Genomic DNA, 72,089 nt, shown 5'->3' with positions numbered 1-72,089 from the left:
TTGACCGATAAAGATCTTCGTAGAATATGTAGGAACCAATATGAACATCCAGGTTCCACTATTGGTTATTGACCGAGAATAGTTCTAGGTCATGTCTACATAGTTCTCGAACCCGTAGGGTCCGCACGCTTAACGTTACGATGATAGTTTTATTATGAGTTTATAAGTTTTGATGTACCGAAGGAGTTCGGAGTCCCGAATGAGATCGGGGACATGACAAGGAGTCTCGAAATGGTCGAGACGTAAAGATCGATATATTGGACGACTATATTCGGAGTTCGGAAAAGTTCGGAGTGATTCGGGTATTTATCGGAGTACCGGAGAGTTACGGGAATTCGCCGGGGAGAAGTATTGGGCCTTATTGGGCCATACGGGAAAGAGAGAGGGGCTGCCTAGGGCAGACCGCGCGCCCCCCATGGCCTAGTCCGAATTGGACTAGGGGGAGGGGCCGCACCCCCTCCTTTCTTCCCTTCTCTCTTCCCCTTCCTTGTCTCCTACTCCTACTACATGGAAGGACTCCTAGTTGGACTAGGAAAGAGAGAATCCTACTCCCGGTGGGAGTAGGACTCCCCTAGGGCGCGCCATAGAGAGGGCCGGCCCTCCCCTCCTCCACTCCTTTATATACGGGGGCAGGGGGCACCCCATGGACACACAAGTTGATCTACGGATCGTTCCTTACCCGTGTGCGGTGCCCCCCTCTACCATATTCCACCTCGGTATATCGTCACAGAGTTTAGGCGAAGCCCTGCGCCGGTAGAACATCATCATCGTCACCACGCCGTCGTGCTGACGGAACTCATCCCCGACGCTCCGCTGGATTGAAGCCCGGGGGACGTCATCGAGCTGAACGTGTGCTGAACTCGGAGGTGCCGTACGTTCGGTGCTTGGATCGGTCGGATCGTGAAGACGTACGACTACATCAACCGCGTTGTCATAACGCTCCCGCTTACGGTCTACGAGGGTACGTGGACAACACTCTCCCCTCTCGTTGCTATGCCATCACCATGATCTTGCGTGTACGTAGGAATTTTTTTGAAATTACTACGTTCCCCAACAGTGGCATCCGAGCCTAGGTTTTATGCGTTGATGTTATATGCACGAGTAGAACACAAGTGAGTTGTGGGCGATACAAGTCATACTGCTTACCAGCATATCATTCTTTGGTTCGGCGGTATTGTGAGATGAAGCGGCCCGGACCGACATTACGCGTACGCTTACGCGAGACTGGTTTCACCGTTACGAGCACTTGTGCTTAAAGGTGGCTGGCGGGTGTCTGTCTCTCTCACTTTAGCTAAATCGAGTGTGGCTACGCCCGGTCCTTGCGAAGGTTAAAACAACACTAACTTGACGAACTATCGTTGTGGTTTTGATGCGTAGGTAAGAACAGTTCTTGCTAAGCCCGTAGCAGCCACGTAAAATTTGCAACAACAAAGTAGAGGACGTCTAACTTGTTTTTGGAGGGCATGTTGTGATGTGATATGGTCAAGACGTGATGCTATATTTTATTGTATGAGATGATCATGTTTTGTAACCGAAGTTATCGGCAACTGGCAGGAGCCATATGGTTGTCGCTTTATTGTATGAAATGCAAACGCCCTGTAATTGCTTTACTTTATCACTAAGCGGTAGCGATAGTCGTAGAAGCAATAGATGGCGTAACGACAACAATGCTACGATGGAGATCAAGGTGTCGCGCCGCTGACGATGGTGATCACGATGGTGCTTCGAAGATGGAGATCACAAGCACAAGATGATGATGGCCATATCATATCACTTATATTGACTGCACGTGATGTTTATCCTTTATGCATTTTATCTTGCTTTGATTGACGGTAGCATTTTAAGATGATCTCTCACTAATTATCAAGAAGTGTTCTCCCTGAGTATGCACCGTTGCGAAAGTTCTTCGTGCTGAGACACCACGTGATGATCGGGTGTGATAGGCTCTATGTTCAAATACAACGGGTGCAAAACAGTTGCACACGCGGAATACTTGGGTTAAACTTGACAAGCCTAGCATATATAGATATGGCCTCGGAACACGGAGACCGAATGGTCGAGCGTGATTCATATAGTAGATATGATCAACATATTGATGTTCACGTTGAAACTACTCCATCTCACGTGATGATTGGACATGATGTAGTTGATATGGATCACGTAATCACTTAGAGGATTAGAGAGATGTCTTTCTAAGTGAGAGTTCTTAAGTAATATGATTAATTGAACTTAAATTTATCATGAACTTAGTCCTGGTAGTATTTTGCAAATTATGTTGTAGATCAATAGCTTGCGTTGTTGCTTTCATATGTTTATTTTGATATGTTCCTAGAGAAAATTGTGTTGAAAGATATTCGTAGCAATGATGCGGATTGGATCTGTGATCTGAGGTTTATCCTCATTGCTGCACAGAAGAATTATGTCCCTGATGCACCGCTAGGTGACAAACCTATTGCAGGAGCAGATGCAGACACTATGAACGTTTGGCTAACTCAATATGATGACTACTTGATAGTTTAGTGCACCATGCTTAACGGCTTAGAATCGGGACTTCAAAGATGTTTTGAATGTCATGGATCATATGAGATGTTCCAGGAATTGAAGTTAATATTTCAAGCAAATACCCGAGTTGAGAGATATGAAGTCTCCAACAAGTTCTATAGCTAAAAGATGGAGGAGAATCGCTCAACTAGTGAGCATGTGCTCAGATTGTCTGGGTACTACAATCTCTTGAATCAAGTGGGAGTTAATCTTCCAGATAAGATAGTAATTGATAGAATTCTCTAGTCACCACCACCAAGTTAGTAGAACTTCGTGATGAACTATATTGCAAGGGATGACGAAAATAATTCCCAAGCTCTTCGTGATGTTGAAATCGACGAAGGTAGAAATCAAGAAAGAGCATCAAGTGTTGATGGTTGACAAGATCACTAGTTTCAAGAAAAGGGCAAAGGGAAAGAAAGGGAACTTCAAGTAGAATGGCAAAAAAGTTGTCACTCCCGTGAAGAAGACCAAAGCTGGACCAAAGCCTGAAACTGAGTGCTTACACTGCAAAGGAAATGGTCACTGGAAACGGAAATACCCTGAATATTTGGTGGATAAGAAGGATGGCAAAGTGAACAAGGGTATATTTGATATACAGGTTATTGATGTGTACCTTACTAGTGTTTATAGTAGCCCCTGAGTATTTGATACTTGTTCGGTTGCTAAATATTAGTAACTCAAAACAGGAGTTACGGAATAAACAGAGACTAGTTGAGGGTGAAGTGACGATGTGCGTTGGAAATAGTTCCAAGATTGATCATCATCACACTCTCCCTACACTTTCGAGATTTGTGTAGAACCTAAATAAATGTTATTTTGGCGTTTGCGTTGAGCATGAATATGATTTGATCATGTTTATTGCAATACGGTTATTCATTTAAAATCAGAGAATAATTGTTGTTCTGTTTACATGAATAAAACCTTCAATGGTCATACACCCAATGAAAATAGTTTGTTGGATCTCGATCGTAGTGATACACATATTCATAATATTGATGCCAAAAGATGCAAAGTTAATAATGATAGTGCAACTTATTTGTGGCACTGCCGTTTGGGTCATATCGGTGTAAAGCGCATGAAGAAACTCCATAAAGATAAATTTTCGGAATCACTTGGTTATGAATCATTTGATGCTTGCGAACCGTGCCTTTTGGGCAAGATGACTAAAACTTCGTTCTTCGGAACAATGGAACGAGCTACTGACTTGTTGGAAATAATACATACCGATGTATGTGATCCAATGAGTGTTGATGCTCGTGGCAAGTATCGTTATTTTCTGACCTTCACAAGATGATTGGAGCAGATATGGGTATATCTACTTGATGAAACATAAGTCTGAAATAGTTGAAAGGTTCAAAGAATTTCAGAGTGAAGTGGAAAAATCATCGTAACAAGAAAATAAAGTTTCTACGATCTGATCGCGGAGACGAATATTTGAGTTACGAGTTTGGTCTTCAATTAAAACAATGTGGAATAGTTTCACAGCTCACGCCACCTGGAACACCACAACATTATGGTGTGTCCGAACATCGTAACCGCACTTTATTGGATATGGTGCGATCTATGATGTCTCTTATTGATTTACCATTATCGTTTTGGGGTTATGCATTAGAGACAGCTGCATTCACGTTAAAAGGGCACCATCTAAATTCATTGAGACGACGCCTTATGAACTGTGGTTTGGCAAGAAACCAAAGTTGTCGTTTCTTAAAAGTTTGGGGCTGCGATGCTTATGTGAAAAAGTTTCAACCTGATAAGCTCGAACCCAAATCGGAGAAGTGCGTCTTCATAGAATACCCAAAGGAAACTGTTGGGTACACCTTCTATCACCGATTCGAAAACATTCGTTGCTAAAGAATGGATCCTTTCTAGAGAAGGAGTTTCTCTCGAAAGAAGTGAGTGGGAGGAAAGTAGAACTTGATGAGGTAATTGTACCTTCTCCCTTATTGGAAAGTAGTTCATCACAGAAATCAGTTCCAGTGATTCCTACACCAATTAGTAAGGAAGTTAATGATGATGATCATGAAACTTCAGATCAAGTTGCTACCAAACCTCATAGGTCTTCCAGAGTAAGATCCGCACCAGAGTGGTACAGTAATCATGTTCTGGAAGTCATGTTACTAGACCATGATGAACCTACGAACTATGAGGAAGCGATGATGAGCCCAGATTCCACAAAATGGTTTGAGGCCATGAAATCTAAGATGGGATCCATGTATGAGAACAAAGTGTGGACTTTGGTGGACTTGCCCGATGATCAGCAAGCCATAGAAAATAAATGGATCTTCAAGAGGAAGACGGACGCTGATAGTAGTGTTACTATCTACAAAGCTAGACTTGTCAAAAAAGGTTTCTGACAAAGTTCAAGATGTTGAATACAATGAGATTTTCTCACTCGTATCGATGCTTAAGTCTGTCCGAATCATGTTAGCAATTGTCACAATTTATGAAATCTGGCAAATGGATGTCAAAACTGCATTCCTTAATGGATTTATTAAAGAAGAGTTGCATATGATGCAACCAGAAGGTTTTGTCAATCCTAAAGATGCTAACAAAATGTGCAAGCTCCAGCGATCCATCTATGGACTGGTGCAAGCATCTCAGAGTTGGAATATATGCTTTGATAAGTTGATCAAAGCATATAGTATTATAGACACTTGCGGTGAAGTCTGTATTTACAAGAAAGTGAGTGGGAGCTCTGTAGCATTTCTGATACTGTATGTGGATGACATATTGTTGATCAGAAATGATATAGAATTTCTGGATAGCATAAAGGGATACTTGAATAAAAGTTTTTCAATGAAAGACCTGGGTGAAGCTGCTTACACATTGAGCATCAAGATCTATATAGATAGATCAAGACGCTTGATAAGATTTTTTCAATGAGTACATACCTTGATAAATTTTTGAAATAGTTCAAAATAGAACAGTCAAAGAAGGAGTTCTTGCCTGTGATGCAAAGGTGTGAAGTTGAGTAAGACTCAAGACCCGACCATGGCAGAAAATAGAAAGAGAATGAAAAGTCATTCCCTATGCCTCAGTCATAGGTTCTATAAAGTATGCTATGCTGTGAACCAGACCTAATGTATACCTTGCTCTATTTGACAAAGGAATACAATTTCGATCTAAGAGTAGATCACTGGACAGCGGTCAAGAATATCCTTAGTGAGGACTAAGGAAATATTTCTCGATTATGGAGGTGATAAAAGAGCCCGTCGTAAAGAGTTACATCGGTGCAAGATTTTACACCGATCCAGATGACTCTAAGTCTTAACCTGGATACATATTGAAAGTGGGAGCAATTAGCTAGAGTAGCTCCGTACAGAGCATTGTAGACATACAATATTTGCAAAATACATACGGCTCTGAATGTGACAGACCCGTAGACTATACTTCTCTCACGAGCAAAACATGATCATACCTTAGTACTCTTTGGGTGTTAATCACATAGCGATGTGAACCAGATTTTTGACTCTAGTAAACCCTTTGGGTGTTGATCACATGACGATGTGAACTATGGGTGTTAATCATATACAGATATGAATATTGGTGTTAAATCACATGGTGATGTGAACTAGATTATTGACTCTAGTGCAAGTGGGAGACTGAAGGAAATATGCCCTAGAGGCAATAATAAAGTTATTATTTATTTCCTTATTTCATGATAAATGTTTATTATTCATGCTAGAATTGTATTAACCGGAAACATAATACATGTGTGAATACATAGACAAACATAGTGTCACTAGTATGCCTCTACTTGACTAGCTCGTGAATCAAAGATGGTTAAGTTTCCTAGCCATGGACAAAAGAGTTGTCATTTGATTAACGGGATCACAACATTAGGAGAATGATGTGATTGACTTGACCCATTCCGTTAGCTTAGCACTTGATTGTTTAGTATGTTGCTATTGCTTTCTTCATGACTTATACAAAGTTCCTACAACTATGAGATTGTGCAACTCCCATTTACCGGAGGAACACTTTGTGTGCTACCAAACGTTACAACGTAACTGGGTGATTATTAAAGTGCTCTACAGGTGTATCCAAAGGTACATGTTGAGTTGGCATAATTTGAGATTAGGTTTTGTCACTCCGATTGTCGGAGAGGTATCTCTGGGCCCTCTCGGTAATACTCATCACTTAAGCCTTGCGAGCATTGTAACTAATGAGTTAGTTGCAGGATGATGTATCAGTAACGAGACTTGCCGGTAACGAGATTGAACTAGGTATTGGATACCGACGATCGAATCTCGGGCAAGTAACATACCGATGACAAAGGGAACAACGTATGTTGTTATGCGGTTTGACCGATAAAGATCTTCGTAGAATATGTAGGAACCAATATGAACATCCAGGTTCCACTATTGGTTATTGACCGAGAATAGTTCTAGGTATTGTCTACATAGTTCTCGAACTCGTAGGGTCCGCACGCTTAACGTTATGATGACAGTTTTATTATGAGTTTATAAGTTTTGATGTACCGAAGGAGTTCGGAGTCCCAAATGATATCGGGGACATGACGAGGAGTCTCGAAATGGTCGAGACATAAAGATCGATATATTGGATGACTATATTCGGAGTTCGGAAAGGTTCCGAGTGATTCGGGTATTTATCGGAGTACCGGAGAGTTACGGGAATTCGCCGGGGAGAAGTATTGGGCCTTATTGGGCCATACGGGAAAGAGAGAGGGGCTGCCTAGGGCAGGCCGCGCGCCCCCCATGGCCTAGTCCTAATTGGACTAGGGGGAGGGGCCTCACCCCCTCCTTCCTTCCCTTCTCTCTTCCCCTTCCTTGTCTCCTACTCCTAGTACATGGAAGGACTCCTAGTTGGACTAGGAAAGAGGGAATCCTACTCCAGGTGGGAGTAGGACTCCCCTAGGGCGCGCCATAGAGAGGGCCGGCCCTCCCCTCCTCCACTCCTTTATATACGGGGGCAGGGGGCACCCCATGGACACACAAGTTGATCTACGGGTCGTTCCTTAGCCGTGTGCGGTGCCCCCCTCCACCATATTCCACCTCGGTCATATCGTCGCGGAGTTTACGCGAAGCCCTGCGCCGGTAGAACATCATCATCGTCACCACGCCGTCGTGCTGACGGAACTCATCCCCGATGCTTCGCTGGCTTGAAGCCCGGGGGACGTCATCGAGCTGAATGTGTGCTGAACTCGGAGGTGCCGTACGTTCGGTGCTTGGATCGGTCGGATCGTGAAGACATACGACTACATCAACCGCGTTGTCATAACGCTTCCGCTTACGGTCTACGAGGGTACGTGGACAACACTCTCCCCTCTCGTTGCTATGCCATCACCATGATCTTGCGTGTACGTAGGAAATTTTTTGAAATTACTACGTTCCCCAACAAAGTTCATGTGTTTTGATGTACCGAAGGTAGTTCGGAGTCCCGGATGTGATCACGGACATGACGAGGAGTCTCGAAATGGTCGAGACATGAAGATTGATATATTGGACGACTATATTCGAACACCGGAATAGTTCCGGGGGTTATCAGATATATACCGGAGTACCGGAGGATTACCGGAACCCCCGGGGGGTTAATGGGCCTCATGGGCCCAAAGTGGAGAAGAAGAGGGGCGGCCAGGGGAGGCCGCGCGCCCCCTCCCCCTCTAGTCCGAATAGGACAAGGAGGGGGGCGCCCCTTTCCTTCCTCCCCTCTCTCCCTTCCTTCCCCCTCTGCTAGTTGGACAAGGAAAGGAGGGAGTTCTACTCCCGGTGAGAGTAGGACTCCTCCTGGCGCGCCCCTCCTGGCCGGCCGCACCCTCCCCCCTTGCTCCTTTATATACGGGGGTAGTGGGGCACCTCTAGACACAACAACAATTGATCCTTGGGATCTATTAGCCGTGTGCGGCGCCCCCGTCCACTATATTCCACCTCGATAATATCGTAGCGGTGCTTAGGCGAAGCCCTACGTCGGTAGAACATCATCATCGTCACCGCGTCGTCATGCTAACGGAACTCTCCCTCGACACTCGGCTGGATCGGAGTTGGAGGGACGTCATCGAGCTGAACGTGTGCAAGAACTCGGAGGTGTCGTCCTTTCGGTGCTTGATCGGTGGGGCCGTGAAGACGTACGACTACATCAACCGCGTTGTGCTAACTCTTCCGCTTTTGGTCTACGAGGGTACGTGGACAACACTCTCCCCTCTCGTTGCTATGCATCACCATGATCTTGCGTGTGCGTAGGAATTTTTTTGAAATTACTACGTTCCCCAACAGTGGCATCCAAGCATGGTTTTATCCGTAGATGTTATATGCACGAGTAGAACACAAGTGAGTTGTGGGCGATACAAGTCATACTGCTTACCAGCATGTCATACTTTGGTTCAGCAGTATTGTTTGGATGAAGCGGCCCGGACCGACGTTACGCGTACACTTACGCGAGACTGGTTCAACCGACGTGCTTTGCACACAGGTGGCTGGCGGGTGTCAGTTTCTGCAACTTTAGTTGAACCGAGTGTGGCTACGCCCGGTCCTTCAGAAGGTTAAAAAAACACTAACTTGATGAACTATCGTTGTGGTTTTGATGCGTAGGTAAGAACAGTTTTTGCTCAGCCCGTAGCAGCCATGTAAAACTTGCAACAACAAAGTAGAGGACGTCTAACTTGTTTTTGCAGGGCATGTTGTGATGTGATATGGTCAAGACGTGATGCTATATTTTATTGTATGAGATGATCATGTTCTGTAACCGAGTTATCGGCAACTGGCAGGAGCCATATGGTTGTCGCTTTACTGTATGCAATGCAAACGCCCTGTAATTGCTTTACTTTATCACTAACCGGTAGCGATAGTCGTAGAAGCAATAGGTGGTGAAACGACAACGATGCTATGATGGAGATCAAGGTGTCATGCCGGTGACGATGGTGATCATGACGGTGCTTCAAAGATGGAGATCACAAGCACAAGATGATGATGGCCATATCATATCACTTATATTGATTGCATGTGATGTTTATCCTTTATGCATCTTATTTTGCTTTGATTGACGGTAGCATTATAAGATGATCCCTCACTAAATTTCAAGGTATAAGTGTTCTCCCTGAGTATGCACCGTTGTGAAAGTTCTTCGTGCTGAGACACCACATGATGATCGGGTGTGATAGGCTCTACGTTCAAATACAACGGGTGCAAAACAGTTGCACACGCGGAATACTCAGGTTAAACTTGACGAGCCTAGCATATACCGATATGGCCTCGGAACACTGAGACCGAAAGGTCAAGCGTGAATCATATAGTAGATATGATCAACATAGTGATGTTCACCATTGAAAACTACTCCATCTCACGTGATGATCAGACATGGTTTAGTTGATTTGGATCACGTGATCACTTAGATGACTAGAGAGATGTCTGTCTAAGTGGGAGTTCTTAAGTAATATGATTAATTGAACTTAAATTTATCATGAACTTAGTACCTGATAGTATTTTGCTTGTCTATGTTTGTTGTAGATAGATGGCTCGTGCTGTTGTTCCGTTGAATTTTAATACGTTCCTTGAGAAAGCTAGGTTGAAAGATGATGGTAGCAATTACACGAACTGGGCCCGTAACTTGAGGACTATCCTCATTGCTGCATAGAAGAATTACGTCCTGGAAGCACCGCTGGGTGCCAGGCCTGCTGCAGATGCAACTGACGACGTTAAGAACGTCTGGCAGAGCAAAGCTGATGACTACTCGATAGTTCAGTGTGCCATGCTTTACGGCTTAGAACCGGGACTTCAAGGACGTTTTAAACATCATGGTGCATATGAGATGTTCCAGGAGTTGAAGTTAATATTTCAAGCAAATGCCCGAATTGAGAGATATGAAGTCTCCAATAAGTTCTATAGCTGCAAGATGGAAGAGAATAGTTCTGTCAGTGAACATATACTCAAAATGTCTGGGTATAATAATCACTTGATTCAACTGGGAGTTAATCTTCCTGATGATAGTGTCATTGACAGAATTCTTCAATCACTGCCACCAAGCTACAAGAGCTTCATGATGAACTATAATATGCAAGGGATGGACAAGACTATTCCCGAGCTCTTCACAATGCTAAAAGTTGCGGAGGTAGAAATCAAAAAGGAGCATCAAGTGTTGATGGTCAATAAGACAACCAGTTTCAAGAAAAAGGGTAAAGGGAAGAAGAAGGGGAACTTCAAGAAGAACATCAAACAAGTTGCTGCTCAAGAGAAGAAAGCCAAATCTGGACCTAAGCCTGAGACTGAGTGCTTCTACCGCAAGCAGACTGGTCACTGGAAGCGGAACTGCCCCAAGTATTTGGCGGATAAGAAGGATGGCAAGGTGAACAAAGGTATATGTGATATACATGTTATTGATGTGTACGTTACTAATGCTCGCAGTAGCACCTGGGTATTTGATACTGGTTCTGTTGCTAATATTTGCAACTCGAAACAGGGACTACGGATTAAGCGAAAATTGGCTAAGGACGAGGTGACGATGCGCGTGGGAAATGGTTCCAAAGTTGATGTGATCGCGGTCGGCACGCTACCTCTACATCTACCTTCGGGATTAGTTTTAGACATAAATAATTGTTATTTGGTGCCAACGTTAAGCATGAACATTATATCTGAATCTTGTTTGATGCGAGACAGTTATTCATTTAAATCAGAGAATAATGGTTGTTCTATTTATATGAGTAATATCTTTTATGGTCATGCACCCTTGAAGAATGGTCTATTTTTATTAAATCTCGATAGTAGTGATACACATATTAATAATGTTGAAGCCAAAAGATGTAGAGTTGATAATGATAGTGCAACTTATTTGTGGCACTGCTATTTGGGTCATATTGGTGTAAAACGCATGAAGAAACTCCATACTGATGGACTTCTGGAATCACTTTATTATGAATCACTTGGTACTTGCGAACCGTGCCTCATGGGCAAGATGACTAAAATGCCGTTCTCCGGAACTATGGAGCGAGCAACTGATTTGTTGGAAATAATACATACTGATGTATGTGGTCCAATGAATATCGAGGCTCGCGGTGGGTATCGTTATTTTCTCACCTTCACGGATGATTTGAGCAGATATGGGTATATCTACTTAATGAAACATAAGTCTGAAACATTCAAAGAATTTCAGAGTGAAGTTGAAAATCATCGTAACAAGAAAATAAAGTTTCTACGATCTGATCGTGGAGGAGAATATTTGAGTTACGAGTTTGGTTTACATTTGAAGCAATGCGGAATAGTTTCGCAACTCACGCCACCCGGAACACCATAACGTAATGGTGTGTCCGAACGTCGTAATCGTACTTTACTAGATATGGTGCCATCTATGATGTCTCTTACTGATTTACCGCTATCATTTTGGGGTTATGCTTTAGAGACGGCCGCATTCACGTTAAATAGGGCACCATCAAAATCCGTTGAGACGACGCCTTATGAACTGTGGTTTGGCAAGAAACCAAAGTTGTCATTTCTTAAAGTTTGGGGCTGCGATGCTTATGTGAAGAAACTTCAATCAGATAAGCTCGAACCCAAATCGGAGAAATGTGTCTTCATAGGATACCCAAAAGAGACTATTGGGTACACCTTCTATCGCAGATCTGAAGGCAAGACTTTTGTTGCTAAATTTGGATCCTTTCTAGAGAAGGAATTTCTCTCGAAAGAAGTGAGTGGGAGGAAAGTAGAACTTGATGAGGTAATTGTACCTGCTCCCTTATTGGAAAGTAGTTCATCACAGAAACCGGTTCCCGTGACAACTACACCAATTAGTGAGGAAGCTAATGATATTGATCATGAAACTTCAGATCAAGTTACTACCGAACCTCGTAGGTCAACCAGAGTAAGATCCGCACCAGAGTGGTACGGTAATCCTATTCTGGAGGTCATGTTACTTGACCATGGCGAACCTACGAACTATGAGAAAGCGATGATGAGCCCAAATTCCGCAAAATGGTTTGAGGCCATGAAATCTGAGATGGGATCCATGTATGAGAACAAAGTATGGACTTTGGTTGACTTGCCCAATGATCGGCAAGCCATCGAGAATAAATGGATCTTCAAGAAGAAGACTGACGCTGATGGTAATGTTACTGTCTACAAAGTTCGACTTGTTGTGAAAGGTTTTCGACAAGTTCAAGGAGTTGACTACGATAAGACTTTCTCACCCGTAGCGATGCTTAAGTCTGTCAGAATCATGTTAGCAATTGCCGCATTTTATGATTATGAAATATGGCAAATGGATGTCAAAACTGCATTCCTGAATGGATTTCTTGAAGAAGAGTTGTATATGATGCAACCAGAGGGTTTTGTCGATCCAAAAGGTGCTAACAAAGTGTGCAAGCTCCAGCGATCCATTTATGGACCGGTGCAAGCCTCTCTGAGTTGGAATAAACGCTTTGATAGTGTGATCAAAGCATATGGTTTTATGCAGACTTTTGGAGAAGCCTGTATTTACAAGAAAGTGAGTGGGAGCTCTATAGCATTTCTGATATTATATGTAGACGACGTATTGTTAATTAGAAATGATATAGAATTTCTAGATAGCATAAAAGGATACTTGAATAAAAGTTTTTCAATGAAAGACCTCGGTGAAGCTGCTTACATATTAGGCATCAAGATTTATAGAGATAGATCAAGACGCTTAATTGGACTTTCACAAAGCACATACCTTGATAAAGTTTTGAAAAGGTTCAAAATGGATCAAGCAAAGAAAGGGTTCTTGCCTGTATTACAAGGTGTGAAGTTGAGTCAGACTCAATGCCCGACCACAGCAGAAGATAGAGAGAAAATGAAATATGTTCCCTATGCTTTAGCCATAGGCTCTATCATGTATGCAATGTTGTGTACCAGACCTGATGTATGCTTAGCAATAAGTCTAGCAGGGAGGTACCAAAGTAATCCAGGAGTGGATCACTAGACAGCGGTCAAGAATATCCTGAAATACCTGAAAAGGAATAAGGATATGTTTCTCGTTTATGGAGGTGAGAAAGAGCTAGTCGTAAATGGTTACGTCGATGCAAGCTTTGACACAGATCCGGACGATTCTAAATCGCAAACCGGATACGTATTTTTATTAAACGGTGGAGTTGTCAGTTGGTGCAGTTCTAAACAAAGTGTCGTGGCGGGATCTACATGTGAAGCGGAGTACATAGCTACTTCGGAAGCAGCAAATGAAGGAGTCTGGATGAAGGAGTTCATTTCCGATCTAGGTGCCATACCTAGTGCATCGGGACCAATGAAGATTTTCTGTGACAATACTGGTGCAATTGCCTTGGCAAAGGAATCCAGATTTCACAAGAGGACCAGGCACATCAAGAGACGCTTCAATTCCATCCGGGACCAAGTCCAGGTGGGAGACATAGAGATTTGCAAGATACATACGGATCTGAATGTTGTAGACCCGTTGACTAAGCCTCTTCCACGAGCAAAACATGATCAGCACCAAGACTCCATGGGTGTTAGAATCATTACTGTGTAATCTAGATTATTGACTCTAGTGCTAGTGGCAGACTGGAGGAAATATGCCCTAGAGGCAATAATAAAGTTATTATTTATTTCCTCATATCATGATAAATGTTTATTATTCATGCTAGAATTGTATTAACCGGAAACATAATACATATGTGAATACATAGACAAACTTAACGTCACTAGTATGCCTCTACTTGACTAGCTCATTAATCAAAGATGGTTGTGTTTCCTAACCATAGATATGTGTTGTCATTTGATTAATGAGATCACATCATTAGAAGAATGATGTGATTGACTTGACCCATTCCGTTAGCTTAGCACTTCATTGTTTAGTATGTTGCTATTGCTTTCTTCATGACTTATACATGTTCCTACAACTATGAGATTATGCAACTCCCGTTTACCGGAGGAACACTTTGTGTGCTACCAAACGTCACAACGTAACTGTGTGATTATAAGGGAGCTCTACAGGTGTCTCCAAAGGTACATGTTGAGTTAGCGTATTTCGAGATTAGGTTTCGTCACTCCGATTGTCGGAGAGGTATCTCTGGGCCCTCTCGGTAATGCACATCACTATAAGCCTTGCAAGCAATGTAGCTAATGAGTTAGTTACGGAATGATGCATTACATAACGAGTAAAGAGACTTGCCGGTAATGAGATTGAACTAGGTATTGAGATACCGACGATCGAATCTCGGGCAAGTAACGTACCGATGACAAAGGGAACAACGTATGTTGTTATGCGGTTTCACCGATAAAGATCTTCGTAGAATATGTAGGAGCCAATATGAGCATCCAGGTTCCGCTATTGGTTATTGACCGGAGACGTGTCTTGGTCATGTCTACATAGTTCTCGAACCCGTAGGGTCAGCACGCTTAAAGTTAGATGACAGTTATATCATGAGTTCATGTGTTTTGCTGTACCGAAGGTAGTTCGGAGTCCTGGATGTGATTACGGACATGACGAGGAGTCTCGAAATGGTCGAGGCATGAATATTGATACATTGGATGACTATATTCGGACACCGGAATAGTTTCGGGGGTTATCGGATATATAACGGAGTACCGGAGGGTTACCGGAACCCCCCGGGGGGTTAATGGGCCTCATGGGCCCAAAGTGGAGAAGAGGAGGGGCGGCCAGGGGAGGCCACGCGCCCCCTCCCCCTCTAGTCCGAATAGGACAAGGAGGGGGGCGGCGCCCCCCTTTCCTTCCTCCCCTCTCTCCCTTCCTTCCCCCTCTCCTAGTTGGACAAGGAAAGGAGGGAATAGGACTCCTCCTGGCGCACCCCTCCTGGTCCGCCACCCCCTCCCCCCTTGCTCCTTTATATTCGGGGGTAGGGGGCACCTCTAGACACAACAACAATTGATCCTTGGAATCTATTAGCCGTGTGCGGTGCCCCCCTCCACTATATTCCACCTCGATAATATCGTAGCGGTGCTTAGGCGAAGCCCTGCGTCGATAGAACATCATCATCATCATCATGCCGTCGTGCTGACGGAACTCTCCCTCGACACTCGGCTGGATCGGAGTTCGAGGGACGTCATCGAGCTGAACGTGTGCAAGAACTCGGAGGTTCCGTGCTTTTGTGCTTGACCGGTCGGACCGTGCAGACGTACGACTACGTCAACCGCGTTGCGCTAACGCTTCCGCTTTCGGTCTACGAGGGTACATGGACAACACTCTCCCCTCTCGTTGCTATGCATCACCATGATCTTGCGTCTGCGTAGGAAATTTTTTAAAATTACTACGTTCCCAACATTATATGCTAACACACGGGAAAAACGAATTTTTCTGTAGTGTAAATACGGGTGTGGGTTCCACTGTATCTATTGTGTGCGAATACACGCAACAAAAAAAGATCCTTCGGTCACTATTGATACATTGACCGGTACATATATGGTTTGTACGCACGAATCGCGGAATTGATCCGACGCCTCAGCTGTACCCAGTAGAAACATGTACCGCTGGTTTTTCATTTGGTGCAGTACACATTATTCTTTGCTTTTCTGTGAATTTTTACTGTCGTGAAACATCGAATATTTTTCATGCATCTATGCAGGCCTGCTGGCTTCTGAGTTAAGCAAATACTCATCTTCTTATTGCCGACGTTTGGAGCATGCTTGGTTGAGCCATTGAGAAAAAGTATAACGAGACTAGTTAAGAGCCTTCACAGCGATTTGAGTGTCTCATCCGTCGGATCGCTCGAACATACGCTCCAGATCAATTCTGGTCATCCCTGATCGCTAACACGCTGCATGCCCCGTCTCGCGGGCCGCTGCTCCGCAGAGCTAGCTGGGTTTGCTCTCAGTAATCGGGCCGCGTAAGGCCCACAATTTTTGGTTTCGATGGTAACAGCCCAGGTCGTACACCGCGTTCCAACATCGCCCTCCCCGAACGAGAATAATTTCGTTGTTCCTTCAGCGCCGCCGCTCCTTCCTCCTCGATGCGCCGGCGTTCCACCGTCGGCGAACTGCTGCTGCGACTGCCTCCGCACTGGTCCCGTCCACCCCCCTGTACTCTTCATCTGCAATCTCTTCTTCACTGTTTCTCAATTTCGTGCTCTGCAACGTTTGTCCATGGCGGCTGCTGCGGCCGTCCGCGCCGTCGGTGTCCATCGTCGGCTGTCCTCCTGCTGCACCCTTTCTCCATGCCTTGCAGCTGTACCGCACGTCCCTTACCATCCCCTAACCGAAGCTGGAACTGCGGCGTTAAAGGTCCACTGTCTACCTTCTGTGATAATGGTGATGATGGTAATTAGTTTCAGGGGTGATGATGGTGATTAATTTGCCCTGGTGCGTTACCCCAATCTCCCATTCTGCTTCATATATTATTCCTTGCGCCATCTCTTCCTTCCTACCTTAAGTGTATCTCTCGGTCATGCCTATTGCCTAGGTTTGTTCTTGCCGACTATCCATCTTCCTCCCACTAATTTTCCTCCATATCTTCGTATCTATGGAAGTGACTTCCTATTTCTTCCTTGCAGTTTTGCAATCCTCATTCCTTGGGATTTGCGTGTTGAAACATTACACCCAATTACAACCATGGCATCTGGACAGGTATCATGCTCACAAATATTCTTACATACGGTTGTCTTTTGATCATTTACTATGTTTTCTTGATTACTGTGATTTTAGTTGTTACATAGGAATTTGTTTGATTTTCACTCCAACCAGCCACATCCATTTTGTTTTCTTCCTTCCCTTTTCTTTGTTTCAGATTTCATACAATCTGTCTATGACACGTACTGGACCTAAGTAGATTAAAAATCCCTAAACGTTTTCGATTACAAGCCCATGGAAGCGATGCGTGCCAGTTACATTGCGCTAGCAGACCAAGTGGAGTCCTGTCGCAATGTAGGCAGACAAGGATTAATGAACCAGTTACTATATACAATTCGATTGGAACCAAAAACAAATAGTATTAATTCACCTCTACTAGTGCTACTTTACGAGATTTCTGTTTCCTTGATAATTGTGTTCTATACTGCCGTACAAACCAGGACATGAATTCTTCCCTCACTACTCTGTGTGACACACAAGGGAAAAGCCTGCATCAAATTAAGGGACCAATTTAAAATGGTTCAGCAAAGGGTCACCATCTGATCCCAATGGACAAATCCATTCATCGATACCCTTGAAGGTTTCACTAGATTACTGACCTCTGCACAAATATTCTGCAACCTATTTTCTCCGTTTAAATATGACTTTGCACTCTTGCTGTTAATTTCAGCTACTTACTGTGGTCGATCAAATCTTGGTTCACCGATGTTTTAGATGCCGGTACTGTGATGCAGCTTTCTGGTGGGAAGAATAAGCGGACATGTAGGCTCATTAATTCCTTCAACAGGCCAGAAGCCTAAATTTTCCCTACTGTATATCCATGATCACGAGACTGACAAAGAATGAAAATAGAATATGTGCTTTGTGTAATGATAACAGTTTAGAATTGCTAGGGACCGAATAAAGGACTAACCTGACCAATGCATAGCCATTAGAATATTGGGTCCACATTCAGATGCAGATGTCCAATACAATTTACCTACGTCTGACGACATTGCTTTGCTAATTGTTGCTGTTTTTCGCAACTGATACATTCATGAGAGATATTATCATGCATGACAAGAAACGTTGCTTGCACTACATCTCCAACTTAAATCATTCCCTTATGCCCTTACAGTACTCAATTATTCCCACATGGTGATCCTGAATTTCATTTGGCATTCAATACACTGATGCTCACCTATTACCTCCCAAGGCTCGCAAAATAATTAATATGCTAGATTATTACGCATATTGCTGCCACTACAGACCTGGCCAATACAACCCATACACGTGATGTGGTAGGGCTACATCCCAGCTATAGGTTCATTGTTGCACATGCTTAGAACAGAACCGTCGTTTATTGTTCGAAAATAAATTGAGTTCAGATCTGGCCTGACATTGACAAAATGAAGCAAGATGAACTAACCGATTATATTGAAAGATGTCAAGTTTTTGAACATGATGCAGGATTTTGTTTTCTCTACAAAATTGTTTCTAAATCACATATAATCTTTGTTCATCAACACCTTCGTGGCTTCAACTTGCTGATTTCTCAGATTTTCAAGCACAAGGATTTCACATTTTCAATTCCTCCATCGTATCACCAATCTCAAACCTATATGATTCAGTGAGTTTCCCTATCATGGCTATAGCTGCATCTTCCTCAGCATCCACATCAGTGTTCAACGGCCTGGTCAAGTCTACCTGACATATTTTCTTTGTGCTAATAATAACGACTTTCATGCAACTATACTCGGCTCTTCTTCCATCAATCTTCTTAAGAATTTCATCTAAAATTACCTTCCGAGAGACACAAACAATCCCCAAGTTATATGTATATTAGGGATAACCCGTACACATAATTGTGAAAGGAGAATCACCAAGACAGTTACAAATAATTTAATCATGTGAAATATATTACCTCTTGCCACCGTAGCCATGGATCCTTCTTGCTTCGTCTGACACTAACCCACATGCAGCTTACAGCAGGTCATTATAAAGAGCAAACCAAGACACAGTTTTATAGTATTGATTAAGTGCAAAGTAAAATGGTAACTGAATCATTAACTTCCCACTACCCACTCAACTAGCATCACAGTTCGGACAAATACAAATAATAAATTACAAACTTGTGCATTCATCTTTAATTAAAGGAAAAGACTGTCATTCCTACCCATATTCTGAATATATCATGGAGCAATGTTCAAAACAAACATAAATTTTCAAAAGCATCTCTATTATTGCATCAATGATGGGCGGGAGCGGCAACGCGCGGCTTCATGGTCTAGTTAAGGACAGTAAAACTGAGCCTAAAGGAAGCCTTCTCACGACTTGAGTGTTTATGGCCGTCCATTCGCGTGATCTGGTCGATCTGAGTCGTTAGATCTGCTGCCAATGTCGAGCTCTACCGCAGTTTCTTTTTCCTGGCCCAACTGTCCTAAAGGGCCTCTACTCTGGAAGAAAAAACGGAGATATGTGGTGCACTGGGCTTTTGTGCGGGCCCATTTGTCTAACCCGCACGCTATAGGGCCAGATCGTCGACCTGAGCACCGAATCCCTAGCCTCCCAAAAAAAAATCGTTCAGTCCCTGCCATAGGGAAGGTCAACAGGACAGATGCGTGATGCGGGTGACGCGGGCGATCGATCTCCGAGGGGATCCATCCCTTGCACGCGATGCGGGGGACGCGGGGGCGGCTCGGTCCAGAGGACAGGCCGACGCTTTATCTGATCGAAACTGCTCCGCTGAAACTTGAAAGAGGCAATAATACTTCAGTTTCTATTCACACATTCATGGTGGCTGATGTGCCGATCTTTTCCACTGCCGAAGGGTGCAGGTACGTGTATATATGCCTCCTCCCCTATCACTTTTTACTCACCCTTTCCGTCGCTACACCTCCCAAAGAAGCTTCGATCTGATCTAGCGCTGTACCAGAGACGACTGGGAGCGAGGAAATTCAGAGCGGCGCAGTGTGAGGCTAGGTGACGTGGGGAGATGCAGTGGCAAGTGGCCGAGATAGGTGACATGGGGCCTTGCCAATCGATGCGAAGAAGGTCTCACCGACTGATGCAGGGAAGTTCATCCGCCGTTTTTCAAAAGATGAGTCAAGCAAGCAGACGTCTGTATGTTTCGTATAGCAATTAATGGCAGTCGAGGGAATGGTGCCGGCGGATGGTCGAGGTGCGATACAATTTTGCACTCCTATGATATGAGTACGTCCCGTCCCTTTATACCTTTTCCCCTTCTTCCTCCGGAAATACCATGTCCCCCGGCCATGCCTCTCCTGTTCTCCACCAAGGCTGCTGTATCTGCATATTTTTCCTCCCTGTCACCCTTCTCCATTTGGTCAATTCAAGTCGTCCTACATCTGTTTTTTCTTTTTCTTTTTCTTTTTCTGCTGCAGGTTAGTTAGCATGGAATGCTAAGTGAAGACTATGAAGTGTGGTTCTGGAAAGTTTTCGGAAAAATATTCACGAGTTGATTATTTGCAATGGCAATCAGGTTAGTTAGCATGGAATGCTAAGTGAAGATGGGTTTCTTGTCCACTGTATACTGTAGTCTGTACTCTGTGCTATGGAGGAGAGTGGCAAGGAAGATACATACTTTAAGCTATTATAGGCCGGAGCTACATCTCCATCCTATAAAGATTTTTTTCTTTTCTTTGGGAAGGTCTTTTACCAGGCCAAAAAGTGCAGGAGCTCACAACGTGCTGTAAGTGTAACTTTGGTCCTGAGCATGTACGCTGACCTTACTATATATCTCACCGACTAGATCGTATCACACGACAAGTTTCATCTATCCTTCGCATACATTCAGACAGCAAAGGTGCATAAGATCCTATATCGTTTTTCTCTAATCTAATTCATTTAATCTAAACAGTTTAGAAGGTCACTGATGGAGAATATTTCCCATTTCATACTGAATCATAACCATTCAGATTTATATTTATTGATTTGTGCTACTGCTGTTCAATTTTTGCACCTTTTAAATTTATGCAGACAAGTTGTTTGATGTATGCCCAACTAAGCTGCAGATCATTGTTACTGAATTAATACATGAATTACTTTCTTTTCATATTTTGTAATTTTGTAGTTGAAGCAATTCGTCAAGAACAGACTAATTCGTATTTGTCTCATTCATAGATCTAGCATAGTTCTTTCTATCATTGGCAGGCATAGAACATTTTGTGTTTGCAATGCCATATAAGATAACAAGGGATTATTATTTTGCGGATCAAGAAAATTCTTTGGAGATAACGTCATGGGAAGGAGTATCATTGGAATATTTCTGTTCTCCCTTTGAAAGTTTTCACAAACTATTATATACCCCATTGAAATGAATCTCACCTATTCAAATTTCATAGGTGAAGCATTATTATTATTATTATTATTATTATTATTATTATTATTATTATTATTATTCTTATATCTTTATTTTTATCATACCACTTCTGATGCTTGAAACTCTATAACATTTGCCGATGTCCTAACTTTGTCTTTAAACATTGGCCAGGCTTAAATTCCTACTTTGCTTTCTTAGGGCAATGAAGTGGGTTTGAGACATGACCTCTCATAATGTTTCTACCATTCACTTCAAGTGCCATGATACTGTGAGCATATGCAGTCTTACTATTGCACCCAGTATTGATATCTAGCTTCAAAGCTTTTGCGCTTTTGCTTCAAACATTGGAAATGATTTATAAAGCTCATATCAAGCTCCAATATGGTTTCACTACTGTAATTTTTTGAGCCAACACATAGAAATAGATGGACGCAGCAACGCGTGTCATCGATGATCTAGTTTACGTTAAGGTTGTCCTTCATTCCTGGCCTCCTGCATAAGACGGTACTGTAGGTGGCACCCAAAACGCTGTGTTCTCCTCTGTACACATCCACTGTTTCAAATAGCCCGCTATAGCTCCGCTATAGCACGCTATAGCGTTTACAAAAGGTCTTGCGCTAAGAGATTTTGGTCCAAACAAATGAACAAACATTTTAAATAGCGCGCTATAGCTCCGCTATAGCACGCTATAGCATTTGAAAGAGGTCCGGCGCTAAGATGCTTAGCGCGCTATTTAAAACTTTGTACACATCTCTCTTCCTCATTTTAAGGTGATGCATGCATGAGAGGCATATATACCAAGGTTGGATTGCCAAGCAAATAACTCCTCAACTCCACGCAACGGCGGCACAAGCTCAAAAATAAATTCCAAAATCAGGGAGGAGGCGAGGAATCCAGCTGCCAACTTATTTTAAAGCTTCTTCATCCACATGATGAACCAGCTACACGTACGATCGAGGCCCAAGAGGGTGATTGGTGAAGAGTATAAGAAGCTACCGTAGGTAGGAACAGGATGGACCCAGCGTTGCATAAGGCGGCGGTTCAAGGTAGCGTAGCAAGCCTGAGGGAGCTGGTGGCCGAGCGTCCCGGCATCCTTGGTTCCAAGACGCCCCATGGGAACACCGCGCTGCACATCGCCGCCGAGCTCGGCCATGCCGGTTTTGCCGAGGAGGCCCTTGGTGTGGACGACAAGCTGCTCGTCAGCAGGAACGCCGACGGCGACACACCGCTGCACGTGGCGGCTAGGGTGGGGAAGGTGGACGTTGTGGACCTGCTCATCGTCCGAGCATGGGTATGGCATGCGGAGCATCCGCACTACTTCCCCGCCGCACAGAATGGACAGACCGGGGAACCTTCCCGGAGCCCCCCTCGCAGCGCGCACGGGCCTCTGTTGATGGCCAACAAGGCCGGCGACACCCCGCTCCACGAGGCGGTGAAGCATCGCAGGAGCGCCGTCGCGCTCAGGCTGCTGGAAACCGAGCCAGGCCGCGGCCACGTGCTCAACGTGAAGCAGCAGACGCCGCTACACATCGCCGCGCGGGAGGGCCTCTACGACGTCGTGGCCAAGATCGTCAGCCAGCCCTGTGAACACGACAGGTTTTTCCCCTCCGTCAGCGGCTCCGCCCTGCACCAGGCCGTCCTCAGCGGCCACGAACGTAAGTGAATTATGAAGGACATGCCATCCTACGCGTTGCCTTCTTTTCGTTGTCCCGGTCCTGTATCGTGTAATTACATTACTACCGGTGGCGATGCAATCGGCAAGCAGGCGTGGTGGAGATCTTGCTCGACGTGACGCCGCCGGATCAGATCGGGCTGACGGACTCGAGCGAGAACAACGCGCTGCACTACGCGGCGCAGAAGAACAACGCCCGCGTGGTGAAGCTGCTGCTCAACCGGAAGGTGGACCTGGCCTACAAGCGCAACCGTGACCTGCAGTCGCCGCTGCACATGGCCGCCTACTACGGCTCGACCAAGGCCATGGCGGAGCTGCTGCTGCAGTGCCCTGATGCGGCGGAGATGGTGGACGCCAGCGGCAGGAACGCGTTGCATGTCGCCATCACCATCGGCAAGGTGGACGTGCTCCGCTGCCTCCTCAAGCTGGTGCGCCCCGAGGACACTATCAACCATGTCGACCGCGACGGCAACACGCCGCTTCATCTGGCGGCCAAGTTTAATCGAGCACCGCTTGGCCTGCTGCTGCTCAAGGACCGCCGGGTGAACCCATGCGTCCTCAACCGCAACGGCCGCACCGCTCGGAGCTTTATCGAGACACAAACACCAGTGGATAACCTCACGGTAATTTATGTCGCCTTCCACTCCACTTTTTTCTCTGTATATAGTCCATATTTTATGATGTAGATTCACTTATTTTCCCGCGTATGTAGTTCATATTGGAACCTCTAAAAATACTTATATTTAGGCTGGCCATAGCAAGGGTATCTTAGCCGGTATTATGTAGTCGGGAAAAGCAAACATGCATGATGATGTGGCATAGAATTAAAGAAAAGAGAGAGAAAATTAAAGTAACATACGTAGACACTCTCTCAGTTTCTTTTTAGTCTGCATATAAGATCTAGTCAAAGTCAAACTTTGTAATGTTTGGCCAACTTTGTAAAAAGAAATATCAAAATCTACAATAATAAAGTTATATGGTATGAAAATTAATTTCATGATGCATCTAATAATATTGATTTCAGATTATGAATCTTGATGTTTTTCCTATAAACTTAGTCAAAGTTAACGAAGCTTGACTTTGACCAAATCTTATATGCAGAAACGGAGGGAGTACGTAACATAATAAATGATATACTACTTTGTGTCATGCATGGCCATAAATAACATCATCTATGATACTATGCACTATAAAGATACGTAGTATCATACACTAATATCATATGCATGATACTATTATATGATACTTCTCACTATGAGCAGCCTTAGGAATGTAGGTAGTTTGTAAATAAATTGCAAGGCACTGGAAAATAAATTACACTATGGGCATAATTTGTATACACATGCATGTGTGTAATCATTTAATTTATTTCTAGGTCTACTTCTGGAAGGAGCTAAAGAAGCAAGAATCCATCAAATGCAAGGCGCAACAGCTGCCCCCTGAAACAACGCCTGATTGGTTGCAGGACCTCAACCAGTACGTGCAGCAAAGGATGGGGACCTACACTCTCGTGGCAACTCTCATCGCAACGGTCACCTTCTCTTCAACCTTCACCATGCCCGGCGGGTACGACCAGCAGGATGGCACGGCCATCCTTGGCCACCGGCCAGCATTCAAACTGTTCGTCTTCGCGAATACCCTGGCAATGCTAACGTCAATCGTCGTTGTCTTCGGCTTCATCTGGGCAAGAAGGGAGCAGCTGGATTTTAGGACCGGCAGGGTCATAGCTTGGAGCCATTGGCTCACCGTCATCGCCTGCCTCTCCATGGTCGCGTCCCTGACCACCTCTGTCTACCTCACCGTCGTGGCAAAGGCACCGTGGCTCGCGTATATAGTCATTGTGATGGGTTGCAGCACTCCTTTCGTGATGTTTCTGATGTTGGGCAAGGACTTGTTCGCCACACGAGTGTAGAACTAACTTTAGGTAGATCGTTGCATGTTAAAGTACATATTGTAACTACTGTAGCATATCCGGTACATATTGTAACAACTGTAGTATATTCAGAGATAGGTTGAGATCCTAGTCTATCCGTCAGGTAGGTGGTTAGATGAGTCGTAGGAGGTTGTAACAAATCATCATTTCCAATAACCATGGTCACATTTTGCAGCATCACAAAGATACAGTATCACTCTCAATTTCATGAAATCATGAACAGTTTTTAAAACTCATGAGCATATTTGAAATCATGAGCATTTGTCAAATTCATTAACATTTTTACAAATTTCCGAACATTTTCCAAAATAATTAAGAATCGAATTCATGAACATTTTATACTATTTACAAACATTTTTTAACAATTTTCTTGAGTCGGCAAACATTTCTATATTAGACGAACATTGTTTTGGAAATTTTTGGATCATTTTTCTATTTAACAAACATTTTTTATTTAACAAACATTTCTTGAAATGCGTGATCATTTTTTGAATCAACAAACATTTTATGAATGAATAAACTATTTGGTAAGTCATGAACAGTTTTTAAATTTCAGGATATTTTTTTCATGAACATTGTTTGAATTGGCGAAATTTTGTTCATTCATTAACATTTTTTAATACTAGAACTTTTTTAAAAATCATGAAATGTTTTATTTCCCAATTAGATTTTAAAATTTATAGCATTTTTTGAATAAGAAATATTTTTATAAAACTGCGGACATGTTTTCAATCCACAAATATTTTATGATTTATTAAACATTTTATTTCGAAATTCTCATATTTTTATAATGTTAGCACTTTTTCAAGTCATTTTAAAAAAAATTGAAACTTTTTGAAGTCCTAAATTATTTAAAGTAGCAAAAAGGAAAACATAAAAAAGAAAAAGAAAATAAGAACATTTAAAAACTAGGCCACCCGGACATGGCCCGGTCCAAAAGGGTGTGGTGCGTCTTCTCCCAGCGCGCAGAGCGCAGTTTGGGAGGTCCCTACTGCATGAGCCGGCCAAGGCGGAGGATTCCCCTGTGCGAAATGTTTTTATCACTTATAGGTGGCATTGGTGGGTAATATTTTACAATTTTGATGCAGTTTCCATGATGTACCGCAAAAAGCAATAGCCCCTTTATTATTAGAAATAGCACAAATACCTGTGCGTCGCACCGGGCGAATAAATGGGCATAACCTATCCAACGTGAGAATTTCCTTATTTTTAATAAAGTTAATGTTTTAGCAAAAGAGCCCGTGCGTTGCAACGGGTATGAAATAAATTCCAGGGTTTACGTGATATTCGAGAGTTTATCTCATGGTGAAATACTGAGCTCTATCTTTCAATCTGATAGATTCTTTTTCGTCTTATCATGAATTCATATTTTATACTTGACCACTTCAAAGATAAGACTGTATTAGAGAGTAAAGACTTTACAATGCTTGGTGCTCTTTTGTTGATACACTACCGCCAATAGTAGAAGACACCGAGTGTGCCAACTTGGCGACTTCCCTTGACACCATCATCAGGTCTCGAACAGGATCAGGATTAGGAAATGAAAAATTGCGAGTGAGATGATATGACGAAGGGGAGAAGCTACATGCATGGAGGTGGTGCACGGAAGGACCAAGGACATGGCCGACATAGCCATGACCATATGCTTTTCTCTCTCCCTCCCTAGCCGGCGCAACCCCTCCTCTAGACACCGTTCGAGCAGGATGCACCGTTGTCGTACTCTCTCAATTCTTCGTCCCTCCCTCCTCTCTATCTCATCAGCGGCATCAGGAACATCGAGACTTGAGGAATATATTGATGATCAGGTAGTCCATAGGTGAGCCCCAAATATCTTTTCCCTTCAAAAATAGTATTTACTAGCTTAGCCCGCGCGGCGCCACGCCGCGCCCCTCAATAAGTCGCGACTATGCAGAATATGATCTTATTAGAATACCCAAAAAGAGTTATATTTAGGAACGGAGGAAGTAGTATATTTGCAGGCCAAGATGTTGCATTTTTTTTCCTAAGAATTCTTGTCCCATCCCATGAATATGGAGAATCGATAAAAACATGCATTTTTATTTGCTTACTACAAATAAATTGGAATAAATTATTCCTTTATTTTGGGAGATGGCCTCTTGGAGGTAGACAACCAGTAGTATCAGTTGTTGATATATTCGTGGGATACTATGTGAAGATACGTGCAAATTTTTCGTTTTTCTTTTCTTTCACTGAGACCTAGCCAGCCTCTAAGGTACTATGTGTGTAGCTATGTCTGATAAGTGATGCACCACTTATGTGTGGCTGCGCGTTTTGCATGCATGTCTTTCCGTCTGATCTAATAATTTGGATCAGTGTCCTTTAATTAAGTAGTACGTGAGTTCATACATTGGGCTGTGTGTAACAATGCATGCATGCATGCATGCATGCATCCAAGTGGCGAGGGAGACATTTTCTTACCAGAAATGCTACATAGAAATCCTACGTGATCTTACTAACTTTCCTAACTAATCCTTCCACCCCCTGATTCCAACGGGGTGGGCCCCCCTCCCCTAATTTCCTTCAATTAGAAAAGTCCACCTAAGCTACTACGTTAGTTTAGGTATGATAGCTAGCGTAGGTGTAGCGTTGCTCTTTTCTTACAAAGTAGCCTATTTAGGAGGCAAGCTACAGAGTATATCTGATACAATCACAATGGCTGCCTTCTAGTGCATGGTGCTGGTCGAGTGCTAGTCATACCTAAAAATGCACGCGTATCCTCGATGAGGTAAGGTGTCGATTCAAATAAGCTGGATCAGTGTCACTGACGGGGCTAATGCAAATTAATGATGTTCCTATGTCTTGTTTCTCACTCAAGTTAAGGAAAGTGCAAGGGTAATATCCTTGCGTGCGTGCATGCTCCAAGGCATTTTACACACGCAATACACAAATTCTCCATTTGGGGAATCCATCACACGGTCCGATCATCACCATGGCAGGATCGTTGACGCCTCGGTGGTGCCAATCCGGCAACCGTCGTCAGCGGTAACTCCGTGTCGTCGAGGGCCAGCTGCAACTGCAAGCTCTCGAGCTCCAACAGGTCAGACTGTTGGAGCTGGACTCGCTACTCTGCTTGGCCCTCTCCCTCTCCTTCGCCACGCCCGCAGCAGCTCCATCGCCCTTTGCTTCGCTCTGCCTCACTCACTGATAGCTCAGTCTCACTGCCGCCAGCGTGGGGCAGCCTCGCCGTCGTCCTAGCTCCATGATCGTGCTCCTCCTCGTCCAACACGACCTCCACCGCCGAAGAAAACCTCACAGCCCGCCTCCCCAAAGTCAGAACCCCGACAGCGGTATTGAATTCATGCTCCAGCCAACTCATCCAAAAGTCCGAACTGATGGAGGAAGGCGGGCAATATATTTCAACACTCTCCCCTAGGCTATTTTAGTCCTTAGATGTGGGATCGATGTAGGCCGCAGAATCGTTTTATTTAATACTGCGTTGGCAGGGTCTTGAACTCAAGACCTCTTGGCTCGGATTCCTATATTGAATTCATGCTCTAGCCAACTCATCCAAAAGTCCGAACTGATGAAGGGAGGCGGGCAATATATTTCAACCCGTCACGGAGTCCCGCCGGGAAGCGCGTGATGACCATGATCGGGGCATCAGGCAGCCTCGCCGTAGTCCCACTCCCAGCTCCATGGTTGTGCTCCTCCTTTTGGAGTCAGTGTTCCCGCAGCGCCGCCGCGGAGTCTCACCGGGAAGCACACCATGACACGATCGACCTCACTGACACTGGTTCCGCGACCAGTGTCAACACAACGACCTTGCCGGCGGCTTCCTGCTGCAGGAATGCGGTGCCGACGTAGTTCTCTTCCACCACCTGGTCTTCCTATTCTCCTTGCTTTCCGATTGCCGGCGGCCGCAAGAGAAGCGACGGGCCGTTCGCCCGGTAAAGCAGGCCGCGGGACGACAGTGGCGGCTTGGGCGGCCGAACAGACGATACCGACGACGGCGATGAACCAGTGGAGGACGGACGCCAAAGGCCGCGAAGGAATCTCCAACAGGAACACGTTGGCTCGGCGTGGCAGAAGTATCGAGAGGCCGCCGCCTGCACCACAGTCCACAGGGCCCCACACTCCGGCCACCGCTGTCTGTCCTCCCCGCACAACCTACCGCCTAGATGCGTCCACCCCTGCAACACAGGGTTCCACACGGCAGCTGCTCGAGCCCGCGGCCATTCCGTCGATCTCGCGATGACCGCCGGCCGGATTCCAGGAGGACGCCCCCACCGGCCTTGACCAGACGGAACAACAGTAGAAGTAACCATCTCTAAATTCTATCACTAAATGCAGTCCCAAATGCGCGAGTGGCAGAAACCAGAATGGAGGGAGATTGGATGGAAGAGCCTCGTATTTATAGCAAGCAAGCAAGGACTAACCAAAATACAAATTGAACACAGCGAGTCAATGCGACAAAGAAACCACTAGAAAGGCCAAGGAAAGCGGCGGCCGACTAACCCATACGCCATGACCGGAAGGCACGGCCGAAGCGGTGATCATCATCACAACAGCGCACGTGGCGTAGAAGAAATCCAAAATCGAAACAGCCACCAGCGTGGCATTCCCCCACGGCAGCAGCAAGACCCGCGAGGCAAAATAGGCCCATCTGGTAGGCAAACAGCACCTCGCGCAGGCACCTCGCGCAGGCAGGCGCGTACACACTCAAAAAACGCTAAAGCAACCACCGCGACGGCACAGCAGTTCAAAAAATTTCAATGAAATAAGTGAATCCACAAAGCAATTGTACACCGCCACATACCAAAATAATACCACGCGGCACATACGCTATTCACCGTGGGTCACTTTCAACCAAATGGCTGAATCTCACTGCGAAAATCTTGTCTGGAATAGAGGCTTGGTTATTTTCAATATTTTCTGAGCAAATACTTCCAATATTCCAGTCACACATCTTTAAGTACTGTAACTACTAATATTCATAATTAAGATTAAGATATGGTAGGCCAAGTAATAGTAAATTGTATGCTAGCAGGGATCTAGCTATACGCAAAAAAAAAAGAGATCGACTTCTAGTAGCTGCGACAACGCATCGTCTACAAAAAAGCAGTAGCGACAAGCACTCAATCCCACCGAGAATCTTATCTTCTCCACACATTCACCCAGCGCTCTGCCGACCATCACCACCAGACCTCCTCCCACAGGCCCAACCAGCCCTCATGCAGGCCGGCCGCCAGCCAGGAGCCCGTACACAAGCCAGCCACGCTGCACAACGCCGCCGCGCGTACGCTGCCTCCAGCACCAACCACGCCGGAGCAAGGAGCTCCCCTCGACCCCGGGCGCCTGCCTCCCATCCGGCGACCGGCTGCTGCTCCGCTGACCTTCTCCCTCTTCATTCCTTCCCCTTCTGGATCTCTCCCTCACCACTCACCTCCCCGTATCTTCTCTGTACAGGGAGCATCACACCCACGCCATGGACCTCCGACCCCGACGCCCAAGCTCTCGCTGCTGTTCAGCGCCAGATCCGTGCCACTCCACCGCATGCCATGACGGCCGCCCCAGCTTCGCTCCAGCGGCCCATGACTCTGTTCTGCTTTCCCGAGGCAAGGGTGATTACTGCCGTACGGCTCGTCCCGGCGGCCCCCGTTTGCTCCAGCCGCACCCACGGGGATCCGTTCCGCTTCCCCGAGGGTGGCCTGATCTCTTTCTTATTCTCTTGATCAGATATCTCTGCTTAAGCCCCTCCCTCACCTCATCTCGCTTTGTTATTCGGCTTGTTGATTGTCTACTTTCGAACATATATAAATTTGTAGAATTCGATACAAAGCTGTGAGGTGGGACTAATAGTTAATTTATATATTGCAGAAGATGTGGGGAAGGACTGATGCACGGGCGGCGCACAGCGGCGTGGTGGTGGGCTGGCGACACACGGAAGTTTATCATAAAACTCCCTGACTTTTCAGTTAATCAATCCGCAGTTTATGTAAAACAAAATTATCAATATCTTTTAAACCGTAACTTTGATTTTAATATGTTATATATGAAACTTGATTAGAAAAATGTGTAGAATCTAAATATGATGCTATTTTTAGCTGTTAAATATTTCTAAAATATTATTTTGGTGTGAACTTAATCTATAATGTATGATCTGTTTTTTTTCTTACTGATAGAGTGGAAAGAAAACATCGATAACCACGCATGCACACCTCTGAAAAACCTCACGGGGAGAAAGAACATATTTCTCAGTTTATGTCGAGCGAGTGTGCGCGAGAGAGAGACGCCTTAGAACTGACCGCAGTCAAACACACTTTCGTAGTGTGAGCACTGAGACCACCATCAACAACACAAATGTGATGCCATATGAAAATAAGGCCCAGTTCTTTTGCCAGAATCTGGGGATTCTCCCAGAATCCAACCCCTACCCAGCTTCTCCCAGAATCTTTGAGCCCCATTTGTTTTACAATCCTATCTAGTTAGGGTCTAATTAGACAGGATTGTAAAACAAATGGGGCTCAAAGATTCTGGGAGAAGCTGGGTAGGGGTCGGATTCTGGGAGAATCCTCAGATTCTGGCAAAAGAACTGGGCCTAAAGCATGTGAACACATTAGGGTCTTGAGTCATTGTTATTGGGTTCTATCTCTCGTGATTTCTCATTTGGTAATCAGAGCATATCCTACCCTCTGCCGCCATGACATGCACTTCCCTCTCCCTGTTCACAACGTCGCCGGGTCGTCCTCCTCCGTCGTCACACTCCTCGCGCTGAGCGTCTTCATCACCAGCAAGCTTGCGCCCGGGAACTTCCTCCTCTGGAAGGTGCAGGCCATGACCGGCCTCTACGTGCACAACGCAGTTGGCTACGTCAACGAAACGACACCTGAGCCGCCTCGGATGTCCTTTCACCACCCCTCCCGCCGTCACCCCTCCATGACCGGCCTCTACGTGCACAACGCAGTTGGCTACGTCAATGAAACGACACCCGAGCCGCCTCGGATGTCCGCCACCACCCCTCCCGCCGTCAACCCTGACTTCATCATGTGGCACAGGCAGGACAAGCTCATGCTCGGGGCATTGGTGTCAACCATGACCGAGGATGTCATGTCCTGCACCACCGCCACCCAGGTCTAGGATGCCCTCACTGCCATGTTCTCCTCATCGAACAGGGCGCGCAAGATGTAGATTCAGTAATAGCTGACCGGTCTGAAGAAAGACATGACGACCACTGGTTACTTCAACAAGATGAAGAGCCTTGCTGACGCCATGGCGTCCATCGACAAGCGCTCGGCCGTTGTACATGATGTCCATCGTGGACAGATGAGCTCTCGGCCATTGTACGAGCGCTCTTGGCGAGGGCGGGTGCCCTCTCGTCCGCTCCACGAGCGATCACGTCGAGGGCGGTCACTCTCTCAGCCACTAGAGCCGCCCTCTCGGCCGATGCTGCTGCCCTGTGGGGGGCCTTAGTCCTGCTAGCGGAGCGTCTCCACGTCCCCAACTTTGCCAACTACTAGTGAACACGCAAACATTAACCTAACATGAAGGAAAAACACATTGGACCTAGGATCGCAAAGCCAGCACACAGACTAGACCTAAGATGAAGTCAAACCTAGAAGACTCGCTTATGCAGCATGTGGGTTGACTTTCAGTCCGTTGAGACTCTCTTCAACAACCCTCATCTATCAAATGACTTAGCTATGAAAAGTCCAACATTGTATACATTACCGTGAAGAGCATGTAAATTGATGGTAACATAGATAACGTTATTCATAGAATAAGAACATCCGATGAAGGCTGTGTACCATTTTAAACAAAATGAGCCAAATGACTCAAAAAGCTAACCTGATAAATCAGATAGACGAGGTATTTAACGCTCGCCTGCTTCAATACTTGTGGCAGAACAACAAGCTCTGTCTTTTGCAACGGAAAGCTTGTATTGTGTCTTGTCTGTAGTGAGCAGCTTGTACTGTAACTCATTCCTAAGTGCCTTGTATATTAGTGACTTAAAACTGGTAATTCACCAGACACTTAGGCATGAGATACAATACAAGGTACTTCCTACAGATTAGTCACAAGGCACAATACAAACTTTTCATGGCAGCACGGGAACAAGGTTTGCGCCAGAAAGGCAAGACTGTGACAGTTAGCGGGAGAAGATGACGCGGTGACGCAGGCGCGACACTTCAAATATCACACACAATTGGTCAAAGAAAACTGTGTGCCGAACTACACACACGATGCACTTCAAAGAAATGTGTATGATGTTTCCGATCATCGCACGCAATTACTTTAATTCAACCGTGTGCCCAACAGAGCATCCAATCCTCCCACACAATTGTGTGCGCTGTCACAAGTTGTTCTTACAAAATCATGTAAGAACCTTCACGCAGAGAGAACATATTATGTAACTTACGCGATGTTCCCCATCATCACACAGAATTCGTTTATTGTTTATCTGAGTTGTTTGCCACGTAGCACACACGGTTTGATCAAAACAATCGTGTGCATTATCACGAGGTATCGCACACACGTTAGACGACTGGACTGTGTGTCCTCTATTGCACACGGCTCTCTTTTACAAAATTGTGCCCAATGGGTGAGCCATCACACACGTTTCACTTTCAGACACACGGTTTTATTTTTGAGACGTTCATCACACATAGTTTGATGCTAGAATGTGCGATAGGTGCACTAATGTAAGAAGCCGCACGAGATGAACAAGGACTATGACTTCTCACCTCTAACTGCCTTATTCTTAATTGGTCTAGCAGCATGTACAGGCTTCTTAATATACGTACATACTACGTCATTTGTTGACAAATGGGTACCTTAGTAATTGCTCGTGGGGAGTTCCACTTTCCTTTTGACAGTACTGTAGTACAAACAAACGTAACCATTCGTATAAATTGCAAGAACCCTCCAGGCTACTATCCCATCCACTCTTCATTGCAGCCCTGCCAAACATACTATCTCACGACTCACGCAGACGTGCATGCCAAGGTCGACTTGCACGCCGATCGACTACAGCCTGCCTCGGCCGTCTACCGCGTGCGCGCACGGCTGTGAAACCATGGACACTGCTACAGTGATCGAGTGTTTCAGGAACAAGAGCATCCTAATCACCGGCTCGACAGGCTTCGTCGGGAAAAGTACATACGCCTCTTTATAAGTAGATATACACTTATGTTTCAGAAAATACAGTAGGTATACATTCCAGTTTTCAAGTCCCAAAGAAAAAGAGAACTACCTCAAGAATTTGAAAACAGAACAGGCAATAGCTAGGTTCTAATGTCTCATACAGCTAGCGTGCTATTCATGATCAATATTGAAACGAAGATATGGATATTGTGTGAGGCAGTGCTGGTGGAGAAGATACTGAGGGTTCAGCCGGATGTGAAGAAGCTCTACCTCCTCGTACGCTCATCTCTATCACAATGTTGGATCCCTCTCAAAGCTTTCGTAGATCTCATAGGATCACAAAGTCAACCTTGCTTCTCCAAGCTCTTCAATCTCATATATTCGGTATCATGACTATCCTTTCAGCATTCAATTCTACAGGTTGTAGGAAAAAAAACTCTTTGATGTTCTGAGGGACGATCATAGGGCTAATTTCAACTCCTTCATCCAAGCTAAAATTTCTCCTCTACCTGGAGACATTGTGCACGACAACTTTGCACTTAACAGCTCTACCATTGAACGCCTCTCCCAGGAGATTGATGTCATTGTCAGTGTGGCTGCCTTCTATGAGATGTACGTATAAATAATGTATAGTAAGTAGGGCTATGGGGGAGATGCAATGGTTCGTCTCACGAGACACCAGTTTACTAGCTTTACACACTTCTTTACAAAAGAAATTGTATTCAATAGTCATATCGAGCTAGTACAAGCAATGAGAGAATACCCCGACTCAGCATAACAAGATGCACACAGCTAACACGTTTAAGACCGACTTTTTCTGACTTAGTGTTAGCTTTACATATGGCAATTAATAACATGGCTAGCATCCCAGGATCAAATAACTCCCCAAACTCTTCATTTCTAAAATGTATTTTGACTGCCTATTTTAAAATATATTTTTGACTTTCTTCTAGGTTTTATTAATTAGAAATAGAAACATGGGTTAGATAGTACCTAGTGTGAAAGTTGCATGCTCAGCCTATTACAGGATTCCACACACGCTATGTACCATTAAGACAGATTTGTCTGCGTATGGGAAAGTGTATTTTTTGTAAGATCCAATAAAAATAAAGAGTTCCCTAGTTTCTATTAGACTTGTCTATAAATATGTATGCCTTAACAGATCCTACAAAATCTAATCTTGGTTTAGTAGCCTGAACATCCATTGAACCACAAAATGATGTTTTTACACCGAGGTACTAAAGTCATAAACAGCCTTACCCTTTGGGTGGCACATTACATAACATTTCACTACATGGCACTTCTTTTGTTGTATATGGCTTTTCCGGTAAAATCAAGACCGGTAGTAATCTCTGAAGAATACATGTGGAGTTTCAAAGAAAGATATCAAAATATATGAGTGTGTTGGTAAGGACAGACTTGATTAGTACAAGCGGTAAGAAATGGATAATTTCTATCGTTTCTCTGACTTCTTTCCAACCCACTTTCCTATTTTTGTATAGGAAATTTTCCATCTCACGGTCAGAAGTCCATTAAATTTCTCAATTGCATCCTTCGCCTCACAAAAGTAGAAGGGTTGGCCGGTTGGGTCATATAGAAATTAGGCACTCTCGGTGCTTGCCACTTAGTGTGGTTTCATAGGCAAAATGTTTAACAGGGTTTCTCACATTCTCTTCTCTCTCAACAACAAGACCTTAGTGTTGAGATGCAAGCATGATCCGCAGACCAATCACATGCAACATAGGTTACACACAACATTATTTTTATTGGGGTGGTCGGAAAACTTCCCACCACCTAGGATAGTATACTAATATTCAATAAATTGCAAGTGACCTTAATCTCCGGACAAGCAGTCCCTCCACAGCACAAAGTGGTTCTGATATATTTTATCTGTTTTCCTAATTGGTATACACATGTAAGATTTGAGTGTAAGGTTTGCTTTTACAGGATGTCCGTACTTTTTTCCCTCCAGACATACTATATTTGCGCTTTTGCCATCTGGACACCATCCAACACTAGACGTGATCGTTGCAGCACCCTGAAATACAAAATATATGGTGCAACATTTTGAAATATTACTTGAAAAATTGAAAATGTTCTACATGCAAATGGTGTCCAAACAAAAATGAATTTTCACCAGTGTCTTTGTTCCAGTGAGAACTTTACAACTAACATTTATTTTGATATGTTTTCATCTTTTTATCTATTGCATTTGTTGAAAAATCCTATTGCATTTTACACTAGTACTTGTGTTTAGTATTCTATATCTCTTTATGTTGCATTTTTAAGTAGTCCATATCATGTTTTTCTAATGTATTTTTCTACCTCATCTTCAATACTACTCTTTCTGTTGGCAGTTCTAACTAATTTACACTAGTTTCTACTCTGTTTTCCTACTATATATGTCAACTATTGTAGAAAATGTAGAGATGAAAAAACTACTAGAACAAGCATGGTTAATTTTAGAGAGGGCGTTTAACAGATAAGAAACATGTAAAGGTTCATATGGAAGACGACTCCTATTTTATTGCTGGTCATTGCTCTTGAAACATTTTGGCTTATATTAGAAAAATGTTGAGAATGTATGATAACCGATGTGTTTATTCTAAAATAACTGTTAGGAACCTTACAAAAGAATAACATAATATGAAAAGAACATTCCATGAATTTGATTTTTTGTTTTGTTTTGAAGGCTTAAACTTTCGGTCATACTCTTTCTTCATTAATTGGTGCATAGGTACGATAACGCTTTGGCATCAAATTCCCTAGGGGTTGCCAACATGTGCCAATTTGCAAACAAGTGTGCTAATCTCAAAATGCTCCTTCGTGTTTCCACTGGTATGTAAGTGAGCACAAGTGTGCTAATCTCAAAATGCTTCTCGGCCATTCAAAAAATTTTGCATAATTTTTTATGCTATATATGTAGTAAAATATATTTATGAAAATATTATGTGTGTGTGTGTGCGTGTGTGTGTGTGTGTGTGCGCGCGCGCGCGCTCCTTTTGGTTTCCCAATCAATAGATGTTATATATACTCACAGGCACTACCGTTTTTAATTTGTCTAGAGTAGCCTTTGTAGTTGGGGAGCAAGAAGGCCTGATACTAGAGAAGCCATTCAATACAGGAGAAAAGCTGAGGGGTTACCATTTTAACATTCAATCTGAGCTCAAATTAGTTGATAGTGTTAAGTCAAAACTCAGGATACAATCGTCCACCGATAAACTTGTAAAGAAGACAATGAAGGAACTTGGATTAAAAAGGTTTGCAAGCAGAAAGATACATATAATTTAAATCCAAAAATTGATGCATCTGATCGAAACCAATAGACGACTTAATTAACATGACATATTGTTCAATTTTTCCAAGGGCTAGGCACTTTGGTTGGCCTAACGTATATTCACTAACAAAGGCTAAGGGGGAGATGTTACTTGGAGACTTGGGACGGGACCTTCCTGTTGTCATAGTGCGCCCAAGTATCATAACAAGCACTTTCCAGGATCCAATGCCGGGATGGACAGAAGGAACTAGGTGAATCTACCAAATGAAAGTGTTTGTCTCATCTCCTTATTGCAGTTGCTGCACATCAGTACAACTGACATGCTGTTTGCCGCACCAAGTCGCTGTGTATCCACATCAGTAATAATTTTCAGATGTGTAATTTTATCACTTTGGTTGCAGGACAATTGATATGCTGTATGTTGCCTATAATGACCAAAAGCTTCCATGCTTCATCGCAGATCCTATTGTCCTATTCGATCTGGTGAGTATTGCACAACAGTACTATAGCAAACTACATACAATACATTTATGTACCGAATTCCAGTAAGTTATCAAGAGAGTATATATCTGTGTGTATTATAGCATTAACAATAATCAGGTTGCCTACAGATGCATGTTTATAAATCAGTGTACTATACGGTTGCCATAAATGTGCTGTATTTTTACAAGACCTCTGGGAACAGGTAGTCAAACCTGTTTTTCTTAAGAACAGATAATTATTTATATTTATTTGTAAATTGTAGCACAAGATTATCATGAAGTCAAAGTATATGAATTTTATGAAATTTTAGTAATATATACAGATACTTTGAAGACTGTATATATCTGAAATGGCATGCACTTTATAAAAGAGTGGGGAATTCCTTCTATTTTGGGATGTGAATCATTTCAAAAAGTAGAGTTTTTTTTTGGAAAATACTGGCATTTCAAGCCAAAAGATAAAATACTACGGTTACAAAATAAATACTATGGTTGGCATCCTTTGGCAATTATCGTGTTTAATCATGTATTTTGGTGCTTCTTCTTGGTGATGTGTGTCTTGCTATTGCTGGAAATTTTGACGAGATTACCATACATAAATGCACATGTAGAACCATTTATTGGTTAAATTTTCTACAAAGAGGCTTTATCCAATAGCTACAAAGTTTTCCCATGATTAGCGGTTACAAATATGATGTTTGTCACCTCAACAAACATAAGAATATTACGGCATGTTCTTCACCCTACTGCCTTCAGTCTCTGCTGGAAAACCTTCCATTTTATAGTGACATCTTATACTTATGGTTTTGATGTTCAAAGCTTGCAAATTTGACAGATACCGGGAGATATGGTGATTAATGCAATGATGGTTGCCATGGCTAGTCACTGGGATCAGCAAGGAACTCAAGTGATTTACCATGTGGTCTCCGGTAATCGTAACCCACTACGAGGTTCTGTTACGGTGGAATCAATGTATCAATACTTTAGTGAAAATCCCCGCGTAACCAAGGATGGGAAAATCGTCAAGAATAAAAGGGTTCTTACTTTCAAAATTTTTGCAAACTTTCATCTATACATGATTGTACGGTATAAGTTACCTCTAGAGGTACATATATTTTTTGCCAAGTTATATTTTAATTTATATTTGTGAATATATAGAAAGATACTGATTAAAACGCCTAACTTCTATGGGTTCAAACTCAACTAAAGTTTGTGATTAGCTTACAATACATCAGTTTAACTTCAGTTTATGGACGAGTGTATACTAAAACTTTGTCGGCAGAATGTCGGAAAGAAAAAAAATGTAACTAAAGTGATTTGGAAGGGATATTTATTGTGAGCAATCACATGTCTCAAACAGAGACATTAATTAAAAATGTGGATACTGACTTTGGGAAATCTTGTGACCTGCAGATGTTGCATGCGGTTAATGTATTTGGGGGTATGTTATCTCAGCGTTACAAGAAACTCAGCCGAGGCTACAGTTTCTTAATACCTGTTGCAATGTTGTATGTTCCTTATGTATTCTTCAAAGGGCGGTGAGCAACTTCACCTGAACTATTGTAGTAGATTGCCAATGAAATAACAGTATTTTTTTCCTTTGTAACAGTCAAGAACTACGTACGTACCACCTCAGCGATAAATCTCATATACCTAGAATTACTCCGACTCAAATTTTACATAGCTAGATTTTCTTTCATTGTATCTTGAAATTCACATATGAGGAGTTTTGCATAGCAAATTTCTAAATAATCCGTTGATCCTTGAATAAATACCAAAGTTCTCAAAATATAGCAATGAGTTTTTTTTTCTCTTTAGTGACGGATATGTACACACTTTTCTAAGTCACTCGGTTTAAACAGTATATTTTGATTCAATTATTATCTGCTCATTTGCATCTACACTGCTGATCGAAGTTTTCCCTCTTCCCAACAAAGCTTTGACGACACAAATATGAGTAAGCTGTGGGCGGGAACTGCTGCAGGCCAGAATGACGATTCCTTGGTAAGTTGTGATCCTGCGTGCATCAACTGGGTCTTATACCTCGTGAACACACACATCCCTGCTGTTTTGGAGTATGCTAAGAATAATAACCAGATGAAGCAAGCAGGCAACAGTGCATAAGGGACAGAACATGTGAACATAGTCTCTTCGTCAATCGTAAACGAGCACCTACCTATATGTCGTATTTGTATGTATTTTAGTATAATAATACCTCTCGCTACCGACATGCGTACATTGAGCATTAATGTACTCCTTCCGTTCCTAAATATAAGTCTTTTTAGAGATTTTACTATGGACTATATACGGAGCAAAATGAGTGAACTACACTCTAATATATGTCTATATACATCCGTATGTAGTTTGTAGTGGAATCTCTTAAAAGACTTACATTTAGGAACGGAGGGAGTAGGTGCGTCTACATGTATGTATCACGGCCGGCCAGCTACGGATATAGGGTGTGATAGCACACTCTTACGTGGTGTCACAAGTACGACATGAAATACTTTTATACTATGATGTTTTATGTGATACTCTCTCCATTTTAAAATAATTGAAGTTCTAAGATTGTCCTAAGTTCAAGAAGATTGACCAAGTCCATAAAAATGTATCAGTATCTACAAAACCAAATTTACCTCATTAGATTTATTATGAAATGTTTCATATTATATATATTTGATATCATAGATTGCAAATTTACCTATAGACTTGGTCAAACTTAAAAAGGTTTGACTTGGAAAAATCTTAGAATTTCAATTATTTTGAAAGGCTGTCCAGTTACTCAGGAACGAGGTTGGAGGGAAAAAATTGGTGGATACTGTATGCAAGCTGATTCCTTTTGCTAAGTAACCTTGCATTCCAATAATATAAAACATGGATACATGACTCCAGACTCATGGACACTACCGAAGATATCATGAAACAACAATTGTCCTGGACATTTGTAGAAAGAACCCTCCAAAAAATAGGCAAAAAAGGTCCTCAGGGATCTCTGCGTGCACTATAATGACAGCCATCTCCAACTGCAAGACGTTCGTCGAAAGAAGACAAGAGTCATTGCAAGAACCGGGGAAGCACCATCGCCATCAAGGCTTTGCCAACCGAAGACCAGGCCCGTCGCAGACGGCAAGGCACATATCATTGTGGCATGGCGGTCGGGGATTCTCCCCCTGCCTTCCTAGCTCCATATCGAGTGCTCCCCATCATCAATGACGAGGGGAACTGCTACTTGTGATAGCCGTTGGGATTTCCCTGAAGAGGAATGGTGTTGTAGTATAGTAGTAGAAAGTATTTCCCTCGGTAGAGAACCAAGGTTTATCGAACCAGTAGGAGATTCACGCAAACAAAGATAAACGGTACCCGCACCCACACAAAACTAATATTTGCACCCAACACGGGCAAGAGGGTTGTCAATCCCCTTGTAATCATTAATTGTAAGGATTAATTTTGGTAATGGTAGATAGATAAATTGCAAAACAAGATAAAAGTAAATAAGTTGCAGCAAGGTATTTAGAGTTTTAGTAATATGATGTGAATGGACCCGGGGGCCATAGCTTCCACTAGAGTCATCTCTCTCATGAGCGTAGTAACAGTGGGTACACAAATTACGAAATTGATAGAAAAACACATAATTACGATGTTATTCATGCCATGATCAGTATAATAGGCATTACATCGGTGACAAGTGGACCGAAACGATTCTGCATTCAGTACTATTACTCCACTTTAAGATCACTTCTATGCTTGCCTCTCTAGGTATTAAGTTCATAATGAACAAAGTAATGCTTGAAGCAGTATGGGGGACAGTGTCCCAAGAGTGAGCCACTTAAATGGTTAGAGGTTAGCTACTGGACTCCACATGTTATATTTCAATGTTTTTCTTCTTCTTTTTATGGAGATGATTTCAATACTTTTTATCAGTGTGATGTTAGAACCAAGATGCATGTGTTACAAGTTCCATCAGTCGTGCAATGAATTTTCTATTGTGTTTCTGATGATCTGAAATCCCAGATTTATCCTGGCTCCCAATGTTTAATAAGCACATGCTACTTTGAGTCTGATGCAATAATACTACATACCACTCCCTTTGTTTATAATTATAAGATGTTTTTTAGATATTGCAATATAGACTACATACAGATTAAAATGAGTGAATATACACTCTGAAATGTGTCTACATGCACACGAATCTGAGAAAATAGAGAAAAGATGAAACATCTTATATTTAGGAACGGAGTGAGTACATAGTATAAACAGGAAAGTAGAAGGGGTGCCTCCCACCTGGCACCGCCTAGCTTCCTCTAAGTTGGCGCCACAGGGTGGCTCCCTAACCGCTAATAGTAGTCCAATCTGGGTCGCAGTCAATTAGTGTTGCGTCTAGACGATCGAATCTGTAACTGCTGCTTCACCACCATCCAAGTCTAGAGTATTCCCTATGTCCCAGTGTATTAGGCGTTTAACGAGCTGCATTGCAACCAAGGCATGCATCAATTGTACTAAAATAGCGTAGGAAGCCAATCGTTGGCAAATTACTCGCTCCAATCGACTGACACAAATATGGGATTGGTTAAGAAAAACAGCCCAAAGTAACACACACACACACACACACACACACCAACCGAGAAAAAAGAGGTATACAAATCTTAAAGCAGAAATCAACAAGCCAAGAGTTGACTAATCCAAAATTAATTTTTAGGCAACACAGATAAAGTGTGTAAATATATCTCCAAAAGTTAATCGTAAATTAATTGACGATGGCAAGCCAAAGAGGGCGTGCTGCCGGGGCCGACAACGCCGACGAATGTGGCTGCCGTGTCTCGCGAAGGAAAACCCGATGGAGGAGGCGCGCTGCGCATGGTGACCAGATTTCACGGGGTGGGGGATTTTTACATGTACGCGTTGCCTGGGCGTGAGCCGGCCGGCCGGCCGGTCGCGTAGCCCTATGTGTCATCCATGCAATAGGAGTTGGGTGATGTAAATACGGGATTGCTAAACCTCAGTTAAGTTAGACTTTGTAGGAACGAAGTATATCTACTAGAGGGTGAGGGGGGGGGGGGGGGGGGGGGTGAATGGGTGTTTCAAAATTTCTTTCGGAAACTTCAACACTCTCTGAACCCAGTAGCGGAACGAAGGATAACAGATTGTAGTAAGTGAAAGTAAACTAATGATCTAAAACTAAATGCGTTCATCAATGATAATCACATGGTTGTGATTATTCATGCAAAGCAATTCGAATGAAAAGGTGCAAAGAAATAATTAGTGATGCTCGATGGCGACAGAGAGTTTGGTAGACCAGTTTATCCTTCTACACAAGGACTGCGTCTACTTGGATGGGTTGTAATTTAAACAGAAGATAAACTCTCTGCGCGCTATTCTCGTCGACAATTGATTCATCAACCAATGCCGATCACTCGTGGTAGATATTTGAGGCAATCTCCGAAACTTTACAAATTTCTTCATCAAGAACCACAATCACTCTTGGTCTCTGAAGAAATTGACACCTAACCATCTAGAGAGTTTGCAACTCTCAAGAATAATAGGTGGAGCATACTGGATTTAGATTCGAGTGATGCTAAGCCACTATCTAGTTTTTCGGCTCTAGGATTTTTCTCTCGGTGGATTTTAAATTCAAATCACTCTAGAGAGGGGGTTGCTTGACAATCTTCTCAGAATCAAACGGAGCAGCCACCGGACATAGCCGGTGCGGGGTGGCTATTCATAGCCGCAACCTGCCCTAATGGGAAATGACCATTTTGTACATGTGGTCCAGTCAATGGCCAACCGACACGTTTACAATGGTCGGATTTGAAAGCAACGATAACATTACTTGAGGAACAAGTAATGCTAACTCTTCAGTTAGAGACAAATCTCTCGCAGCGAAGAAGATCATAGTCTCTTGCTGGCATCGTCCAGGGCTATCTGACACAAGAGTGCATCTCTTTCCACGAGAATTTCTATATGGCGCAGACCGGATGCCTGGTGTTGGTTTGCCCGTTAAGAAGCATGTTGCGAGGCTCGAAGGAGAAGGTCAATCCAACGGTCGCAGGGAACTGCATGTGGCCTACTCAGATCGACGCAACGACTTTGACAGAGCAAACTTGGTAGTGCTACAACACCTAGACCAGGTAGATCCTTTCGCGAAAGAAACTATCACAAAGAAGTATCGTGATCGGGGGGTATGCAGGACGGACGCCAAAGTTACTAGAGAGCAAAACTCCACTTTCCTGCATTGGTTCAAAGAGAATATTCTTGCAAATCGCCCGGAAGAGGGCTCTAAGGACGGATTGCTCATATACGCCTTAGCACATGGCCCCTCACCCAACCTCATCACCTATTAGACATACGATATCAACGGATACATGTTCTACACGGAGGCCAAAGATATGGACAGTGATGATCAGAACTCGGGGGTGACGATGGAATGCATGACCCGCAGCAACAACGGCGCAACTGAGAAATTTTATGGAAGGGTTGAGGAGATCTGGGAGCTTGACTACTCTGGACTGCACAACAGGACGATGTTCCGTGTCAGATGGGCTAAGTATGTCGAAAGAGAAAACCGGTATTTCACTACCATGACTATACCCAACGCCAAGAGCGCTACTGTGAATGCCATCGAAAAAAACGAGCCATGGGTACACGCTAAGCACGTGACACAATGCTTCTTCATAACTGACCCGAGCAATCCCAGTCGTGTTGTTGTGAGGAGAGGCAAAAGGAACATCATTGGAATGGATGGAGTTGTCAACGAGGAAGACTACGACCAGTATGTGAACCCGATGAGGGAAGATGACAATGACGATGAAGTATACGTCCAAATAAGAATCAATAGTGTATTACCTAAGAAAGATCATACTTCATGGAAAAGGAAAAGTCACAATGAGGGGCTCAATTATATTCGTCAACGAACAAGAAGGGCAAGAAGCTCACTCAAAAACAAAAACATCGACGCTGAGAAACCGTTATCGGTCAAATAATGTAATATATATGTTCCTATTTTGTATGCACACTTGACCGTTATGGGTCAATGTTGGGGAACGCGGTAATTTCAAAAAAAAATCCTACGATCACGCAAGATCTATCTAGGTGATGCATAGCAACGAGAGGGGAGAGTGTGTCCACGTACCCTCATAGACCGAAAGCGGACGCATTTCAATACCGCGGTTGATGTAGTCGAACTTCTTCGTGATCCAATCACTCGGTACCTTTCCGATGTCGGAATATAGCCTTCCAGTATATCAATCTTTACGACTCAACCATTTCGAGACTCCTCGTCACATCCGTGATTTCATCCGGGACTCCGAACAAACTTCGGTCATCAAAACACATAACTCATAATACAAATCGTCATCGAACGTTAAGCATGCAGACCCTATGGGTTCGAGAACTATATGGACATGACCAAGACACATCTCCGGTCAATAACCAATAGTGGAACCTGGATGCTCATATTGGCTCCTACATATTCTACAAAGATCTTTATCGGTCAAACCACATAACAACATACGTTATTCCCTTTGTCATCGGTATGTTACTTGCCCGAGATTCGATCGTGGGTATCATCATACCTAGTTCAATCTCATTACCGGCAAGTCTCTTTACTCGTTCCGTAATAATTCATCCCGCAACTAACTCATTAGTCACATTGCTTACAAGGCTTATAGTGATGAGCATTACCGAGAGGGCCCAGAGATACCTCTCCAAAACACGGAGTGACAAATCCTAATCTCGACCTATGCCAACCCAACAAACACCTTTGTAGACACCTGTAGAGCATATTTATAATCACCCAGTTAGTTGTGACGTTTGATAGCACATAAGGTGTTCCTCCGGCATTCGGGAGTTGCATAATCTCATAGTCTGAGGAACGTGTATAAGTCATGAAGAAAGCAGTAGCAATGAAACTGTAACGATCATGATGCTAAGCTAACGGATGGGTCTTGTCCATCACGTCATTCTCCTAATGATGTGATCATGTTCATCAAATGACAACACATGTCTATGGTTAGGAAACATAACCATCTTTGATTAACGAGCTAGTCAAGTCAAGGCATACTAGAGACACTATGTTTTGTCTATGTATTCACACATGTACTAAGTTTTTGGTTAATACAATTCTAGCATGAATAATAAACATTTATCATAAAATTAGAAAATAAATAATAAATTTATTATTGCCTCTTGGGCATATTTTCTTCAGTCAAATGATGTAATATATATGTTCCTATTTTGTATAGCACACTTGACCGTTATGGGTCAAATGTTGAAATATATATCGCCTTAGTTATATACACTGTATCACCTTCCCTTCGTTCCGGCTCTTGGGGAAAAATGGAAAAGAAAAGGAAAGGAAAAGAAGAAAAGGAAAGGAAAAGAAGAAAAGAAAAGGAAAATAAGAAAAGATTACCTTAAAGAAAAAAAGGAAAAGAAGAAAAGAAAAGGAAAAGAATAGCAGGAGCAGAAGAAAAAAATGAAAAGAAAAGAAAAAGAAGAAAAGAAAAGGAAAAGAAAATAGAAGAAACAAACAGGAAAAGAAAAGGAAAATAAAGAATGAAACAATAGCAGGAGCGTTGGTTGAGTAAAAGCTCTATAGCTACGTTATGTAGCAGTAGCGCTTCCAGAAACACGCTATAGCTACTTCATATTGCCATAGCGCGTTTTCAAGAAAAGTGATGCTGCTATTTTACACATACCCCCCCCCCCCCCCCCCGCGCGGGCTTTGCTCTTCTCCTTCCTCCCCAATTCCCCCACTCTCTTCTCCCCCTCATAGCCCTGCCCTCTCCCTCGCCCTTGCAGGAGCCCGAGCGCCGACCCCGACATTGCACGCCTCCCTCGCCGGAGTCGGAGCCGGAGCGCCGACCCCAATGCCGCGCGCCTCCTTGCTCAGCCCCGACCCCGACCACGACGTCGCACGCCTCCGTTGCCGTCGCCCGGCCCCGACCCCGATGCGCCACACCTCCCTCCTCTGCTTCCTCCCCTCCCAACCTCGACCATCGTCGGGCCTGCCTCCTCGCCCTGCACCCTCTGTAAGCCCCCACCGCTCCTCTATCTCTACCATTAGAGTTCTAGCTAGGGTTCTTTGGTTAATTTACTTAGGGTTTAGTTAGGGCAGTAGGTTAATTAGTTTATCTATTTAGTTAGGGCAGTAGGTTAATTAGGTTATCTATTTAGTTAGGGCAGTAGGTAGTTTTTTTTGTGGTGATGAATTTAGTTATGAATTTAGCTAGGTATCAAACTAGTAGGTTAATTTGGCTATATTATGAACCCTAGGTGCAATTTGAACCCTAGTTAGGATTAACCCTAGGTTTCAAATTTAGACATAAATTTAGCTAGGTTTCGAAATTCGGACAGAAATTTATATAGTTTTTAAATTAGGACAAAAATTTAGGGTTAGGTGTTTTAGGTGTAGTTAAAAGAAAATACAGAATTGATTATATAGGTTGCTTGCATTTTTTTAGTTTAAGAAATTGTTGCTATTTAAATTTTATAGTGCTAGTTAATTAGAATTAGTATGAAGTGTTTTAGGTGTAGTTAAAAGAAAAACAGAATTAGTTTAAGCATTTTTTTAGTTTAAGCAATTGACTTCTTGCATTTTTCTTCAAGTTCTATATTTTCTTCCTTTTATATGCAAATTTGAAGTGGACATGTGATATGTGGACATGTGATTTGGACATGTCATATTTGGAATTTGGACATGTCATATTTGGACATGTGATATTTTGGACATGTCATTTTCGGAAAATGATGATTATGTGCAGGGTAAATGATCCGAGTGGCCTATGTTTCGCCGGAATATTGATTCATTTCCGTTCCGGTGAATTTCAGGCGCTTGAGATGTCCACTTTTTAGCAAAGGTCATGCCGAAATTTCTCGTGAATTTTGGCATGACTTGTGCTAGAAAGTTGGCATATCGAGTGCCGGGAAACGACATTCCGGCAAACCATAGACCTTTTTATGTCATTACTCATTTTATTATAGTTTTAGAATTAAACAAGGAGACTTAATCATAGGAAACATGTTGAACAACGAAGAAACCGGGCCTTCTGACATAGATGCAGACGAGATGGATTATGAGGGTGAACAACAGTACCTTGAATTTTTGTTTGCTAAGCACAGTCAAGGTTTTGCAGGGCGGCCTCAATGATGTTACTGACGCTGACATCGACACAGACGGCACCGACACCGATGGTGGCGCCGAGACCGGCGGGGAAGGTACCGGCGTTGAAGCCTCTATCGAAAAGAAGAAGCAGAAGAATCAGAGGGTATGAAAACCTAACAAACTCAGCATCGGACGACTAGTGATCACAAAGATGGCCCCTGGCAAGTTTGAGCCATTAGAGCCGGAAGGACCTCACAAGTGCTATGGAAACCAAGTAGGATGCATCCTACGGGAATGCACGAGCATCAATGAAGATGACTTACGGATTAAATAACATTTGAGGCAGTTGCTCCTGAAGAAGTTGCACAAGAGATTCAAGTTCCCCGACCGGGATGATAGCATAGAACAACCGTGGGATGATCCAAAGATGAAAAAGATTAACAATCACGCCATGGGCATGTTGAGCAATGATTTGGCCTCCTGGAAAGGGAGGGTGAAACGAGCTTGAGGCTGAGGAACCCCTGTCCAAGATTCTGGAGGAAAATCCGACACTTACGGAAGAGGAGTTCCAAAAGTTCAAGGACACTTGCGCTACCGAGGCAGCCAAGGCTAAGGCTGCGAAATTCAAGAGCCTTCAGCAAAGGAACACGGGGAAGCGTCGCCTCGAAAGCCATGGCTACCTTGGCAAAAGGCCCATATGGGATAAGGAGGCCACCAAACGTGAAGCCGCGGGTCTCACAGACCCCTTCGCGAAGTTCACCAACCCCTTGGAGCATGACTTCATTAGGGCCCGCTACAAGTGGGACAAGGAAAATAATGTTTTTTACACGGACCCAATCACGAGGAAATTGATTAGAATACTGGTAATTATTCTTTTACCACCTTACATTTAGCTTCTGATCAAGTCGAGTCGACTACACATTCGTAAACGGTTCACGTTCCTTCTGCAGGAGAAGCAACACCATCTTGCAGCCGAAAGCCCTACCTCACCGATGAGGCCCAAGTGGGACACCCCTCTCAACCGGGCCTTGAATGAATTTAAGGGACTCCCTTTGGGCTAGCGGCCGCAATATGGACGTGTGCACGACGCTGGAGACGGCGCCACGTGGAAGGTGTTTTACAACGAGGGCCCAAAGGCCAGGAAGCAGAAAAAGAAGTTTAGTCAGGCGGACATCAACGAGAAGGTGAAGCTTGCGTTCGAGAAAAAAACAGCTGAGGACGTGAAGAAAAGCAGCCGAGAAGAAAAATGAGTTGCTACAGCAAGCAGTCGATGCAGCTGTACATGCCTGCAGAAATGATTTTGCTACTAACTTGATCCCGGCTATCATCAACTGGATGAAGGAAAATCCGGACATGATGGTGCATGATTTCCCCATGCCCAGTTTCGTCGGGAGCAACACAGTGAACAACACAACCACACAATCACCTGCTCCCGCACCCGCACCCGCATCGACACCCGCTCATAGCAGCTCTCACCTCCTGCCGCTAGATGGTATGTAATGTAAGTAACATCCTGCCTGGTGTTACTGCTTGTAGGCATAGACGACGTAGCCTCTCATCCATTCATTGCCCCGTCCTGCCAAGGTCGCCTCCCCCTGCCATTTGGTTACATTTTGGGCCCACATTCAACAACGGTTGCTGTTGCAGATGAGGAGTGCAATTCTGTGACTTAAACAACCCTTTTCCTTGTCCTAGTCGATGGTGACAATGTGGTGTCCGTGTATGAGCAGAACAACCACATTGACCACCCTGAGTTTGACAATCTCTCAGCACCGCCCCTCCTCTCTTAATGTCGCCTTAACTTCCTACTCTACCCTAGATGCGAGTCCATAACAGAGAGCCCTTCTTTCTTCTATTGAGATGCAGATGCACGACAGTGACAATTTGGAGCCCCATTGATATTGATGATGCCGACGTCCTTACCCCCAGAAGTGGCAAGGCGCCCAAGAGTCGAGATGAGCCGGACTTTGTGTTTTTCTTTGTTGGCTGGTAGCTGTGGAAGTGTGCCAAATGATATGGCTGGTGGTGGTTGTTCTTTGTTTGCCGCCCAAGTGTTGAATATTAATGTTCCTTCTTTATGTTGTTGTTCCCAACCATTGTGAACTTTGAAATGCAATCAACACTCTGGGATGACTGAGAGAAAAAAGGCAGTTGAAACTTGCTGCTGCAAATTTCCTGATGCGGATTATATGCGGCAGGTCTATTTGCAAGTTGTTGAATAACTTCAAACTCAATGTGCACAATGTGAATTTCAGAATCAACATGCATATAGTTTCTGTATGCTACTGGATCAGTGTTAGTTGTGAGCAAATGTAATCCAAGCTTTATTATAGGTCCGTTTTGTTTAGATCTAAAATGTACATTGGATTGATCATGATTTGAGAACAGAAACTCATGTTGCATAGTTAATGATAATTCTAGCGCCTCGAGATATACATTGGAAGTAGCACCTTTCCACAAATAACTAGTGAGTGGCATTTATTTTTCAGGTCTCTAAATGGACATGTTTTAGCTCTGTTGCTTAATTGTCATAATGGAACAATGCTTAAATTTCAAATATAAGGTCTCTAAATGGACATTCCGTTGCTTAATTGTCATAATGGAACAATGCTTAAATTTCAACTATAATGAAGCTGAAAAATGCAAAACAAATTGTTTGGTTAATTAGTTCCACTTCATCTGTTACGTGCGAGGTTACTCCCATGCATTCTTGCAGCACTGGCATCCACTCGCTAGGCAACGGGGCCGCAATGGTCAGGATGCCATCTTGGGTGCCCTTCTAGCTTCGGCGCGTCGGCTGTCATCTCGCTCATCGGCTTCTTAGCTTGCCATGAGGTGGCTTTTTTCCTTTTGTTTCTTCTTGCTTTCCTTGGGCGCATTTGTTCTGTTGGCCCCAGCAGACTTTATGCTAGTGTTCTGAGACTGGTTTGTATGGATGTTTGCTTTATATATAAAGCAGGCGAAAGCCTAATTCGGTGGTTACTCTCGTGTATGCATGTGGTCTCACGAAAATAGCTCAACTTATTTGCATGTATGTGGTCTCACAGAAAATAGCTCAATTAAAGTGTCCGGGAAACTGGCATGGCAACTACTACAACTATAGCAATGTGGGTATGCCAGAAGAGCTCGTCGCTTAATTGACAGCACGGCTAAGGACTGGATTGTGGCACAACCATCTCTCTGGCCATCTACACCCCTCTAGAGCTTGTATTCTCCATCATGCCACCATCCCTATATATGTAAGAGATAGTCATCCATCTGCTGAACAATACTTGTGGAAACATTATTAATTTGTTCATTTATGTTATCTAACACTAAAATTATCTCTTAGCTGCACATTTATGTTATCCTAATAAATTACGAATAAACAACCCCCCTTTCCCCGTGAACACTAGATAAATATTCATGCAATCTTATAAAAGGCTAAATATATATTGCTCTAAAAAAACTTGAATAGTTGCTCCCATCCGCTGGAAATACTAAGTACTCCCTCCGTCTCAAAATTCTCGTCTTAAATTTGTCTAGATACGGATGAATCTAACACTAAAACGTAACTAGATACATCCGTATTTAGACAAATCTAAGACAAGAATTTTGGGACGAAGGGAGTAATATTTTCTCCGTCTCAAAATAAATGACTCAATTTTGTATGCAGAACCAAAAGATATGAGCTCTCACTTTGAAATGAATATACTCGAGTTTAGGAATCACTTTGAAACGCAGGCGCACACGCCTTTGACAAATGTGACGTGTAGACAACGCTAGCAAGTAATTACGATGGGACAGAGGAAGATCACCGGCGCCGGCGGCCCATATTGGGACGGCCGTGCGAGACGGTGGATCGGCGACGGCAGGCGGCAGCCGACCTTGGAGGCCGCTGGAGCCGGATCGAGGCCACGTCGACACTGCCAATGTCGGCGGGGGAGACACGTCGCCACCGACGATGAGCCGGCGTGCCGAGCGGCGGGAACTGGGACAGCGACCACAGCGACGGAGCAGTGCGACCGCGCGCCAACTTATCCAGGATCGCCGAAGCAGCACAAAGGAGGTGGCGGCAACAGCAGAACCATTCTTCTGACCGTACCACAAATGGATTAGGTGGTGTACACCCGGCCACCTTGCAGTGGACGCAGCGGCTCGCGTCGTAGTTGTAGCCACGGCCGCCGTCGACGACCACCTCCTCCAGAAGCACGGCGTTCCGCGCGAAGTACTTGATGAGCCGGGCCTGGAAGCAGGTGAGCCCCAGCTGCCCGTCGAACCGCACCACCACCCTCCTCAGCGAACGCCGGAGGCACTCCGGCGCCTTGGCCCCGCTCGGACCGGCGGAGAGCTGATCATCATGACCCTCGTAGGAGCACTCCGACATGGCGGCCATCGGATCCGTTGGGTCGGGATGATTGGTTTCGCCGCGGTACTCCCGGGAGCTGAATTTCAGCCGGAGCTCGCGGACCGCCGGACAGCCGCGCAGCAGGTTAAACAGCGCGGTGACTGCGGCGGCGCGGTCGGTCAGACACCACCCGCACAGCTCTTCGATCTCGAGGCGCTCGAGGTTGGGGAAGACGGGCATGTCGGCGGTGGCGAGGTCGGCCATGGAGTATGCCGTGAGCTTGAGAACCCTGGCGTGGCGCGTGGCGGCGAGCATGGAGCGACGCAGCTGCTTGGCCGCGGTGCAGTGGAACTCGAGGTGAACCTGCTCCAGGTGCGTGGGCGGGGTCTTGAAGGAGAAGGTGGTGCCGTCGACGGTGACGACCTGCGCGTACCGGAAGCGGCGGAGGCACGGAGCGTCGAGCTCGACGCTGTAGTACCCGCCGGAGTACATGTCGGTTTCGGTGAACTCGCGGCAGTTGGCCATGGCGAGGACGGTGACCGCCGGGCAGCGGAGGCTGTAGAGGGGACGGTCGGGCACGAAGCTCAGCGCGTCGAGTCGGAGGTCGGAGAGCATGGGTGCGGCGTCGACCATGTTCTGGAGCGTGTCGAGATTAACGATGCACCGCCGCAGCCGCACCGCCTCCAGGCACGGGAAGTCGAGGATGCGCCGTCGGCCCTTGAGCTTGCAACCGGTGAGCTCGAGAGTCCGGAGCGCGGCGAACGGCAGCAAGCCCAGGGAGAGGTCGTGGTACGTCCAATCGTAGAGGGCGGCATGCGTGCAGTGCCGCGGGCCGCCGTAGTCCAGGAACTCGAGCCGGAGCTCCTCCACGCCGGAATCGTCCTCCACCTCCTCATCCTCATCATCCTCGTCATCCTCATCCTCATCCTCATCGTCGACGACTTCCCTGCTGCAAGTGGCGGACAGGATGTCGTCGTGCATGGTGCCATCGCGCATAACTACGGACACCTTCTTCGGGCCGCGGCCGACGGAGTTCTGAAAGGCGATCGCGTGGTCAGCGTTGTCCATGGCACGCCAGTGGAGTGGGACGCCGCCGGTGGTGGTGGTGGTGGTGGTGTAGGAGCGGTAGTCGAGGTTGATGGCGGCGGTGTGGAGCCAGAGCGGGCGGCGCCATCGGCGGGAGAGAGCGGTGGTGCGGGCGGCCTCGCGGGAGGGCGCGAAGGAGAGGACGTGGATGAGCAGGTCGTCGGGGAGATCGGAGAGACGGTCCGACGGCGCGGCGGCGGCGGCCATCGAGATCGAGTTGGATCGATCGGTTAGGGCTGCATGTTGCATGGCTTCGTCCTATATATATGTGACGTACCCGCTAGGCGTGTGACGCAGTTGGCATGGGCCTGAAGAGGAATGGCCAATGGGCAGTTGGGCTACGTTCCCAAATCAATTGGCAAGGGCCCAAGGGCTCATTCGATTCTTCTTTTCTTTTGCTGGATTCATTCGATTCTTCGATTGGCAAGGTGATGCCAAGTCTCAACGAGAGCTCCTATACAGGGCTTTCATCGTAAGTTTTTTTTAGGCTAACCACACATTTTATTTGGTGATCAATAATGTTCTGAATAATACAACTTATATCAGAGGTCTGTAAGAGCCAAATATGGCGACCAACAGAGAGGCTAAGTGCGTGTCTAGCGAGGTTATGTGCCTCAACATTTGAGGCCCTTCTTACAAACATGAAAGAGCAATTCTGAAACTGAAGACATGATCTGAGTTTCTCGGATGAGTGTCCAGGGTTTCCTCCAGTTCCTTCCTTGATGTTTGCAATGATATTTTTTGCAGTCCGAGCTGACAACAATCTGTGTTTCCATCAAATTGTTTGCCAAGGATAAAGCTACCTTGCAAGCTAGAGTTTCGAGAGTAGCTGGGTAAGTTATGCTTGCAAATACTTTGGCAGACACCCCCATGTGTGAACCCTTGCTATTTCTACAGATCACACCAATCACGGCAATATTAGAAGCTCTTGAAACCGTCCTATCAACCTTTAACTTTGCAAACCCCATTGGAGGAGAGATCCAACAGGCGGAGGGCTGTGCTGTGGTGATTTGTGGAGCCGCCGCAGGTTTACAGGAGCTAATCTCATGTATGTACCGATCAACGAAACCATGCATGGGTGATCGCCGTACTTAAGAAAATTTGCTCGTGTATCGCCTTCCGCCATGCATGCCATATGGCCCATAAGATAACTAGGACCCGAACAAAATATGTATGTGGAGCATCTCCATTAGAGTGAAAAATCCTTCGCTTTGCCTCTAATTCTATCACTTCAGAGATAACATTAACTAGGTCTTCATCTTCTAGCGCCCAAACACATCGTGAAGTTGCGCGTTCCAACAAAGCATGCCAGTTGTTGCACCTAGCTCACGCGTCGCACTGCTGGGCCGGCCCAAGAACATGCTCTCCAACACAACAAACGCAAAGATTTTTTTTTTACAGAAGTTATTCCTGGGAGAAGCGGGATTCGAGTTATGCACGAGAGCTTTGATGGTTGTAGGATACCCATGGGAGCTTTGATGGTCGAGCTCATTAGATATACAATAATAAGGAAATAATGTTATCTGACCCTTCCTGTAGTTAATATATATTATATACACGGCATAATCATTTCTAAAAAAACTAGAAACTTTAAAGAGTTCTACAAATATTGAAAACAACCATGAACTTCAAAAAAGGTTCACATGAATTGGAAAAAGAACGCAGAAACAAAAGAGTTCATGAACTTTAAAAAATGTTTGTGGATTTGATAAAAAGTTCATCAAATCTAAAAAAAATCAAGAATTTCAAAAAGATCATCACTTTTGCAGAAAATGTTCACGAATTTTCAGAAAGTTAGTCAATTTTGAAAATCAAATATCATAATATTTTCAAAAATGTTTGTCATTTTGAAAAAGTTCATCGACTAATTTTTTTCTACAATTTTAGAAAATTTCACATATTTTTTTAAAAATGTTCAGGTTTTTTTTAAGTTCACAGATTTGAATTATGGAGAGACTTTAACGAATCAGAAAAATGTTCTTCAATTTTTTTAAAAAGTTCACGGATTTCAAAAGGTTCATAAATTTTCAAAAAGGTTCCTCGATTTAGTAAACAGTTCATAAATTAGAAAAATCACACAGATTTTCAAAAAAGGTTCATAATTTAAAAAGGGTCACACATTTTAAAAAATTATCAAATTGAAGAAAAACCCAAATAATTGCCAAAAAAGAAAAACAAGATAAAGAAAACAATAAGAAGGAAAAATAATGAAACTAAGCACAGAATGTGAGCTTCCCTAGTGGGTAAAGCATGCGGAAGTACACCGAGAGGTTGATATTTCTAATTCCAGTCGCACAACTATTTTTCGAAGGTTAAAATAAAGAAAAGAAAAAGTAACCAGGCTGAGCCCAAGACCCCGGGGTGTGCGCCAGTTTGTGGAATAGACTGTAACCGGCCCCAAATAGGAATGGGGGCACCTATGTCTCTCGTTCAGGGAATTTCCTATTAGACGCACGCTCCATCAAAGTGTGGACCTTTCGCACACACCTAGATATTACATCGATGACTTGAGCCGACCCATAACGGGTTCCAGCGTTTCCGGTTTCGGGAACCTTCTAGAAGGTTCCCGGAACCGGTTTTCCAGTTTATTTTTGGTTTTTGGTTTTCTTAGTGTTTCTGTGTATTTTTCATCTTTCTTGTTTTTCTTATTTTTTCCTTTTGCTGTTTCCTTTTTTATTTTTATTTATTTTTTCATTTTATTTTGGCCTTTTTTAATTTTTCATGTCAATATTTGTCTTTTTTTAAATTCAAATTTTTCGGATTTTTAAATATGGTCTACTTTAAAAACTATGTTCATAAATTCAAAACATGTACAAGATTTTCAGAAAATGTTCATCTATTTGATTTTTTTTCACAAATTGTGAAATTTTCATATTTCAAAAATACTTCTACAATTTTGAAAATGTTTGCGGTTGCAAAATTTTGTCCAAAATTGAAAAAATGCTCGCATTTCAAAAAATGTTCAGGAATTTCAAAAAATGTTCGTGTTTTCAATTTGTTGGTTAGATATTTCACAAAGTTCCATTTTCAACTTTTTGTTCACAAATTCAAAAAATGTTTGTGCATTCAAAATTTTTGTTAGATATTTCATGAAGTTCCAATTTCAAATTTTTGTTCACAAATTCAAAAAATGTTCGTGGTTTCATATTTTTGTAATTTCATCTATTGTTCCATTTTCAAATATTTGTAGAAAAATTCAGAAAATGTCTGTGGTTTAAAATTTTGTTCAGAATTTCATAATTTGTTCACAACTTCGAAAAATAGTTCACGTTTTACGGAAATATTTTCTCCAGTTTCAATGTTTTTGTTCGCATATGCGAAAAAATGTTCCTGATTTCGCTTTTTTCATATATTTGGAAAATGTTTGTACTTTTTCAAAATATATACTTTAGGAGAAAATGTACACTTTTTTTTGAAGATGTTCACTAGTAGAGTAACTAATTCTGGTTCGATACAGTAGACAAGTCCGGTTGAATGGCTGTCATAAGTTATTTTAGATGCGCGCTGTTCCGTTACAAGCAATGCTAGTCAGCGGGAGTATGCATTTGCAAGATGTTGGTCCCCGGTTCGATTCCCTCCATCGCGTCTGCCTCTCTTTTTTGCTTTCTTTTTCTTCCAGCGGTACAGCTCTATGGGCCGGCTCAGTCAAGCTGCCTAGTTGTGTGTGGGGACGACAATTTGACGCAAAGAGCGTCCAATAGGAGCTCCCCGCGTTCAGCGAGTCAAGGCTTCCGACAAGCCGAAGCGCGCGAGCATATAGGCTGGCCCAGTTTGTGGAAGCACACTGAGTCGTTTACTTTTCTGTTTTTTTTTCATGTTTTTATTTCATTATTGATTCCAATTTTTAATGTTGTTTGCACTTTCAAATATTCTAAAATATTGACCAAGCTTTTAAAAATGTTAGTCAACCATTCTGAAAAATGTTGAACAAGTATTTGTAAAATATTGATGAAGCATTTGAAAAATATTAAATTTTTATAAAAAAATGGTGACCATGTATTAAAAAATGTAGAAATTTCTTGATCATGTATATAAAAATGTTAATGTATCAATTGAAAAAAATGTTGAAGAATTATTGTAATATGTTAATTAAGCATTTGGTAAATGACTGTGTATAGTAAAAATGTTGACAATGTATTCCAAAAAGAGTTAATATTGCATTTAGAAAATGTTAATCATGTATTTGTCAAAAATGTTAAATTTACATACAAAAAATGTTGACCATGTTCTTAAAAATGTTAATCTTGTACTTCAAAAAGGTTAATCAAACTTATGAAAAAGTTTGAAAGTTTGTATAGAAAAAATGTTGACGATGTAGCAAAGAAAATTTTAATCTTGTATTTAAAAATGTTAATAAAAAATTATAAAAATGGTTAAAAAATGTATGAAAAAATGTTGACCATGTCATAAAAAATATTAAATTTGTATTGGAAAATTGTCAGACATGTATTAAAAAAATGCTGCTAACTTATACAAAATGTAGACTAAAACTAAAATAAACAATGAAAACTCAAAGGAAAACTAAAAAAATTCAATAAATGGAGAAGAAATAGTAAAACCAAAAAAAATTAAGAAGACGGAAAAGGAAAACAGAAAGCCGGTGAAAATAAGAAATAAAGAAACAAAACTGAAAAAAAAAGAGAAGAAGGAAAAGCCCAGTGAAAACCAATAAAATAATAAAGAAAAGGGAGCACCACACCCGGGAGGACTCAAACCTGGGATAGCATGTTAAGTGTCCGCTATTTGGCTAGGATGTTACTGCAGCTTCGACACGAGAAATGCGTTCAACCTTGCTTAAAGCGAGATATAGTCGCTGCGAATAAGAATTGGGGATCTGAACTAGGTAGCCATATACTCGTGCTTTATTTTTGTTTTTTCTTTTGTATGTTTCCCAAGAAATATTAAAATATGTGAGGAACTATAATTGATGAACATTCAGTATGGGACATTTGATATTATTTACCACCTGCTTTTGTACTATTCTCGCATATAGAAGCAACTGCCATTTTTTAAAACACAGTACCATCACAGATCCTTACATACACGCACATACACTTATTGTTTGAACGCACGCACGCATGTCCTATCCTTATGAGCACCTATTCCTCTAAGCACCTACTCCTATGAGCATCTTCGAGATACTAAACCGACACAACACCTTTAGATTTACAAAGTCATCATAGGCGCCTTGTAGTTGATGAAAACGTCTTTTTTTTTCACTCAACAAACATCGCCGGAAAGCATAAAATAAATTCAGAAAAATGCGAGCACCAGTGCCAACTACGAAGTCTAAGACTTGAACACTGATGAGCTGGTTCCGCCACAAGAAACCTAACCATCTTAGCTTTTTTTAGATAAAAGACGTACGCCCGACTTTATAGATAAAGTCACCAGGCAGAGTAACAGAGCCAACATCCAAGCAACCACAATAACTTAGGCAGACAAAGAAAAGAAGTTCAGGTACATGGCTAACTAGCCAGAAAAGGCGCGCATGCCAGACATAGGACTAAATAGGAGACGCCAGGGTTTAAGATTTTTCGCGTTGACTGCGCGCCAGGGACGAGGCCGTAGCCCGAATCTTGGACGCCATAACATCGAAGGCCTCATGATCAGCATCCCTAGTCAATGATCTCCACTGCTGCAAGAATGTTCCAATTTTAAATAACCAATCAGCAGGATTAGCTGGGAAGATATGCTCGATGGTAAACTTGTTTCTAGTGGTCCACATAGACCAACAGATCGCTGCAAACCCAACCCAGAAGACCCTTTTTGAATTCCCAGATAAACCGTTGACCAAAACCCTAAGATCCTCGAAAGAAGAGGGGGCCCATGACACCTGGAGCCAGGAGCGGATGCAGCACCAAACAAATTTAGCCAAGGAGCACCAGAAGAAAATGTGATCCGTGTTTTCAAGATCCCCACACAAGGCGCATCTATCCGAACCCGGGCCGTTCCTTTTCCTTATTTGATCCGTTGCGGGAAGCTTCCCACGAAAGGCTTGCCACAAGAAAATTTTGATCTTAGGAGGAACGCGGGTACTCCATATGCACTTGAACTTGGAAGTAGGAGAGCCCGAAATCATTTTAGTGTACAAGGATTTGACCGAAAAACGACCGAAGGCAGAGTGGGGCCAGACCACCGAGTCCTCATCCTCCGAGAGCAGAGGGAAGCAAGCAGTAAGACGATGCCAGTCTTCCAACTCTTCAGGAGAAAGCGTCCTACGAAGGTCCAAGTCCCAATTATTCGCCGAGAGCTCGGAGATTGAGATCTCTGGGTCAGGACAATAGGAAAACAAAACCATCTTAGCTATGCTCACTTCGTAGAAGCAAATATCATTAAACATGTATTCCCACATAAACACATGTTTTCGAAAACATACAAATGCGGTTGAGTTTGTTTGAAACGAAACCAAAATCAACAGGTGTTGAAGAATCTGATTTTTGGCATGTAGTATACTTATTTTCTGCCCACAATTGTGATGCAGATATGGTTGTCTTCATCGTCGAATGCTGGTGGTAGCCACATATATAGGGATAGAGAATTATGGTGTGTGTGGGGCCAGCATTGTTCTTTCCCTGATGACTTTGGTCCTATCTCTCAGAGACGGGTTGGTACTACGGCTCGCAATCTTATGTGTGATAATGTGTTTCTTGTTCTTCTCTGGCAGCTTATTCAGAATGACGTTTGATGATCCTGCCATGCATAAAAGTTCATCATTGACGTTTATGTTCATTTGGTATTCTCTTGGGTCCTTCATGTATGTTTGCTGCGGCAGTTGTACTGTAACGTTCAGATATGTACTTGTTGTATGTTCTCCTCACATCTCAATATCAACGAGTATGCTATGTTGTGTGTTGTTTAAAATAAGGTTACTATCTCTACTCCTAACAGGGGAGTTGGTACTTCGTTTCGTTTAGTTTTGTCCCTCCCCTCTGGTACGATCCCCTCGGCCACCAATTTCTTTCACACTAAACCATTGTTTATTTTTCTTTCTTCCAATCGTTGTTTGGATATGTTCTTGATCTCCTTCCCTCAATCCCTCTTGCTTCCTTCCCGATTCTGATTTCTTCTTTCCTAATTAGAACCCCAACCAATATCTTTCTACTATTTTAAATAAAATATCAAATCCGTATGTGGTTTTGTCCCCCCCATAGGCCTTCCCCAATCGAAGGCTCTTCCAAAGACTTCTGTTTCCTTGTAAATCAACTGCATCCTCAACCAGAACTGGTAAGTGCTGATTCAATCGAATTAATTGAGATTAATCATCGTAACCAGATTTGGTAGATAGGTAGTTTTCTGTTCCCCTGTACTCTGTATAAATAGCAATCGAACACTCTTGGTGGAGACTAGCAGAAAGGGAAACAGCCTCGCTCCGAGGAAAATTTCTTATACATACATCGCTCCTCCTCCTCCTCCTCCTCCATTACTCGGACACCGATGTTCTTCCGCGAGCTCATTCCGGCGGCAGGCAAAAAGGTTGGGTTGGGCTAACAATTGGTATGAGAGCCACATGTTGCCATGCCGAAGCATATGCCGAAGGAAGGTGTCGCCGGCAACGACTCCAAGACCGTTGAGAAGAGATCGACTGAGGAGGTGCGCGTGGCAGATGTGCTCGCGCTGCGAGGGAAGTCGGGAGGTGAGCTGGGTATGCCACGCTCCGTGCGAGACGTGGGTATGTCCAACACCTCCTCCCCTCTCCCCACACGGACCAATTATCCTAGTTGGTCTCTCCTGATGAAGGTCATCATGGAGGCACGACATGTGTGGAAAGTCGTGAACACATGCGATGTTGAGTACGATGAGGACTGGCTGGCGATGAAGGCAATCATGCGCTCCATCCCACCGCAGACGGTGACTACCTTGGTGCCAAGAAGATGACCAAGGAAGCGTGGGACACCATCACGGCTATCATCGTGCGGCAATCCTAGATCCAGTGACCCCCACGAGGAAGCGATCCTGTGGTAGTAGTAACGGTCGGCTAGGATGCTGCTATTGGGCCAACTGGAATGCTGCTAATCAAGGGTTCATTTACTAGTGACACTGTAGCCTCGTGTATGACCTGTAGTACCGCCGGCGGGAGGCAGACTTGTAATATTGTTTGTCTCGATTGTACCACCTCACGTTTGTTAGAGTTGTGTCGAATATTGTGTACAAGGTAGGTTACAGTTGGACTATGAGTTGTATTGTGTTTACATAGGATGTGGAGTCGTGTTTTAGTAGGACACTTGTATCCTAAGCCTCTCATATATAGCGGGGGTAGACACACGGTGTAACCTATGACAACATAATAGCACATGCGCGCAAGGGGGAGCCAGCGGCGAGTGCCGGCGCCCGGGTGGCCGGTATGCGGTATTGTGATGGTGTCACGGGGAGGAGCGCCCGTAGTCAGGCCCCGGGGATGTAGCCATATCGGTGAACCTCGTTAACAAATCTCGGTGTCGTGCTCGCGTGATTACTTGGTCCTCGGATGATCAACGGTATACTTCGGATTTATTATAACAAGTGGTATCATGAGCAAGGTTCGAAAAGGCCGTTGAAGTTGATCTAAAGAAAGAAGAATGCAGAAGCGATCGTGATACGGGATGAAAATCATCGGCGAGTTACGATCCAGGCAGGATTGGTCGTATTGTGATCTTCGAGCAGTAATCGGATCGAGATGCAGGTACGTGGCGGCAGCAGTTTATAGGTGACTCGGCGAGATCGGAACCATGCAGACTGGGCGAGCAGCAGCGGCGTATCGCGGGGCGTGCGCCTGGGCAGGCGTACTGCCATCGCGTGGAACATACGTGCGCCTGGCGCTAGGCGGCCGGCTGGCCCGAGCGAAGGCCACGGAGTCTAGGCTTGCAGGGTTGTGAGCTGGAGGCGGAGGTGCTGTAGCGATGCAGCAGATCGGCGCTTGAGTTGTGCCACGGTGTACACATGAGATTTGTTTTGGACCAAAAGAAAAGGGCCAAGTCCGAGCGGTAGTCGTGCAATATCAAGGCAACCTACAGAGGCAAGAAAATCTATCAGGAGGACAAAGCAAGCTAGCATCCGGATTGAGCCAGGAGCTACACCACGGGAAATTGCTATTAATACTGGGACGCGAGCACATATGTTTGCTTTGTGTACTTTGGCATCGTGGAAAGAAGTTTGGTTATTTTTTCACATGTCAATCATACAAAGAATCTGGCATCAAGGGGTATTAGGTTTGAGGTGAAGAAGTTCGACAGAACAGAAAACCTTGAGTTATGACAGATAAGGTGAAAGATTTGTTGGCACAACAAGGATGCTTGAAGGCGTTGCGGGATGTCAAGCCAATGGACGATGATGGTTGTGAGGAGTTGCAGATGATTGCAGTCAGGAAAGTTCGGCTCAGGTTAGACACGTAGGGAAGTTGGCCTGGACAGTCTGACAGATGGACGCAAGTCGGTTGGTACAGAAGACGGTGGTGGAATCAGCGACGACGACATAGGAGCGTGATGCTGATGGTGACCGACTTCTGGGGCGTGGAAACACGTGGCACAAGCCCGAGGCTTGTGTGACTTCGACAACACTATGGCATGGGGTTGATTCAAGACGGTGCACATGAAAGCTAGGAGTCGACGGGGCGCGGGGTGGCATGTACAACCACCATGGAGTCATGTTGAAGGTGGAGCTGGAGTCTGGAAGACTTCACTTGGTGCTGATTAAGGGGCTACGATGTAAGTGCACAGAGAGTCGAAGCCTATTCAGCGGGAAAAAGTGAGTGACATGCAGTTTGGACTGGAGCCCAGTAGTCTGATGAAAGTGTGAAACTCGTCATCGGTCGGTGATGATCGGTGGTACTCTTCACTGGGGGTTGAGTGGTGTGGGTTCGCGACCCTTGAGACTCGACCGGGACAGCGGAGGCTCGACGCGGTAATAGCGGCGAGACGTGCGGTATGCACGGGACATGAAGACGGGCCAGGGCTCTGGTGGTCATACATGTGGTGAGTCAACTGCGAATTTGACTTGGGATGACTAAAAGCAATGGTGAAATTCCTTCAAGTTTCAGACAGTCGGTCAAGGAAGAGTGGTGATGTTGAGTTCAGGTAACTCTTATGTGTGACACCCAATATGTGAGTTGTTCATTTTCACGCAGGTCAGTGATCAGTGTGTGATGGCGTTGGACGGATACTCTGGAAGTTGGGAGCACAAATTGAGTAATGAGGAACTTAATTTTGCTCGAGTGTTGACTGTGGTCAAGAAAAGAAGGAACTACAAGTTGCAGGTGGAGTCTTATGGAGTCTTTGGAGTAGCAGCCGTGCTCACGGAATAAACTCAAATCCAATATACATGAAAGTTTGATGCATTGATGAACTCAAGGTGGTGGAGATTATTCGCCAAGGTGGAGTTTGTTAGAGTTGTGTCGAATATTGTGTACAAGGTAGGTTACAGTTGGACTATGAGTTGTATTGCGTTTACATAGGATGTGGAGTCGTGTACTAGTAAGACACTTGTATCTTAGGCCTCTCATATATAGCGGGGGTAGACACACGATTTAACCTATGCCAACATAATAGCACATGCGCGCAAGGGGGAGCCAGCGGCGAGTGCCGGCGCCCGAGTGGCTGGTGTGCGGTATATTGTGATGGTGTCATCGGGAGGAGCGCCCGTAGTCAGGCTCCGGGGATGTAGCCATATCGGTGAACCTCGTTAACAAATCTCGATGTCGTGCTCGTGTGATTGCTTGGTATTCGGATGATCAACGGTATGCCTCGGATTTATTCTAAGAACGTCCATGTTACATCATCGGGTGTTCGACTTGCAACATTAATTGTGTTGATTGCAGCGTCGTACATTTGTCTTTTAGTTTCGGTGGTCCGATTTGCACATCACTTTGCAACATCAAAAATGAAAATTGTAGCAGCCCCTTGCAACATCGGCGTGCTTTTGGGTTGCATCGTCACACGTTCTAACTATAGTGGCGGCCAATCAGACTTACAACACAGTGTTATAACTTTGCAACATCAAAATAAAAAAATTGCAGTGTCCGCTTGCAACATTAGTGTGCTTCCGGAGTGCATCATCACATGTCTCGCTTGTAATGGCGGCTGCCTGCCTTGCAGGATCAGACCTCGGCTTGCAGCAGTGGCACCAAGCCAATATTGTGCGTGGATCGATGGGATGATTTTGATCATATGCAGTAGAATGGAGAAACCTAAATTCATATTTGTGTATGCACATTTTCTGGGGTGTGCGGAACATAGTCGTAACATTATTTTTTGATGTATGTAAAATAATATTTGTAATATTTCGAGCGTGTAGATATGGGGATATGTATGTTGCAACAATATTTAATTTAAAAACTTACAAAATTCAACATAAAGTTTTTTACCGGTTGCACCGACCTTGCAGCGGTGCATCCTGACCGGCATTGAAGCCGTGGCAACCATCATGCAGCCCGCGTCCGACTTGCAGCAGTGTCTATGCAAGCCTAGCAGCGTTGCGTCCCAAATTGCGTCGGCTATCCCTTATAGCATCAGTGGTGTCGGCTGATGCGCGGGCGTGATCATGGGCGTGGCTATATCTCGCGTCACGCGAGAGAAGGTTGCGACTTGCTGAAGCGTGTACCAGTCATGAGAGCATATGGGCCGGCCCAGTGCGCGGCAGGCTACTGTCTCTTTTTTTTCTTTTTGTTTCATTTTTTTTATTTTTTGATTCTTTCTTTACTTTTGTTTATAATTTCAATTATAAACATATATATTACAAAAATATACTTTACATAGTGTTTGAAAAAACTGTTAATCATGCATTTGAGAAATGTTGAATGTGTACAGAAAAATGTAGACCATGTATACGAAAAATTTATACAAAAAATATATAATGTGTGTGCAAATATTGATCATGTATTGAAAAAATGTTAAGCAAGATTTTCAAAAAAAGTTAAAGAACTATTAGAAAAATGTTAATCAAGCATTTGGGAAATGTTAAATGTGTATAGAAAAAATGTTGGCCATGTATATAAAAAATGTTAAACTTGCATTTGAAAAGTGTTAAATGTGTATAGAGAAAGTGTTGACCATGTATTCAGAAAATTTAAACTTAAATTTGATCGAATCCCCGAGCACCATTTTTCTTCTACCATTTCTTTTATGTGCATCCTAATGGGCCAGCCCTTTACTGTACAGGCGGTTCTTACCGCCTCGCCATAAGTGAGATATAGCCTTTGGGGAGCTCCTATGTGACGCTCTCTGCGTCAAGCAGTCGAGCGATCTCTCTCGCGAACAGTAGCTCATGCTGGAAATAAAAAAGGTGCGTTGCCAGGAAGCGAACATCAGACCTGTTGTTTAGGAGCGTGCGCCTCGAACCAGTTGAGCTAGCTAGCTTTGTTGACCATTGCAAAATCTTAAGAAAACTAAAACGCCGATCCGAACATCTTTAAAAAATTCGAACACAAAACGTTTTTCTCAAAAAGAAAACGTGACTATTTTATCAAACACGAACATTATTTTTTTCACAAATTCTGAGAAAACTCAAACATTTTTCAACACACAAATGAATTTTGGAGATGCAAACATTTTTTTTAGAACGGAAAACATTTTTTAAACTACCCAAAAAATTGAACAGGAACAATTTTTCAAATTTCCAAACAAAATTTGGAAACACGAACAACTTTTTCACGCGAACATTTTCTGAAACTGCAGAACAAAATTTGAAAAAACGAACATTTTTTAAAATTGCAAACAATTTCGGAAACGGAACATTTTTCGAAACTGCGAACAAAACTTGTAAATATGAACATTTTTTGAAATTTTCGAACAATTTTTGGAACAGGAACACTTTTTCAAACTCCCAAACAAATTTATGGAATTTATGAACATTTTTTAATTTGTGAACGAAATTTGAAAACATGAAAATTTTATAATTTTGTGAACAAATTTGGAAAGATGGAACACTTTTTGAAATTCCAAAACATTTTGTGAAGGCTTTTTTATTCAAAAAATAGGAAAATTTATTGAAACTCACGAACAAAAGTTGAAAACGAACATTTTTCTTAAATTTGCGAACAATTTTTGCAAAGTTTTGAAATTTTGAAAAAAATACATCAAGAAAAAAACAGAAACTTAAAAAAGAAAAGAAACATTTGTGAACAATTTTTTTAAAAAATGCATACAGTTTTTGTATTTGTGAACAAAATTTGAAAACACGAATTGTTTTCAAATTCAGAACATTTTTGTAAAAGCGCGAACATTTTCTAAAAAATGCGAACATTTTTTTGAAAAAAAAAACATAAACTTGAAAAACAAAAAAGAAAAAAAGGAAAGAAACAGAAACAGAAATAGAAAAGGAAAGGAAAATAAAAAACCGGTTCAGGAATGTTCTAGAAGGTTTCCAAAACCCGAAAAAACCAGCTGGAAACCTCTAGAAGGTTCCCAAAACCGGAAGCGCAGGAACGGTTAAACGGGCCGGCGCGTTGCGTCCCTGCTCGGTCGCTCGCCTGTGCGAAGCGCCGGCAGTTTGACGCAACGAGCGGCATATAGGATTTTCCTAGCCTTTGCACGTGATCAGCCGGCGGAAAGGAAACATTTTCCTTAGTTTAGGCCTTAATTATATAGAGCATGACCTAGAGACGTCATATGGAAAATTAAAGGCCCATTGGGCGTTCAGTCGACAGTTAGTTCGGATGGGCCACGCTACTTCAGGCTTTAGGAAAGGCAAAAATCAGAGAACAAACTTTTGTCCACTGATGAAAAATAGGAGAAAAAAAACCTTCTAACATTATCCCAAATAAGAACGTTGGTCTAAAAACTTATTTATGTCAGTATTTGTTGTTATATGTCCAGAGAAAACTTTTATTTTGGGAACTTCATTTTGTTTTTTGTTTATTTGCGGGGAACTTCATTTTGTTGTTGGCCCGAAAAAGAACTCTAAATAATTTAAGTACCACCTTTGCATATATGTGGAAATATTAGTCAGATTTAGTCAATCATGTCTCGTGGTTACACTACATGTATATCCATAATCCATATATGTGCACAAGACATGACAAGAGAACATGCCTAAAACTACTTTCAATGTATGTGATAGTATAATCATGCATGCGAATAAATGACAGAGTTTCCATATATAGAGAGAGTATGTGCAGGGTCTGGTCCAAGGTCTTTAGCCTTTTGAGGCTTTAAGTGCTGTTTTGATCTTCATGTATCCCCTTAGGGCACAAAGTGGGAAAATATTCTTTGAATGACATGATAAAAGTAGTGATTATATATAGGCAGGCTAATATATGAGGACCATGACAAGAAAAGGAATATAATGATTGGACATGGTAATGTTCTAACGGTCATACTGCGTGCCTAGCTTTGGGCACAAATAAGTGTGAATTATAGGGAAGATCATCAATTATATGAAAGAAGTGATGCTCTTGAAACATTGGCATGATGGCGTCCATACACCAATACAAAACACATCCTTAAGGTTGGGAGAAACTGTTTCTTTTAACGGAGGCAAAAGATTTACCTCATCTGTTAATTAAAATGAAAAGAATTGTCAGTAGATTAACAGACACACAGTGTGAAAACCATCGTGTCCCGCTCATAAGTCATACCCAAGATATATCACACACATGATCACAAAGAAGACCTCATCGAGGTTGCACATATGCGTAATTGTAGTCGCTTATCCCGGGGCAAGTGACTCCAAGTATGTTGCGAAACAACTGCCGACCAAACCCACGACACAAAGTTCATGACAAGGCACATGAAGATCCATGCCAACTAATCAGCTGCACCTGTCGGCGATAACACAATTTGATTCCGATGGTGAGCCACGAAAGACCACCGAATAGACCAATTGTTGCATGTCGTCATCGCCACCCATCCTCTGCCGACACAACTCCAACATCATAGCAACAAACAATCCATGGCAAACCTGCGGACATGTTGAAGAAGAGTCGACTACCTCAGCCTATGTCGTGACTCTTGACAGTGCATAGTACCAAGGTGGCCAGTTAACCAGGAAGCCGGTCACCAAGGCGGTCTCAGGACCCAACAGCTCGAGGCATAGGCTGGGCCCCTCGTCCCGCATGAAGCCTACCTTGTAGAAAATCACCATCTTGACGTAAAAGTTAGGGACGCCCTATGGCTCTATGTCGATTAGTAAATAGTGTAATCCTAGATATCACCCCCCTTTATAAGGCGAGACCTAGGTGATAGTCGAGACATGAAACAATCTCCACCTTAGGCGCTTCCCTTCCCTTCGGGGCCAGATGATCAACCACACACCACCACTTGGATACTCATTTCCTCTTATAAGGAAAGGTGGTGTACTCAGCTTCGCCGGCAACCTGTAAGGTATAAGACTTATATTCTACCTCGGCTCCGTCCTCTACATTATCCTCATCATACTTAAGTTGTTGTATTAACCAAGGAAAGCAGTTTGTACTTACTTATGGGTTGCTCTTTTGTACAGTGCGACAAAATATAACGACCTGTTAAAATATGAAGGACAACTCATATTAAGTTTAGTGTTACTAATTGATGTTGCAAGTGTAGTTACCCAAGTTTGATTCTTGCATTTGAAGAGTTGGTCAAAGCCTTACTTCCAGAGATAATCTGTTAGGGCGTTGAAGTCCGGAGGCTGTCCATAGGACAACTCCTTTTCTCCGAGGCCCTTAAGGCACGAAAACTTCTTCCTTGTCCACCGAAAGCTTTCGCTCAAGAAGGATAGCCTCACACATGGCAAGCCAAACTCAAGCAAGTTAGTTGTCTACAGTGCAACAAAAATTTATCCCTGCTGGTAAAAAGTTATAAATGAAGTGATGAAAGACAAAAGGTTCAAACATATAAATGTTCATTGGTCTATAGACAAATCAAACACTTTCCAAGTGATATGTTGCCTCGGGTATTATGGTCATGTAATCACAAAGAATGCTTCATAACAGATCTTGGATTGCATATGTCTTATTATTGAAATTGCTTTCGTATATGACAAATGGTGGCTTATATTTGTTAAGATTAGATGCGAGGAAACATAATATACATTATTAGCTACAAGAACGAAGAACAAAATATACATTTTTCTCAGAACTATTCACAACTACATTGTCACATATACCAATTGAACATTTATAACAACAAAATAAACTATAAAATTGTAATTGTAACACACACAACTACTGAATCATCTATAACATGCAATACTAAAATGTTACAACCAATGTAACATTCACAACTGCAGAATCATCTATCACATGCATAACTAAAATGAAATTGCTATTTTATTTACAAGGAATTAAGCTTAATTACCATCGTGGTTGGCGCTGTAACTTAAGAAAGCACATGACGGTTCTAGAACCATGAATGGAGGCGCATGACACATGACTGCACCAGATAAATACCACCACCGCAATAACCATGACGTGCGGGTCTATGGCCACGCACGATGGTTGGTGATACATCTCCAACATATTTTTTTGATTATTTCATGCTATTATATCATCAACCTTGTATGATTTGTATGCAATTTTATATTAACCTAGTGCCTAGTGCCAGTTGCTTTTTTCTGCATGTTTTTTGTTTTACAGAAAATCCCCGAAGTCCAAACACGGCAAAACTTTTTGAAGATTTTTTCTGGACCAGGAGGGACCCCATAACCTTCGAGGGAGGACCAGAAGCCAGACGAGGAGACGACAAGACAATAGGGCACGCCGGGGGGGGGGGTAGACGCGCCCTAATGTCTTGTGGGCCCCTCATGGCTCCATCTGACCTAAATCCAGCGCTATAAATTTCCAAATATTCCAAGACCTCCTGAGCGAGATCCAAAACAATTATTCCGCTGCCGCAAGCTTCTGTTCTTCCGTAATCCCATCTGAAGGCCTCAACCAGTACTTTGCCGGAGGGGCAATCGATCACGGAGGGCTTCTACATCAACCTTGTTGCACTTCCAATGATGTGTGAGTAATTCCCCATAGGACCTATGGGTCCATAGTGATTAGCTAGATGGCTTTGTCTCTCCCTTTGATCTTCAATACAATGTTCTTCTCGGAGTTCTATTCGATGTAATTTTCTTTTGCAGTGTGTTTATTGGGATCCGATGAATTATGGGTTTATGTTTAGATTATTCATTGAAATTAACTGACTTATATTATGAACTTTATTATGTGTGATTGTTATAGCTATGTAATTCTTTTGATCTATGAGTTTTCTTTGGTCAAGTTGATGATTAGATCTTCAGTGGAAGTGGTGCATAGTGAGGAGTCCTGGACTAAGGGGTTCTCGGACGTCCGGTCTATTTGATATGGGCCGGACTGATGGGCCGTCAAGATACAAGGAAGATGACCACCTCTCGTGTCCGGATAGGACTCCCGTATGCGTGAATGGCAGGTTTAGGTGTTTGGATATACTATTTCCTTTCTGTTAAACCGACTTTGTACAACCCTAAGCCCCTCCGGTATATATATAAACTGGAGGGTTTAGACCGAAGGCTGGATCATAACATTGATAGGCTAGCCAAGCTAGAGTTTAGCCATTACGATCTCAAGGTAGATCAACTCTTGTAACCCCTATATCATCGAATATAATCAAGCAGGAGTAGGGTTGTACCTCCATTACAAGGGCTCGAACCTGGGCAAACACTGTGTCCCTTTGATCATTGTTACCATCGATCCTCAGACATACAACTTGGATCCCCCTACCCGTGATCTACCGGTTTTGACACCGACATTGATGCTTTCATTGAGAGCTCCGTTGTATCGTCAACAACAGGATTGATGGTGCGCCTCTTCATCAACGATGATGCCGCGTCCAGGGAAGCCTTTCTCCTCGGACAGGTCTTTGTGTTCGGCAGCTTTGTGCTTCGTACCAACCCGACCGACCGCCTCGAGTAGGTCAACATTTACGCCCCCGGCCACCAGATCAGGTTTGGAAACCTGAATTACATCGCCAACATTCGAGGAGATCTGATCTTCGAGGGGTTCGCGGCCTCGGTTGCTGCCTCTTACCCCCATGAAGTAAGCTCTTCGGATTCGCTCTTAGATCCCATCCAGGCGCCGACACTCACATCTGCCTCGGCCTTAGATCCGGAGCGGGTAGTACCGTCCGAAAACGGAAAGATCGTCCCCGCCGGATTCTCTTCTACCATGGAACTTCCGACCGGAGACCCAGATGCGGTTTTGGACTCGCCTCTGGACGACAGCCCCGAACTATGAAGGTCTGCGTCGATCGGGCCCGATCAGGCGCCTATCGTTGAACTTAGCCCCATAGATCCGCAGACTCCCACCCAGCTTTCGCCTTTAGACGAAGCACTGGTCTTAATGCGATGTCTCACCATTATGGAAGCCTTGCCTCCGAACTGCACCCAGCATGGGCTGGGGGTTGGGAGCGGGGAATTTTATGACCCGCCCACCGCCCACTTAATAGCCATTGTCGAGGATTTAACAGACATGCTGGATTACGCGTCCGAATACATCGACGGCATGGACGACGATGCCAACGCCGAATCAAGACAAGTCCCATGTATCACAGGGTGTTGGGCGGCCACTTCAACCTATGACGTATACATGGTGGACACTCTTGATAAAATGGATGAAGAGGATAATCAGAATCCCGATGAGGACAAGCCCGTTGATAAACCACAAAAGCGCCGACGTCAGCGCCGCCGCTCACGATCGCGTCGGGAAAGGATAGTAATACCAGCACCAGAGATAATGAAACTCTGGATAACGTCGAAGATCCCGAACACCCCATCGAGCCCACATCCGAACAGGATGAGAGGGAGGAGGGTCAGTATAGCCCCGAACATGCTG

At 43.6% G+C, this 72,089-nt stretch overlaps 1 protein-coding gene across 1 annotated transcript; it reads left to right on the top strand.

Annotated features, from left to right (window-relative positions):
• The first annotated feature begins 34,005 nt into the window (after positions 1-34,005).
• On the top strand, positions 34,006-49,924 carry LOC123138579 (alcohol-forming fatty acyl-CoA reductase-like). Its single transcript, XM_044558549.1, has 13 exons — positions 34,006-34,084; positions 34,294-34,394; positions 34,501-34,685; positions 36,811-36,911; positions 37,144-37,333; positions 37,440-37,601; positions 37,752-37,833; positions 38,668-38,937; positions 39,246-39,370; positions 39,770-39,948; positions 47,949-48,044; positions 49,627-49,684; positions 49,798-49,924. Exons 1-13 carry the CDS (start codon positions 34,006-34,008, stop codon positions 49,922-49,924), a joined length of 1,755 nt encoding a protein of 584 aa, XP_044414484.1.
• The last annotated feature ends 22,165 nt before the right edge of the window (positions 49,925-72,089 follow it).

Source organism: Triticum aestivum, chromosome 6B (genome assembly GCF_018294505.1).
Source record: "Triticum aestivum cultivar Chinese Spring chromosome 6B, IWGSC CS RefSeq v2.1, whole genome shotgun sequence".
NCBI lineage: Eukaryota > Viridiplantae > Streptophyta > Magnoliopsida > Poales > Poaceae > Triticum > Triticum aestivum.
Note: the sequence above shows the minus strand (reverse complement) of the source record. Positions and strands in the feature narration are given on the sequence as shown.

What these genes read in the sequence shown, in the direction of transcription:
- LOC123138579 (XM_044558549.1), top strand. Translation starts at nt 34,006, where the DNA reads ATGGACACTGCTACAGTGATCGAGTGTTTCAGGAACAAGAGCATCCTA. An exon ending in GGATCCCTCTCAAAGCTTTC is followed by an intron (nt 34,395 to 34,500) that starts GTAGATCTCATA and finishes TACAGGTTGTAG; the next exon opens with GAAAAAAAACTCTTTGATGT. An exon ending in AACCACATTGACCACCCTGA is followed by an intron (nt 49,685 to 49,797) that starts GTTTGACAATCT and finishes ATTGAGATGCAG; the next exon opens with ATGCACGACAGTGACAATTT.